This window comes from Schistocerca serialis, chromosome 3 (assembly GCF_023864345.2).
Source record: "Schistocerca serialis cubense isolate TAMUIC-IGC-003099 chromosome 3, iqSchSeri2.2, whole genome shotgun sequence".
Classification (NCBI taxonomy): Eukaryota; Metazoa; Arthropoda; class Insecta; order Orthoptera; family Acrididae; genus Schistocerca; species Schistocerca serialis.
The window spans coordinates 601,901,771-601,973,859 of NC_064640.1; the positions used below are offsets into that span (position 1 = coordinate 601,901,771).

At 40.2% G+C, this 72,089-nt stretch overlaps 1 long non-coding RNA gene and 1 other non-coding gene across 2 annotated transcripts; both read right to left on the reverse strand.

Moving 5' to 3' along the window:
- Positions 1–5,816: 5,816 nt before the first annotated feature.
- On the reverse strand, positions 5,817–49,176 carry LOC126470484 (uncharacterized). Its single transcript, XR_007586216.1, has 4 exons — positions 49,057–49,176; positions 38,533–38,616; positions 8,878–9,018; positions 5,817–6,023 (listed from the first exon to the last, which is right to left on the reverse strand). It is a non-coding gene; the product is annotated as an uncharacterized LOC126470484 (long non-coding RNA).
- Positions 49,177–59,046: 9,870 nt separating this feature from the next.
- Positions 59,047–59,120, reverse strand: Trnat-ugu (transfer RNA threonine (anticodon UGU)). Its single transcript has one exon. It is a non-coding gene; the product is annotated as a tRNA-Thr (tRNA).
- Between the last annotated feature and the right edge of the window lie 12,969 nt (positions 59,121–72,089).

A 72,089-nucleotide genomic window follows, 5' to 3' on the forward strand; every position in this document is an offset into this window, starting at 1 on the left:
CAAAACATTTTTAGGCAGTTTATGTGGGTGCAAGTAACATGGTTTAAGACTCATTTTCGAAGTAATGCTATTGGAACTTTAAAAAGTAAATCTCTACATGAACCACAGTGTCTTGTCTGTTTCATCTTTCCCTGGAGCTGGTTGAGTGTTTCTGTAAGAATTTTGCCCCAAATAAAGAAATCCATTATACAATTTTGCTTGGAGTTTTTTCTATTCCTTCAAAGATTTCAGTTTTAAAAGGATTCCAGATTGCAAAAAAAAAAGTTTAAAAATCAGTCAGATTTATCTTCTAAAAGACTACCTAATCAGATGAAATACAAAGCCTTAAGAATCCATTATTTTAGTTGCAACAGGGCCCAAAACCACCACAACTGTCACAGTAACAACATTTTACCATACTACTTGCAAATGGATTGTATAATCTGAGCACAACTAGAATATTACCAAGATTTCACATATCATCTGGTTCATTGGCATAATTTTGCTTGTCATTTGAAACTCTCCTTTTGTATGGGTACTCCACTTTCTGATTTTTGTACCTGGTCCTATCTTGTTTTCACATTTATGCTTATGAATAAGGTGCTTAAGTTGTGTTTGAACATAGGCCTCTATCTTCATACCTTTTTATCCAGTTTTTCTTTCAATGTTGCAATTGTTAAAAAAGAAAAGGAAATCTGTCAGCCTTGCCTTATATTTTAATTTAATATACTGGTTTTAATAAAACTTTAGTTACATTTTAATTGTTATATATACACTGATGAGCCAAAGCATAGATTAAGTGCAACCTGATGTTGCAGGCATGTGATATGGTAAGAGTACAGAAAAATGGGGAATCATCACAGCAATGATATAAGCCACAAATGAGAAATCTACTAACATAAGTAACTGACAGATCTATTGACATTAAGTGCCTTTGACAAAGAGCAGATTGTTATGCCTGACGTCCGGAAATGAGCATCTCGGAAATGCTGAAGCTGCTAGACTGCTGAGAGGATCTACAGAAAGTGGTCGAAGGACGATGAAAGTATGAGTAGGTGAAAAGACATCAGACGTTCACGAATCATCACCGGATCAATGTGTCACCTGGTCAAATGAATCATGCTTCTTGATATACCAGGTCAATGGTCACGTCTGGATATGCTGTCACTCAGGTGAACAGCTATTCGAAATACACACCTAACCACAGGCGCAGGCCGACTGAGACAGTATTATGCTGTCAGGGACACTTACCTGGGCTTCCACGTGACCCGTGGTAGTAATCAAAGGCATAATGGCAGCTGTGGACTATGTGAACATTATTGCAGACCACCCGCATCCCTTCACACTTCATGCCTTCCCCAAGAGTGATACATCTTCCAGAAAGATAACTGTCCATGTCCCATGACAAGCTACAGAAGTTTAAGGAGTTCCGTAGTGAACTCACAGTTATGCCTTTGCCACCAAATTCACATCTGAACCCGACGAAACACATTTGGCACATTATCGGGCGCCAGCTTCACATGAACAAACCATCAGTGTGTCATGGGAAGTATGTGACCTGTGCGTAGACTACTCCAGAAATCTACAAAGAATTTGTCAGATCTACGTCATGAAGAACCGCTGCTGTATTGTAGTTCAAAGGTGGATCAAAGCACTACTAAGCAGGTGGTCGTAATGTTTTGGCTCATCAGTCCATACCAGTTACATATAACTGGTAAGCTGCCAAATTAATGATAGGACACTGGTTGATATTTTTTCATCTTTGTCTGTTTTTTCTTTGATTTTGCAATAGTTAAAGGAGACACATGTAGGACTCATCTTCTATTTTGTCATTATTACTATTATATAGTGGTTTCAGTAAACCTTAGTCACCTACTGCTATTGTAATAACTTACAGTTGTAAGTATGCCTGCGCATACTATCTGTTAATTTTTTCTGTGTTAATAGAAAATGTAGATACTACTTTCCTAATTAGTGCTGTGTGGAGAATAAAGGAAACGCTATTTCTATTTTCCTTCCTCTTATTCATAATTTACACTGTATCACTTTCATATGTTACCAAGGTCATCATAACAATACAACATGATTTAGCTTGTATCTTTGTTACAGACCATGACCATCATAGGGTTCCAGGCTCTGTCACATGCAGTGGCAACAATGGTACATGAACAAGTGCCAAACAAGTCAGCCTCCTAGTGAACTACAAAAACTGTCACATAGCTGACTGCAGAGCATGTGTTCGTCAGTTCTCTTTCAGCAGTCACCTCAAGCAGATCATCACCAGCTCTGCTAAGCCATAGTCTTTTCCACTGCCACTCCACTGTAATATGATAACATCACACTGTTCTGTTGTACTTTGCTGAATTCATTGCCTCAACCAGCTGTACTGCTGTGGGGTTCTGACCCTGTCAGTAGTGACTGACTACGAGTGACTACTCGGAATGTCGGTGCTATTGTGACCTACATCGTGTGGAATCTGCTCAGATTATTGTCAAGTGTCACTGACAGCATCCTTTGACAGTTTATCTTTTGGAAATTCAAGTGTTAGTTCCCTTCGCTTAGTTTACCTTCTTGAGAAATTTTTCCTGGCTATAAGGACCCAGTGATTTGTGTTGATATTTTAATGGACAATAGAGACCATAAATGTAAAAAGGTTTGTTTATTATTGTAGGTTAAAGCAAATGGCATTGAGGTATTAGTCTTGGGTGAAAGACAGTTACAATATCAGTGACCATAAACATTGTGTGTGCTGAGCAATATTTGGATGCAGCCAGTTCCTATGGGCAAAGTAGTTTGTCAAAGATGGAGGCAACATTTTTAAGCTAATTGAATAACAGTAAAAACAACTGGGAATAACAGTAAAAACAATTGAAACTACAAGAGAAACAACATAAGCACCATCAGGAACAATTGCAGCAGCAATTACATCATCATCATCATCATCATCATCATTAGCAGCAGCAGCAGCAGCAAATGCAACAGACACAAATGAAACTTAAGGAGCAGTTCTTGTCTCACTTCGAGTGACCCCACCCTACCTGGCACAGCCTACATTGGCTCCGTTCCCTCCATTCAACAGCTGCCATGAGAAAGGAGTGCTAATGCAGCACTACTGCACTGACATTTAGGGAAAGATACATTACTCATACTGCTTGTTACTGGGACAACTTCCCTGCATAGTAGAACCAGATACATTTCAGATGATATAGAAAATTGCCCCTCAGAAGGAGCCTTCTGCCTTCATCCTGGATGAGCTAGATAAACTACCCCAAACACTATAACTGCCAAGTGGTATCAGAATGACTGTTTTTCTTTCAGTGTGCTAAACAATCAGGACATGCATTTACAATGGACTACCAAACTCCATGACATTGACACTGTAAATTCAATTGCACACCAGAGAGGTGTGTTAAATTTTATACAAACAGCATCATACAAGACAGGTTAGTTATATACACACACCTGGTCATGAAGTGTTTACTGATGTCCTCTAGTTATTGGACTCTAGATTGGAAGAAGTCATAGCCATTGCCCAGTCAGCTGAAATAATACAGCTAGTCCATTGTCAAATACCGCACCTGACAGAGGTCTTAACATCTTCACAGCCACCCTCGCCATCCACCACAGGCCAGGCTGCATTGCTGGTGTCAAAGGGGGCATGCTTCCCATCAAAAGTGTTTCTGTTGCCACAGATGCAATGCTTGTCTCATTGCCTTCTGGTGCTGTGACCGATGGCGGTGATGTTGTCTACCCATTCACAACCTGCTGTACTGCGCAACAGTCGCAATAAATACTACGAACATCTGTATCATAAAAGGGGTCTGACCCTGAGGTCTGTGTGTGTCTAACAGAGGCACCAAGACCAAAATATGGAATCCTGGGGTATACACTATGATCCAGCTCCTACTCCAGAATAACAGTGATAAATTGATCCAAGTTGGTATTAGCAGTCCCATTACCAGACTTGTTCATTCTGTTGCCCAGTAAAATATATTGGTCGCACAGGGAGAAGTTTTATTGTTAGATTTAACGAACACACTGATAATATAAACTCTTAAACTGCATTTATGCGCTGAGGGACACTCCATTACTAAAGTTTCTAAAAATTTTACATAAGGAACCTAAGGACAATATGCTTAACATTTTAGCAGCAATGGAAATAATGAGATGCTTAAATCCATGCCTGAGTTTACGGTTAATTGGCAGGTAGAATTTACATCACCATTTTCTAATGGCAAATTGGTTACACAAATGTACATACGTGTGTGTGTGTGTGTGTGGGGGGGGGGGGGGGGGGGAGGGGCGGAGGGGGAGGGGGGGGGGGGACCATTGGGGGCAGGAGACACAATAAGTACCTAACATGCTTCCTGCACCTTTTGTGGCATTGCTCTATCCTCCTCCTGTGGTTTCACATTTGGCATGTTATTGTGGAGCAGAACTGTTATTGTGTGTTCATTTTAGTTCCTCTTTATAGTTTTAGCAATATACAAAATTGTTGAATTTATTGCATTTTAAAGATACAAATTCTATTGATTTTTTAAGGTGGCAGATCTTTTACCTCTTGAACCTTTGGATTTTGCTGGCCCTTCATTTTTTACCTCTTTGCACAATTTATGTGCACAATGTCACACTGTAGCTTATAATATGGCTTTTACAGTGCTGCTGCCAATGTAATCGCTGCTGCAATTGTTTCTGATGGTGGTCATGTCATTTTTCTTGTAGTTCCAGTTATTTTTATTGTTTTTCAATGACCTTACACAATTTTGCCCCCAAGTTGGACAAACTGCTTTGCCCTTAGGAAGTGGCTAGATCTAGATGCTGCTCTGCACGCACAATGTTTATAGTCACTGGAACTGCAGTTGTCTTGCACACAAGACTAATACCTCATCACCATTTCCTGTAACCTACAACAATTAATGAACATTTTTACAGTTATGAATTTATTGTCTGTCAAAATATTAACACAACTTAAATTGCAGGATCCCCATGTTCAGGAAAACTTCACCGAGACAATAAATGAAGTAGGAAGAACTAACACTCTAAGTTCTGAAAGGGTAACTTCTATCAAAGGACACTTGATAATAACCTGAGCAAGTTCCACATGATGTAGCAAACAAATGTCACCTGTAGTCAATTACTACTGACAGAGTGATGTTATTATCATATTACAGCAGAGAATGTGGAAAGACTGGGTGTTGTGGTATTTTATATATTTTTGTTAAATATATGCTTTTCATGTGCTTGTGGCCTCTGGCTCACTATGTTGTGTTCATCTGGCTTCGTGTATGTGGTGCTGAGCATTCTTTCTGAGGATGGTGCCTGCTTATTCAGTGTACATTCCAATAGTGGGTTGGCTATTATTCCAGAGAAGATTTACTGCATACATCTGGTACACTTGTTTAGTTTGTGGGATTCTTTTCCATGTTTATGTTGCTGGTCCTTACTCAAAAATTTTCGTTTCTAGGGTCACATCCTGCTCTTGTTCCTATAGTTATTTTACTGATGATGGTTGTGTACCTTATGATGCCAATTTTGTGCAGGAAAATAGGGGACTTCTATTATTTCCCCTAAGGGAGATTTTAAGTACATTATGTGGTGTAAAGTCCATGTTCTTTCCTTGCTAATCAAAACTGTGTGAAAGCAGTTCATTCTCGTTTTAGTTAGTTCTAATTATGATTTTTATATCTTCTTTAGGTCAACATTTTGACAGCTGAAGATGTAACTATAATGCCATGAAACTAGACATGATTAATAAAAGCTTTTTGATGTAGCTGTTGTGGTTTTCATCAGTTAAAAACTTTGAATAGCAATGTGCGTATCTACAAGCAAATAGCAAATTATGCTGCAGGAAAGCACTTTATTGTTACATGCACATAACAATGAACAGAATCAGATGTCTGTGTAACATTTTCTCTGCATTCACCCTTTTATTTACCAATCCTAGCGTGTCACAACAACAGTCATTTAATTACCTTTGTCTCCTACATTGTGAAAACTGCCTCCAAGAGCTGATGGATTTCTGATGCTGTTATTGCTACACTCCCCTGTGAAAGGAATAAAATCTGTGACACTAAGACATTGAAAACATGAATAAATGGCATATATTAAATGAACCAAATCAAAATATAAACTCAATTAAGAGGAAAATGCTATCTAGTGGTAACACACTCATTTTAAGAGATAAGTGGATATAGTCACAACATTCGTGCAAACATAATCAATAGATATCTAACATCTGTTAGGATTAGATCAACCACCCTAAGAAGAGATTAGTGCCAACAGGATTTCCTGTTGATCTGATAAATCATCATCAGTGAATTAGCATTGCATAGTCACTCTAAACTTTCATCTGTTTACAAACCTACTTTCACTTATAACCTGCTGCAATTTCAGTAACCATCTGCCTTGGTAGCCTTAATATGGTTAATTCCATCTCCTCAACTGCCAACATAGTCTCCTGCCAACAAATCTTCTCAATTCTTGCCACAAAATATATGGAATTTTTAAAAATTATCTAAGGAATCTTAAGGTTAATTTCTAAAGCAATACTCGTTTTTCACGTAGCATCTCCCACTGGAGACCATCTAGAATTACTGCATTACTCTCACATTGACTGTAAACAACCTCAAAGGGCTAAAAATATTATCTATGTCTTACACATATACCATGTGTAAGATTGGTCAAATCACACTTCTTCAAAATACATCTGATATAACTGTAACTTCAAATTGTGTCTCCAGGTTGGGGATAAAATACTGAGTTCTATTTGATTAGGTGTCTTCTTTTAAATAACATATTTGGTCCAATAATTCACAATCATATATTTTGTTTGCTGGATGGCTGTGTGGAACTGTATCAAAGGCTCACATCATGACCTTGGATCTCACCATCTGTCTTCAGAGTCATGAGAATGTAAAGAGTCAGTCTTTGCAGAACCCTGTCTATTCTTACAGCAATGGAGTTGTGCACGTTACACAAATCATAATATGTAAGCAGAATGTTGTTTGATAGTGATTTTTTACTTTAAATGTGCAGTGTTTAAAGTACTTTCTTATCCCAAAGAAAGCTGAAGATGGAGATGGAAAGTTATTGTATGTAAAGTACATGCCCGAACCCCTGATCTAATCTGGAAGAATTTGCACTTGTATGCAGTGATAAGGCAAAAAAGGAGACAACTTAAGTCTTGGGAAAATTTTATCCACTTCGAATATCATCGACCGTGGAAGCATTACTGCCAACAGATGACCAGTAGATAAGCTTCAGTATGCATCAACCAGCTTAGAGAACCCTGTTTTTGAATCACAGCCTAAGTAGAAGTAGTGGTTCAGATAAACTATTCATTAATGACCAATTTTCTTTGTATGTTAATAATTACTTTCCTTGAAGTCATAGTACCTGTAAAAGAAAGGTCCTGAGATATTGGATAACAGGCAGATTTCGTGTAAAAAAAAGTTTGACACTTAAAATATCTCTATCTTTTGAAATCATGGTGCTCAATGTGGCGAACATCCTAAATAAATAACTAGAGGTCACATAGTTGTGCTAAAATTTGTAACCAGTGTTACCAAGTAGTGTTGTGGATTCTGGTTACATGACTTTTTAAAATATGTTGCTAATACAGAAGCACTGTGCAATGTTAATCCATGTCTTCCTGTGGACTGTCTTTTTAATCAATATCTTTTGTTTTCTGAATGAATTATTCATTAATTTTCAATTTCAAGATCACTGTTTTAGTCTGGTAAAGCCTATAATAAATATGGCTGAGTTGATACCTAAGTAGAAATTTCCTAATTTCACAAGGGAGAATTTTCAAGTGTATTCCCAAATTTACTAGAATTGGATTGAAGATCTAAGTACTGCCATATTTAATATTCCATGATTTACTGAGTTGGACAGAAAGTAGAGTAGTTGCCCAAGTTGGCATGTGAAATGATTCCATTAAGTCAGGTATCTCATTACAGAGCTGCCAACATACATTCTCTTCTAAAAATTCACTGTCTGTTATGTTACGTCTATTAATGTCACAAGTTTGTCACTGACAATATGATTACTTTCAAACAGACAACAAGTTATGATTTGTCATTTAATCTTAAGTGCTAATGCTAGTAATTGGAGAAGTACACTTTTCCCAGGAACTAAAATTCATTCATGAAAACCAATTCCTTGTTGCAAATAATTTCTTATTCAAAACAGAAAATCAATATGTTGGTTCATGATATTACATGGTTCATTAAATACATTCACAGCAGAAAGCCATACCAGAACAACATTACCATCACTTGCCCGTCACTCAATTCTGATTACCCCAAACACCATTTCGTCTCTCTTCTTTATACTCTAGCCCTTGATATCCAATCACATTTACAGCTTATCTCTTTTCTATCCTTATCTGGGCTGTAAGCCCATTTCCCCACTACCATGACTACTGCGATCATCTGTGCTATCACGTCCTTTTGTCTGAATAACACTTCTTAATTTGAATAAAAGCTGTCTGCACTACTGCTTATTTTTTGTATATAACATATTCTGTGCTATATACCAGAAACAATGAAGTTGTGGATAAACAGATATCTCCTTCCCTTATATTCTTGGCTTTACACATAGACTGTAATTACTTGTAAAGAGAAAGAAGCTACCAAAGTGTTAAATCCTTGTAGAACCCAATGGAATATTTTGTTTGTGTGTGTGTGTGTGTGTGTGTGTGTGTGTGTGTGTGTGTGTGTGTGTGTGTGTGTGCGCGCGCGCACTTTTAAACATGAATCACTGTCAAATGAGTATTTGCCTCTGAAGTTTTACCTATACTATGATAAATGCAACACAAACATTAAATAACACATTATAATCTCAAAATGGTGATTACAGTACTAAGTAGACATTCGATTAAAAGGTACTACTAACCCGGGCCATCATAAGGAACATAAGGTGATTCGTCTACTTCTCTTACAGTAGACACTTTACAGTGATTTGTGCTGGTGGTAAATGATCCCGCTCGTCGAGGCACCTCAAAGTTTTTATTAGTTGTCTGTTTTCCACATACACCTACAAAGAAGAGATTTAATGAAATTATTTATTGATATTATTATACTTATCACTCACATTGCAGTAAAGACAAAAAACTAGCAATGAAAGCAGCAGTGTCATTAGGCAATACAATAAATGATGACAAACCAATCATCCACCATCAAGAGAAGTAATTCCCAACATGGGTTAATTTACCACCCCCTCATTCACGGGTAGGAGGAATAAAATGAAATTTTCTGAGATGTACAAAGAAAGACGGTCCTATCATGAAGCCAAAATATATTTTAAAATCATCTTTATTATCACTATTTTGTTAGACTCTTAAAATTTGTTAAATCAGTAAGCAATGATCAGCTACAATTGTGAAACACATCATTATTGTGTGATGTAATCCAGCAGAAGCCACAGCTTCTGAAATTAATGTGTGCACAGACCACAATTTACCATAACCTGCATTGGCTGCGACTATTGACACAAAGTATTACACTGTCTGGTCAACTAGAAAAACTGTCACATTACTGAGACAGGACAGAAAGTGTGCACTATACCTATTTTAAACACAACCAATATTGTGTATTGGATGGCAGAAGTATACCAGACTCCAACAGTAAAGATGTCACATGAGTCTTCCGCTGACAACAGGCAGATAATTTATGAAACACCTGCAAAACATTCAAGCACAGAGACATCTTTTGGCTGACCCACATTCACACTGACAGATGAAGGTACGATAATGATAAATATGCAACCTGATAATAGGAATCAAAATTACTGTAATGTACAAAATTTAATATTTTTCACTTTCATCTCTTAAATACAGTATGATGAGCCCAATGAATGTGACTGTTGTCATTGTTGTTATTTTCAGCTGAAGACTAGTCTGGTGCAGCTCTCCACACTAATTATCTCATAGAAATATCTGCATAACTATTCCAACAGACTGAAACCTGCTTTCTATAGTCAAGCCTTTGTCTTGTTTCACAATCTTTAACACACACACTTCCCTCCATTACTAAATTAACTATTACTTCATGACTCAGGCTGTGTAATGCCAGTGGATCCTTTCTTTTAGTCAAATTGTGCCATACTTCCTCTACTCCTCAATTTGATTCAGTACTTTAATTATTTGATCCACCCATCTAATCACCATTCTTCTGTATCACCACATTTTACAAGTTTATATTCTCATCTTGTTTGTGCAGTTCAAACTTCATGTTTTTCTTCTGTATAAGGCTACAATCCAGCCGAATACTTTCAGGAAAGACTTTCCAGTGTCTTAAATTTACATTTGACCCTTTTTTTTTCAGGGACATTTTTCTTCCTATTATCAGTTTGCATTCCATACCCTCTTTGTTTCATAATCTAATTCCCTCAGCAACAACTAATTTAATTAGACTAAATTCAATTACCTTTGTTTTACTTTTGTTAATGTTCATCTTATCCAGTCAATTTAACTAATCTTCCAAGTCTTTGACCGCCTCTCAATGTAATCAGGAAACCTCAAAGTTCTTTTATTTCTTCTCCCTAAACTTTAACGCCCTTTACAAATTTATCACTGGTTTCCTTTCTCACTTGCATAATATACACACTGAATAACACAGTGGTAGACTACAGCTCTATCTCATTCCCTTCTCAAATACTACTACCTTTACATGTCAACTCTTGCAGCTGCAGTCTGATTTCTGTACAAGTTGTAGATAAGCTTTTGAGCCCTGTATTTCACCTCTGATACCTTTAGAAGTTCAGAGAGCATATTCTAGTCAAAATTACCAAAAAGTTCTCTACATCTACAAATCCTACAAACACTAAATAGCCTTTCTTCCATCGACCTTGTAAGATGAGTCTTAAGGTCAAGTACTGCCTTGTATGTTCTTACTTTTCTCACGAAACTGAACTTGTCTATTGTCTATCGGTCTTTCCATCATTTTGTAAATAATTTGTGTTAGTATGTTTTCAACTATTATTTATTAAACTGATGATCCAGTAACACTCATAGATCAGCACTTGCCTCTTTGGAACTAGGATTATCACGTTTCTTGTAGTCAGAGTATTTTGTCTGTCTCCTATCTTGCATACCGGATGGAATAGTTTTGTCATGGCTGGTTCCCCAAGGATAAGCATAATCTTAATGGAATGTCATCTACTACAGATGCCTCAATCTGACAAACATATTTCATTGCTCTGTCAAATTCTTCTCGCAGTATCATGTCGTCCTCTCATCATCTACTTTCCTTTTTCTTTCCGTAAAACTGTCTGCAAGTTTCTTTCCTTTACTTAGACTTTCTGCATATTCTTTCAACCTCTCAGCCTTCCCTTCTCTGCTTCGAAATCCCTTTCATTCTGAACTCTGACATTCATTCAGCTGTTTCTCATTCCTTCCAAAGTTTCTTTAATGTCCACGTACACGATACATGTATGTCTTTCTCATAATTGTCCCTGCATCTACAGCTTTTCATTTCTCCTTCAGCCAAACCTGCTAAGCCAATTTGAATTTCTTATGACTATCACCATTAAATCATAAAGTAGCAGGTGAAGTAGAGGTAATGCTGACAGTCTTCCATGACAAAGAGAGAGAGAAAACCTGTCATACTGAATTTACGTCAAACAAGCTGTCACTAACACCTCTGATTTCAGTATGTTTAACTTCTTATAGCAGAGGACCTATTGTGCCCATGTCAAAGGGTGGAGCTTCCCTGTAATGTTTCGCAAGATAAATGGTTCATAAAGAAATTTTTGCTCCAAGTGTAAAGCATTTCGTCAACCATAACCATCCTCTCTTCAGATATGCTCCACTGCAGTTAGAGAAGTGAAATGAAATGATCGTGTGGCATTGGTGGCCCATCCAGGGAAGTTTGGCCGCCATGTTGCAAGTCTTATTTCAGGTGATGCCAGTGATGATGATGATGATGACGAAAGGATGAGGGCAACACAACACCCAGTCCACGAGCAGAGAAAATCTCCAACCAAGCCGGGAATCAAACTCAGGCCTGCTGCATCATGTTTTGAACTTCACACCTTACCATTATAAACCAGTGGGAATTTTCATAAGCTGCACGGGAATTAAATCCTAACTGGCAGAGTCACTAAAATATAAAGAGTAACGGCCATGTCACAGGAAGCAAGGAAGATGAGCATAATTAAAGAAACAACCAAAGAACAAATTTGCTGCATACACATACAAACAACTGGCTTAAAATAAATGTTTAAGGATTGTTTTCTTATTTAATTAGTCATACTGACAATTAGATTACAAAATTTATAAATGAAATATAGAATTAATTAAAAATAAAGAACTATGTCTAGTATAATGTGAATTTATATAAAACAGCTATTTAATTTGCATCTCTCCAGTACAACTTACTTGGATCACTGAAAGTTTTTTTGAGTGTGATAACATCATTGGAAAACAAAATTTTGGTTACTAACTTTATGATTTACTGACTTACATATGGCTAATTGGCCTGTTTTTGCATCATTCACTGCACAACTATTTGGAAACGAAAAGTTGCTTGGTCAATATAATTTCAGAACACAAATGATAAATTCAAAATAAAGTCAAACACGACATTTAACATCAAGAAGCACAATTACACACTGTCTCACTAACAAGAACTTCCTACCAATTGTTTGTTTCAGTTATAATGTGAATTTTGCCAGTAGCAGCTTAATAGTTGCATGTTATTCAAAAGGATTCTGAGGAGTGGACCATAGATAAAACAAACGCCTGTAAACTTACGTATAATGAAGTAGTACAAAGTGAGGGCAAGGAGCATGGGAGAGAGGGGGAAAGAGAAAGAGAGAGAGAGAGAGAGAGAGAGAGAGAGAGAGAGAGAGAGAGAGAGAGAGAGAGAGCGCACGGGGGGGGGGGGGGGGGGGGGGGGGGGGGGGGGGGGAACGGGGAATCAGAAATGCAGCCAGATGTACATAAAGGAACTAGGAGCAACATAGGGTGAGAAACATACACATACTCCCACACAATTTACGCATCCGGCTACAAAGAAAGTGGCTTCCAAGTATACATCACACATTAAATTAATAAGCTAGCCAAAAAGGCAACTCTTCATATGTAGCCAAATCAATACCTCCAATTTTCCACTTGTCTTCTAAAAGGCAAGAATCACATGGGTACACACCTAATACAAGCCAATTTTTAAAACTTATGTTTTCCATTAGTTGTCATATATGGAACATGCTTTCACACAATAAAACTGAAATAAAATGTAAAGTTCATTACAAATTAGTATTTCTAATGCAATATAGCACCCCCCCCCCTGCTGCTCTATCTGTCCATCTGCTCCTCTCCCCTTTTTCTGTCCATTTTCCCCTCCCTCCCTCTCTGTCCATCCTCTTCTCCACCCTCCTCCTTCCCACTCATTGTCTGTCCACACCTCCACTGCCCCCTTTCTCTCTCCATGTTATCACACTCACCTCAATAGAAGGCTGATGGTTCTTCCCCCCCACAGTCTTTCTTACCAGACTAACTAACATGTGTAAAAAATTTTGTTGACATCGCGCCAGGGATTTAGAATAAGCTTACCGCCTATGGCTTTTTCCACATACGCACATGTCAAATACATGCTCTAGTGAATTTCGGCCCGCAGTTTAATTTTCACATAGCTCAACATTTAAGACGTATCTCCGGAACTATGTGCTGTACAATGATGCAATTTTGCAGGAACATTAAGAGGTACACAGAGCGCGTTCCATAAGTAAGGTGACCAATTTTTTTTCTGATGCAACGGTACACCACAGCGTGTTGTAACTGGCTCGGCTAGGTGGATGTGGGTGTTAATTCAAAACGCTCTTTGTCTCATTCGGCTGCAAGCTGCCGGAGAGTCAGGACGTGCATTTCCGTCAACCACATTTTGAGTTTATGTAACACGGCACAATGGATCATTCTGTAGAGCAACGGTACGCTATCAAATTTTGCGTTAAACTCGGGAAGTCCGCCACCGAAATGTTTTCATTACTTCAGCATGCCTTTGGGACTCAATGCTGGTCCAAATCACAAGTTTTCCGATGGCACAAGTTGTTCATGGAGGGCCGAGAGGAGATCACTGATGAACCTTGCAGTGGACAGCCATCAACCGCACAAGTCGACAAAAATATGATGCGTGTGTGCAATTGTTTGAACTCTGACAGATGAATGAGCCTTCAATTGATAGCACAAACTCTATACATGTCAGAAACAACCGTTTTCCATATTGTGACCGAAGATTTGAACATGAGAAAGGTATGCGCCAAACTCGTCCCAAAAGTGTTGGCCGACGAACACAAGCACATGCGAGCGCTTTGGTGCCGAGAAATGTTGGAAATGTGTGAGAATGATTCTCAGTTTCTAAACTCAGTTATTACTGGTGATGAGTCGTGGATTTTTGAGTACGATCCTGAGATAAAAAGGCAGAGTTCAGAGTGGCACACCTGATCATCGCCCCATCCCAAGAAGGCACGCATGAGCAAGTCCAGGATCAAAACCATGCTCATTGTCTTCTTTGACGTCAGAGGCATTGTCCACCTCGTATTCGTACCCACTGGGACTACAGTAACTCAGCTTTCTACTTGGAGTGCTTAAAAGACTGAAAAGGAGGGTCTCGCGCTGCTGAAGCGACATCAAGGACATGTGGAAAGTTTACTACGACATCGCGCTGAGTCACAGCGCCTTCACTGTCAATGACTTCCTGGCCAGGACCAAGACCCCATTGGTTCCCCAACATCCCTACAGTCCTGACCTGGCTCCCACTGACTTTTTTTTGTTTAAAAGGAGTCATGAAAGGAAAACATTGGGACACGACAAAGCATCCAGGTGCGTGTTACATCAGCTCTAAACAACATTCCAGAAAAGGCATTCCAGGATGCCTTCCAGGCATCGAAACACCGCCTCCAGAAGTGTATGAGGCAAGAGGGTGCTATTTTGAAAATTTTTGATTATTTGTACGAATATATTCAATAACTGATTTTTTTATGAATTTAGTCACATTACTTATGGAATGCACCTTTCATGTGGCTACTATCTGCAAAATATGTTGTAAATAGAGTTAGTAGTAAAGAAGTAATAAATTAAAATGTTGTGCTTCATGTGACAGTTTTGCTGGACGAACAGCAGAAATGTAGTAAGCGATAAAGATTTTCCTTTCGCCATTTTGTGGAGGTTGTCAGTGAGAAAAAGTTTCGTAAAGGTTTGAAATTGTGTGTAAAGTTTGTTGCAAGTCTCTAAGTGCTGTCATTCTCAAATACTGGGTGACTAAAGTACGGGTATTTTTGCGGCATGGTCTACACTGTTTTTACACCACCACCACCACCACCACCACCACCACCACCACATCCTCACCCCCTTGATAGGTCAGTGGCTCTTACCCCAACAGGGGCAATTAGCGGATAGTAAGTGATACGCATACTAAGTTCGGTTGAAACTGATCCTGAGGCTTAGGAGGAAAGGTGGAACATATATACATACATTTTTATAATATGCACGGATGTCCACATACCTGATAGCAACAGATTTATGAACAAATACAATATGGTAGACTATTTAGCTTTAAGAACAACGAATTCCTTTATTGGAGAAAGAAGACACAGAAGAATTGAAACAAATGGATGTTTCTTATGACTGGACAGGAAAAATCACATTTCCTAAATTGGTCAAAAAAGTTTCCACCATACTTCTGACTTCCGTAGTTTGTGTTCAGACACCTGATTCTTAATACTTGTTTGATCACAGTGAATTATTATCTGAAGCCACATGTGTAATGAAGGTGAAGGTAAACTTGCTCTCAGTGCTGTTCTCTAGAGCCCACTGTGTGTCCTATTGTGAATGAGACTGTGAGGTTTGTTACTCTGTCAACATGCCTCTACAGGTAATTTCAAGTTTATAGACTGCACACGAGACAGCAATTACCCTGTAAACAACAGCGACTTCATAGAAACATTAAACTGCTATCCCGAGGCGCACAACCTTTAAAGATCTGTCTAATACTGGCCGAATGAGGACAAAAACACCAGCTGCAGACCATGTAACACAAATTATGGCTTCTGAGTGTCCTAAGGAGAATGAAACAAACTGTTACCTTTCTTTTAAATGGTAACTGAAAGAGATGTGTCAATCCAGATATCAAACAACCAGTCCATACAATCAGTTTGGTTTCTAGACATCCATTATAAACAGTAGTACAAACCCCAAGAAGTGTGTTATATGTTGAAGGTGGGCAAGGGAACAAGTGGAATGGAACTTGAATAAATGGTGCTGGTTAAGCGATCCCAGGATTCGTCCCATGCCAGATGATTGTCACAGAACAAACGAAGTAGCCAGGTATCAATGCATGTCTCATCTACATATCTACTCTACATGCCACCATACGGTGCATAACGGAAGGTTACTTCTGGTACTACTACTATTTCTCTGTGCCATTTGTGGTGCATGGGAATAACAACAGTCAGTAAACCTTTGTCATTTCTGATTTTCTCATTGTGGTCACTTCTTTGGTTGGTTGATTTGAGGAAGTGGACCAAACAGCAAGGTCATCACTCCCATCAGATTAGGAAAGGAAGCCAGCCGTGCCCTTTCACAGGAACCATCCCAGCATTTTCCTGAAGCTATGTAAGGAAATCACAGGAAACCTAAGTCAGGACGGCTGGACATGGATTTGAACTTTCGTCGTCCTGAATGTGAGTCTAGTGTGCTAATCATTGTGCCACCTCACTTGGTGGTCACTTCACCTCACTTGGTGGTCACTTCACGAGACGTGTGAGAGGAAGCAGTAGGTTGCCCTACTCCGTTCAGAATCTGCTTGGAATTTCAACAACAAACCTCTCTCTTATCCACAATGCCTCTCTTGCAGTGTGTGCTGCTGGAGTTTGCTGAACATCTCTGTAACGTTATTGTGCCTACTAAACTGCCCATGACAAAATATACTTCTCTCTCTCTCTCTCTCTCTCTCTCTCTCTCTCTCTCTCTCTCTCTCTTCCACCCCCTCCCTCGCCCCTATCACTACAAACTGATTAGCAATGCTCAGTCATCACCCGAACAAATGTTTTGTGAGGCACATCTATTATGAGTGATTTGCATTTTCTTAAGATTCTTCCAACAAATTCTCAGTCTGCCATATGCCTGTTCTATTAGTTTTATGTGATCATTCCACCTTAGGTTGCTCTGGATGTCTGCTCCTAGGTATTTTATGGTTGCTACTGTTTCCAGTGGTTTATCACCAACAGTGTGATCAAACAGTAATGGATATCTTTGCCTATATACATTCAATATGTTAAAACTTCTTCAAATTCAGAGATAACTGCCAATCTCTGCACCCACTATTGATCCTTTGCAAGTCTTCATGAATTTCTCTACTGTTCTGGCATTGCAATCTTCCTACTGACAAAGCATTACCTGTGAACAGCATCACAAAGCTTCCGATGTTATCAACTATATCATTTATATACATATTGTGAACAGTAATGGTTCTGTAACACTCCCTCGGAGTACAATCAAAATTACCTTTTACTTTTGTCAATTCCATCCCATCAAGAAAAATGTGTTGGTTTTGTTTGCTAGGGAAAGCTGAATCCAGTCATAAATTTGGCCTGGGTCTCAATAACCTCCTATTATGTTCACTAAATGACAATGTGAAACTGTATCAAATGCTTTCCAGAAACTGACGAACACAAAACCAACTGAGTGCCATTATCTAAGGTACTCTGAATCTGATATCCAAACACAAAAAATGGTTCAAATGGCTCTGAGTACTATGGGACTTAACATCTGAGGTCACCAGTCCCCTAGAACTTAGAACTACTTAAACCTAACTAGCCTAAGGACATCACACACATCCATGCCCGAGGCAGGATCCAGACCTGTGACCGTTGCAATCGCGCGGTTCCAGACTGAAGCGCCTAGAACCACTCAGCCACTGCGGCCAGTTCCAAACACATCAAGCTGATTTTGCAAGATCTCTGTCAGCAGAATCCACAAATATTTTTTTTGAGATCTTTGTCCTCCAAAAACATCATAACATATGAGCAAAAAACATGTTCCATAATTCTACAACAGACTGACATGAGCGATATGGCCTATAATTATCTGAATCTGTTCAAGGACCATTCTTGAAAATGGGAACCACCAATGCTTTTTTCCCATTGGTTGGTATTCTTCATTCTCCCAGCAATCTATGAGACACAACTCCTGGAAGGTGAGCAAATTCTTTCATGTGAAATCTATAGAATGTCACAGATATCTCATCTGATACAGGTGACTTTCATGTGATCAGTGATTTTAGTTGATTCTGTATTCTGCAATCACTTACCTCAATATCTAGCATTTTGGCATTCATACAAGGATTTTGTGCAACAGTCTTCTCTCTCTCTCTCTCTCTCTCTCTCTCTCTCTCTCTCTCTCTCTCTCTCTCTCTCATCTTCCTTACTGTCACCAGTAGAGTCACCGAGTGACTGAATAAAAGATTTTGATCTAATTACTAATTGTATCTAATACCAAAACTTCTTAAGATTCATGGTGATAGCTAAGTGTTTTGTGTGCACTGCTTTTGAATTTATCCCATTTGTGCTCCACATCTTCATTCTCAGAATATTTGCTCTTATCTGCTCCGATACTCAGCAATTTGTTTCCTGTCATGCTTGTTAAGCAAGAGGCATGCAGTCCCACAGGTCCAGCAGAGAGGCGGGTCAGTCACGTTTCAGACTCGCTGGTACAAACGAACGGACATTGGATACCTCTTACCATTATGAAGGATAATTTGAGGACTGTGTAGTAACAGCATACAATTAACATTTCAGTGAAGGGTTACTCTTCCATGATGATAATGCATGTGCACACCACAGCCACCAGCCACCTAGTGACCATCTTGCTCCAGGAACAGGCATCAACAGAATGCAATGACCTGTTGGGTCTTCCGACATGAACCAAACTGGGCATTCTGCAGTCAGTTTAACTTTTAGTGTGTCACTGCAAGCCACCATCCCACAAAACTAGACGAACTCAGAAGGATCGCCGTTGATCTGCAAAATCTCTACCATTTGTGGACACCATTCTGAGGTGGATCTTACAAGGCATAGGGTGGAGCAACACAGTACTAAATGTTACCTGCAAGCAGCTTTTGATTTCACAGGCACACATTTATGAACAGACTGCCATCATTTTGGTCAACTTTTCATTTATATTTCTCTGTTTTTTTACTTTCGGAGGTATTAATCTTTCATTCCAACTCCCCTTGAATCTGCACCCATATACATTTAAAGGTATGTAGGTGGTGTCAAAGCTTATTTTGTAGTACTTTTACTTTCTCGCTTTTCACCACACAAAGGACACTATTTTTCAAAAGCACTAAAATGCTAGGGTTAGGCATATCCTAGGAACAATTAGGGACTAAACTCCTGACTTTTGGATTTGTAGTCCCACATGGAACTAAGAAATTACAAAAAAGGTACAATGTCTGTGAGAGAATAAATAATGGAAAGCAATTTACTTGGAACCCCCTCAGAAATTATGCAGTTCCCTCTACCCCCACCACATCAGAAAATCTCAGTACATTAGGAAAGTGTTCTGTTGTAGGCTTCTCCCTTAGCACATTCAACAGATTTTTTTTTTTTCAATTCAGATATGGATATATAGCCGAGTTCTGTAATTACTGTCCAATCAGTGGCAGATTTGAAATGAAACTCAATTAATTTCACTGAACTGCCAAGTCGCCAAATAGCGAGGCATATAATATATTGCAATTGTGATGAACAGTCCTGGAATAATACGCAAATACAACAAATTTGAATACTACACGAGATGTCTCTCAGCTACAAAATGCTAAGAACACATTTATATGTGATATTCATTAACATAGCGATAGTGGTTAGCTCGGACTAGCATTTAATGATATGCGTGTTTAAGAAACTTCAGATAAAAAACTGCTACGTAATAATACTTCCTCGCGGCTACCAGATTAGTTAGTTATATACTTTCAATGTCAACAACATGTTTTATGACAACACAATTGCATTTATTCACATGGTTAAGACACGAAACAGATACAACTGAAAATAGATGAAACTCCAAAATGACAGTCGAGGCGCACAGGCATTCACGTATAACCTCGAAAATGTTTTCTCTTGCGGTGAGAACCAGTGTACCCACCCACTACTCCGCAGTTCTGCGCGCGAATGTCGTGCCGCCAATCACGTTCCAGGAAACGCCGCGGCGCGGCGCTTTCTCGGCACGCATTTTATAACAATACAGCTGCGCTCTTTTCACTTCGCGCTGATTTACTCTCTGACAGTTAAATACAGAACTCTCGTCCTGTAATAAGACTCTACTAGTTACCCTGACATTTCGCGCTCTACGTCAAGTTCAATTACAGAACCTACTGTAAAAATTGATTGTGTATCAGTAAGCATATATTCTGATGTAAGACTGATGAAACGAGTTTCTATTCATTTTTACCGTTCCACCGACACCTGGAAAATGTTACCGATTTTCTGCGAAAGCATCAAGCGGTCATCTAAATGTTAAACAACGAATCAAAAACAAAAGTACTTACAATTACAACATGAAATGTTGGGCATGGTGCCAATTTAAAGGCGAAGAAATACGGATACTAACACAGATTTGCTAACGCGAGAGCAAACAACAATCAGACGCGTAAAGACGCCGTACGAAAGAAAAATCCACTACGTAACACGACACGCAAACAAAAGAAGGGCGGATACAATTTCAGCGTTGAATTCAAAGTACAGCGATGTTCAAATTTGGTCCAAGAATGAGTTTTGAAGATTTCTGAAAGTATCAGTCTCTTCCTATTTGTATGTAATTTTTCGAAATAATAACCAGCTGCTTAAATAAATAACGAGATTCAAATTAGTAATTTTAACACAACCTACTGTAGGTGACACTCCTAGGAAGTTATATCTTTACATATATCGTCATTGGAAAGGGAAGACAGTAGGTACGGGCCTGCCACCAACCTTTCGGCTACTGCAGATTAGTCAGCAACAATCCCCAATTATCTACAGTTTATGCAAAGTAGAAGTTCCGCCGCTGACCGAGTAATTGTTATGTCGTCATACAACATAAACCGAACGGGAGGCATTTCTTTACTTTTACGTAGCACTTTTCTAAACACTCGCGAAGATGGAAGAAACTAACAAGCGTTCTTAAAATTGCCATTTACGTTCTTTCCGTCATATCCACTGTTAGTTTTGGGAATTGAAATCGTTAGTTCGAGGCGGACTGCTTGGGCAGCTAACAGAACAAATAAAACTTGTCATTTATATTTACTTCTATAAGTCACAAACTTCTGTATGGTGTTTTCTTATCATTAACATGCAAATTTTACCCTCTAAGATGTTTAAGAGTAATGTATGGCGTGGTGTTCTGTACGATTTGCGCTCATTTATCTTTGCATGACCTCAAAGACAAAGTTAATTCAGCTGTTCTGTAATGTTTACTAAATCTTGTTTGTTGGGAAATCCTGATCTGAAGCGTAGCGAGGACCAGGTTCGGTTGTAAGGTGGTAATTTTGTTGAGAGCTGGAAAAGGCAACGAATAAAATTTGTGGTAACAGATTAAACTTCAACGCGTCCCCAAGTCTACATTTATTTCATATTCAATGCACTTGTCGTGATGATTTTGTGTGTGTGTGTGTGTGTGTGTGTGTGTGTGAGGGAGGGAGGGAGAGAGAGAGAGAGAGAGAGAGAGAGAGAAACGGCAAGATAAACACACAAAAGCTGTATTACATAAAAGACAAATTTCCTGCAAGTATGACGTACATCTATCGTACACTAACTACGAAATTGCGCGCACGCGCGCGCGGGTGTGTGTGTGTGTGTGTGTGTGTGTGTGTGTGTGTGTGGGGGGGGGGGGGGGGGGGGGGGCGCGGCGGAGGCTGCGGGGCCGAATTTGTGGCTACAATGCAACAAGAAGAATCCAGTGCTGCATCCGTTCCATTTCATTTCGTTTGGTAAAAAAAGACACACTTGCAGTGGCATGTGAACACAGTATTGATTTTACTTCAGGTATTACTGTTAATGTAACATGGTCCAGGCCAGGCTATTGTTCTGTAACTATTGAGATATTCCTTCGTTGTTTTTAAAAAGAAAGATCAGTTTTCATGTTTGCTATGGCAGCGAGGGAAATTTGCTTCTGAAACAGTTTGCCAAGGTAATTATGTTAAGTGAAGGCAGAGGGAAAGAAGGGGGGGGGGGGCAGCGAGGGGACAGGCTGTAGAACAGTAAGTTTATCAGATATTCTAAAGCTGTAGAGAGGGGCACACTTCATTTAGAAAAGAATGGCCACAAAGAGTATGTTTTGCACTACATAATACCCAGCTGCAGAGGGTTCATTCATGACAATAGCTGTTATTTGGTTGCGTTTTCTTGCAACACATGCTGTGTGAGTGCCTTCCAGCATTAGAACTGTAACATGTAGAAATTCTCATAATTTGCTCCATTCCTCATTTCAACTTACACTATGCACTTATGATATTTACTTCTCTGTTTATTCCTTGGCTATATTTCTCCTCTTCTTACAGAGCACTTTGTGCCACTGCCAGTGTCTCTCTTTTTCCATGTCCTACACATTCCCTCTGTACTTGTGCCTTGACAAGTTCATACAAAGTTCATATTGGGACCTGTTTGTACATCTGTGCTGCTCTAAAAATGGTTCAAATGGCTCTGAGCACTATGGGACTCAACTGCTGAGGTCATTAGTCCCCTAGAACTTAGAACTAGTTAAACCTAACTAACCTAAGGACATCACAAACATCCATGCCCGAGGCAGGATTCGAACCTGCGACCGTAGCGGTCTTGCGGTTCCAGACTGCAGCTGCTCTAAAAAAATATACTCATGGAATATAATGCCTACTGTGTTTTCTTTATGTCACACACAATGAATACTAAAATAACTAAATGTTTATCAACATGAAAATCACAGCTACATATTCATCATACACCACAAAGCACACTAAGATACAGCAGAAAAACACTATAAACTGGTGTGTCACATGGCACACACATTATTGTTACTGTGCATTGTCCACCTTGTTACAGGCACACAACTCTAACAATAGGAAAAATTCATAAATTGACTATCTGAAAGACTCCGAATTTTAACAAAATATTTTTGATCAGCCTGTTATACGCATTGCTGCAACAGTAGTCTATGCAGACATTTTATACGCAAATATTCAAAACAGGTCCCGATTTACACACTGCCACCCACGCACATGCACACACTGCTAGGTAAAGAAAATGTGACTTGTTGAGCGTAAGGAAAATGACTCTGTGGGGCGCAATGGCCTAATGATTATCCATCAGATATACTTACAAGGAAAAACACAGACTGCAAGAAAGTATTGCACAATGAAATAAGAGTTTCTAACTGCACCTTTTTCAGTGCTATGCAGGATGTTTGGAATTTCCTGTTATTTCCATTCTATGACAGTTTCAATTCAGGCATGTAATGTGTCCACGTCTGCTGAGGGAAAGAGAAAGTATCAGAGTTGCGTGTCAACGTATGCAATAGGGTAGATAGGATGACGTACTTAATCAGCAGTCACCTGAAGTCCCTTCACCTCTGTCTTGCTGAGAGACTCCTGTAGAGACAGAGGGGGCTGCTGGCATGAGTTCTGGCCGCTGCACTAGGAACTGAAGTAACACTAGATGGGATGGAGAGAGTGTACCAGAACATGCTTTGTAGGTACAAAGTCAGTAACAATGTTGGCTGTCGCCACTGTAGTAATGCACACAGCACTGTTCTGTACATACAGTATGCTATGAATACTGTTTACTCGTAAGCAATGGACAGAAGGATAACTACGTAGAACAAAAATGTTCCATAGCTTACACAGCTCTTTATATATCCTCAAAAAGTTCACTGCTTCCAGTTCTTCAGGGAATCTAGTAAGACACTGATCGCATACATAAAGAAAGCAATTGTTATTCTGTAATGCCCGACAGGTATGCAACACACCTAATGTACAGGTAACACGGGTATGGCTTTAACTGACTAAATCTATTGGAAAAACTACAGTAATCTACACTTACTTATCATAGTCTATGATAGCTCACAAAAGTTTTACAATTCCAGGTGACACTCAATAACAGATATATACGTCAAACTTCCATACGTCATATATGACAGCCAACACTTCCTTCCCAATTTGTGAATAATTACTCTACACTGCATTTAACATTTAAGAGGCAAATGCAATAGACTGTTCTGTGCTGTCAGAGTATTTGTGGGAGAGTATGGCATAAATGGCACAATCCCATACACCAGTGGCAAGCATCAACAACTGCCGGGATGGAAATTTGTTAAACAAGGAGGCTGACTGTTGCACTTTTTAAGTTACACGAAAACTTTCTGGCATGCCTTTGCACACAACTGAGCAGCTGGGAAATGTGAGCTGCTATGGGAATAAACTTGACATAAAAGTTTACTTTGCTCAGGACCAACTGTAGTTCTGAGAGGCCCTTAGGAGCAGCTAAGTTAGTGATTGCATCCACACGATCTTGTGTGGGTGTGAACCAATCTTTACTTAATATACACTACTGGCCATTAAAATTGCTACACCAAGAACAAATGCAGATGATAAACGGGTATTCATTGGACAAATATATTGTATTAGAACTGATATGTGATTACATTTTCACACAATTTTTGTGCATAGATCCTGAGAAATCAGTGCCCTGAACACCCACCTCTGGCCGTAATAATGGCCTTGATACGCCTGGGCATTGAGTCAAACAGAGCTTGGATGGCAGCTTCAACACGGTACCACAGTTCATCAAGAGTAGTGACTGGCGTATTGTGACAAGCCTGTTGCTCAGCCACCATTGACCACACGTTTTCAATTGGTGAGAGATCTGGAGAACGTGCTGGCCAGGGAAGCAGTTGAGCATTTTCTGTATCTAGTAAGGCCTGTACAGGAGCTGCAACATGTGGTCGTTCATTATCCTGCTGAAATGTAGGGTTTCACAGGGATCGAATGAAGGGTAGAGCCACGGGTCATAACACATCTGAAATGTAACGTCCACTGTTCAAAGTGCCGTCAATGCGAACAAGAGGTAACCGAGACGTGTAACCAATGGCACCCCATACAATCACACCGGGTGATATGCCAGTATGGCGATGACAAATACACGCTTCCAATGTGCGTTCACCGCGATGTCGCCAAACACGGATGCGACCATCATGATGCTGTAAACAGAACATGGATTCATTGTTGAGTACACCATCGCAGGCGCTCCTGTCTGTGATGCAGCATCGAGGGTAACCACAGCCATGGTCTCCGAGCTGATAGTCCACGCTGCTACAAACGTCATCGAACTGTTCGAGCAGATGGTTGTTGTCTTGTAAACATCCCCATCTGTTGACTCAGGGATCGAGATGTGGCTGCACTATCTGTTACAGCCGTGCAGATAAGATGCCTGTCATCTCGACTGCTAGTGATACGAGACTGTTGGGATCCAGCACGGCCTTCCGTATTTCCCTCCTGAACCCACCGATTCCATATTCTGCTAACAGTCATTGGATCTTGACCAACACGAGCAGCAATGTCACGATACGATAAACCGCAATCATGATAGGCTACAATCGCACCTTTATCAAAGTTGGAAAAGAGATGGTACGCATTTCTCCTCCTTACACGAGGCATCACAACAATGTTTCACCAGGCAATGCTGGTCAACTGCTGTTTGTGTATGAGAAATCGGTTGGAAACTTTCCTCATGTCAGCACGTTGTAGGTGTTGCCACCGATGCCAACCTTGTGTGAATGCTCTGAAAAGCTAATCATTTGCATATCACAGCATCTTCCTCCCGTCGGTTAAATTTCACATCTGTAGCACATCATCTTCGTGGTGTAGCAATTTTAATGGAAAGTACTTGACACTCGACTTAAATAAACTATATTTATCAATGTGACAACACAGACAATGGGTTTGGAGCCACTCCAACAACAACTGGAGGTTGTGTAGGTGCTGCTCCCGCATGGGAATCATCTAATTAATGTAAAAAGTTGGGGACACATGGGATGGGTTGTTCGAGGTATATCTGAAAAATTCCAGGAGCCCCTCCAGTCCCAAAGACAAACTATTACAGCACTGTTTTATCTGATCAACTACAGACAACTGAAAATAGGCATCAGTGAGCTCAATCTTCGAAAAATAATGGCCACCAGCCAATTTAACCAATTATTCCTCCAGCCAGGGAAGTGGATACAAATCAAGATTTGTTTGAGCATTAACTGTACACTTAAAATCACCACAAATGTAAGTGGTCCTTTAGGTTTCTTAACTACAACCTATGTAGCTGAATTCAGTCTATTGTAAAAAGTGTTGAATATGTTTTATATTCATTTATTAGGAATAAGAATTCCCTCTGAAGGAATAAACATAGATTCTGAAAACAGTACTTCTGTTGTTGCCATAATTCTCAGTTTCAAATGAGCTTCACGCAGTTGCCTCAGACTAAAAGTGAGGTTAAAGGGTATCAAATCAGCTTTGTGACAGGACTGAATATTCCCCAAAATATAGAACTCTGCTTGTTATTAATGAGAGAAATGGTCTTATGTTGAAGTAGATTTGTGTACATTCAGGACATTGCTAAATGTCTCACCAGGTCGGATAAACAGAGGGGGAGGGGGGGAGTGTGTGTGGGAGGAGAGTGAATCGCCATAGACGAGCAGCGTGTTTTGTCATGGAACAGGGAAGTGATGGTTAAACATACAGTTGATAAAGAGTCATTAGAGACAAAGCACTAGTTCTAAGGTTACGCCTGGGCAACCTTGGCTTACACAGAGTACGAATTTACCAGAAAATAGTTAGACACTTCCAACACCAAGCCTTGTTTCTGGCCAGGTCTGACTTTGCTCTCCACAACTGACTTGTACTTATTAGAAGATATTACTTTCTTCAACACTGCTGCCTCACTCTGGATAACGTAAGGCTTGTCCATTCTTTTTTCATTCCTCACTGTTCTATAATTTTATATACAAATGACCCATTACATTTGTTTTTAAAAGAAATTGGTCTGAAGACAGTTGTATAACCAGTTTCCAAAACCAAATAAATTGTGATTTGGACAGTAATCAGACGCTGCTGTTGCCTGGACCCTATGATTAAAATATTGACTTTCGTACATAGAGGGCGTTTCAAAAAGATTCATCTGACTTCACAAAATTATGTATTTTACCTTGGCACCAGTTGTATGTTACCCGTCCATGTGGTTACCAGGAATTTCCATTTAAGTTTATGAAGCACCTCCGTAATATCTGCACGATTATCAAAGCTACTGATAACAAATCCAGCAGCCCATCTTTGAATTAATTCAATATCTTCCATTACTCTGACCTAGTGGCGATAAGAAACGCTAGAGCAGCACTCAAGAAAGTGTTGCACATGTTTTCTATACAATGCCTCCTTTACAGATGAACCACACTTTTCTAAAGTTCTACCAATAAATCGAAGTAGACCATTCGCTTTCCCTACTACTGTCCTTGTGTGCTCGTTCCACTTCGTATCGCTTTGCAAGGTTACACTTACATATTTAGTTGACACTACTGTTAACAATTAACGAAAACAACCTCAGCTGCACTGTTACACATTCACTGTGCTACTGCAGCTGCAGTTGCTACAATTGGGATCAATCATTAACGTTACTGTCAGCTGTGGTGCGAAATGTGGTCAAGATTATATACGATGTGGATGTGGCTGTCTCAAGCAGCTCAATACTAATACTTTATCTAAACATTATTGGAGTATTTCTCCTCCTCATTTGCATTACATTACATTGTCTACATTTAAAGCAAGCTACCATTCATCACATCAACTAGAAGTTTTGTCCAAGTCATCTTGTATTATCCTACAGCTACTCAACAATGACACCTTCCTGTACACCACAATGTCATCAGCGAACAACCACAGACATCTGTTCACCCTCTCCAGCAGATAATTTATGTATGTAGATAACAAAAGCAGTCCCTATCACACTCCCCTGGGGCAGTCCTGATGACACGCTTGTGTCTGACAAACACTCTCCGTTGAGGGCAGTGTACTGGGTTCTACTATTTAAAAAGTCTTTGAGTCACTCACATATCTGGAAACCTATTTCCTATGTTCACACCTTGTTAACAGTCTGCAATGGGACACTGTGTCAAACATTTTCCAGAAATCTAGTAATGGGAATCTGCCTGTTGCCCTTAACCCATGGTTCACAGGATGTCGTGAGAAAGTGCCTGTTGGGTTTCACGTGCACGATTCTTTCTAAACTCACACTCCTTTGTGGACATTAGCTTGTCCATATCAAAGAAATTTATTGTATTCGAACAGAGAATATGTTCGAGAATTCTGCAGCAAACCAATGTTAATGATATTTGTCTGCAATTTTGTGGGTCTGTTCTTTTACCCATCTCATACACTGGAGTCACCTGCACTTTTTTCCATTCACTTTGCACCGGGTGAGAGACTTGCAATATGTGCAAACTATGTAAGAGGCCAGTGCCATAGAGCACTCTCTCTAAAACCAAACTGGGATTCCATCCACATGTGGTGAAATTTGTTTTCAACTCTTTCAGTTGCTTCTCTATGCCAGGGATGCTTATTGCTACATCATCCATATAGAAGTCTGTGTGGCAGTCAAATGATGGTATGTTTGTACAAACCTCCAGCATGAAAGATTTCTCAAAAATGAAATTTAAAACTTCAGCTTTCCTTTTGCTTCTTCTACTGCCACATCAGACTGGTCAATGAGTGACTGGACAGAGGTCTTCAAGTACTCCGTGATTTTACATAGGGACACAATTTTCTTGGGTTCTCAACAAGATCTTTCGCTAAGGTCAAAATTCTAAACCTAGCTTTCAAAAACTCGTTAGCGGTAGAGGACTGCAGCACCATTCCCCCTTTCCATTATCGAACAAACGCAAGGATAGTTGACATAGTGTTTAGTGTATCTGAGATTGTAAAACAGTTAAGATCCTTAGACGCCAAGAAGGCATCTGGCCCAGACGGTATCCCCGTAAGATTATATGTTGACTACGCTACAAATATAGCACCATTCTTATCCACCATCAATCAGAGATCACTGGAACAGTGAAAAGTTTCACGGGACTGGAAGAAGGCCCATGTCATAGCAATCTATAAAAAAAAGGGTAGAAAATCGGATGCACATAATCACCGGCCAATTTCACTGACATCGATTTGTTGTAGAATCGTGGAGCACATTTTGCGTTCAGACATAATGACCTTTCTAGACTCCGAGAAGCTCATCTGCAGAAACCAGCACAGTTTTAGGAAACAGCGGTCATGCGAGACACAGCTGGTCCTCTTTGTGAATGATATACAACAGGCTCTAGATACCGGCTCCCAGGTGGATGCCATATTTCTCTACTTTCGAAAGGCGTTTGACTCAGTTACACACTGCCGCTTGCTCCAGAAAGTGTGCGCTTATGGGCTATCCGATGACATATGTGGTTGGACAGAAAGTATTCTAACAGACAGAGAGCAGTATGTCATCCTGAATGGGGTGACTTCAACAGAAACAAGCATAAATTCGGGTGTGCCCCAGGGTAGCGTAATGAGTCCACTGCTTTTTATGGTTTACATAAAAGATCTGGTTGATGGTGTTGACAGCGGCATTGGACTGTTTGCCGATGATGCTGTAGTACCACACGAAAGTAGTGAACAAATTAATGAGGATTTGCAGAAAATAAATGCATGGTGTAATGACTGGCAGTTATCTCTCAATATTAGTAAGTGTAGCCTAATGCGTATAACAAGGCAAAAATCCCCATTAATATATGAGTACAAAATAAATGCCCAGTCTTAGGAAGCAGTAACATCCGCCAAGTATCTGGGTGTGATTATTCGAAATGATCTCAAATGGAATGATTCGATTACACAAGTAACAGGTAAGGCAAACTCTAGATTGCGGTTTACTGGTAGAATACTGAAGCGATGCAGTCCTTCAACAAAGGAAATAGCTTACAACACGTTAGTTTGTCCAGTTTGTACTGTTCGCCTGTATGAGACCGTTACCGGTTGGGTCTAATTCAAGAGACTGAAAAGGTCCAAAGAAGAGCGGCAAGATTTGTGACTGGTACATATAGCCATCACGAGAGCATTACAAATCTCATAGAAAGTTTGAAGTGGGATACATTTGCAGATAGACGACGCGCTAAATGGACGGGGCTGCTCACTAAATTTCAAAATCCGATCTTCACCAACAATGTAGAGCATATATTATTACCACCAACTTTCAAACCACGCAGTGATCAGTATTCAAAGATAAGGGAAATTAGAGCTCGTACTGAGGCATTCAGACAGTTGTTTTCCCCTCCTGTGATCCGCGAGTGAAGCAGAGGAGGGGAAATATGAATTTGACGCGAATTGTGCCCTCTGCCACACACCACTTGGTGGCTAGCAGAGTATATATGTAAATGTAAGGTATGGTGGTGATAATAGTTGCACACGTCAAACATCAATATTTTTACAGGCACAAATTTCTGCTAATAATTGGTTGGAGCTATGTCTAAGGCATGTCCACCTTGCTCCATCTCGTCCCAGAAGTGGTCAACAGAACGGAGATCATTAGAATTACAGGGCCATACGAACATCTTTACACCTGTGGAAGAAACACGTGTAAATGGTCACTAACGTATGGATTTTAATTACACATCATTTTTTCTTGAACTTGGGGGTGAAAAACTGCATCAACAGTCACAATCTTTGAGTATGTGTTACTATTGTCGAGAAACTAGAAGCATTCAGAGGTGGTTGCAGCTTCACACAATACATTCCGAACAAACCAGCTAAATATGGCATCAAAATGTTTGCTCTGTGCAATGCTAAATCATTCTACACTTATTTGTTGGAAGTGTACTGTGGCAAACAGCCAGAAGGACCATTTTGTGTTTATAATAAGTCACTTGATAGTGTGTGTAGACTAACAGCACCGATAAAATGCACTAATAGAAATGTCACAATGGATAACTGCCCCCCCCTCCCTCCCCCCCCCCCCTCCCTCTCTCTCTCTCTCTCTCTCTCTCTCTATCTATCTCTCTCTCTCTATCTATCTCTCTCTCTCTCTCTCTCTCTGCTACAAATAAAAATCACTTGTGTAGGAACCCTAAGAAAGGGTAAAAAAGAAATTCCACCAGAGTTTTTGTCCAATAAGAACAGAGAAACTAATTCGGCAGTTTCTGGATCCCAGAAAGACATTACGTGGTATGTACTGTATGTACCCAAATGCTTCAAATCTCTTGTACCTATTTCCAAAATGAACAATGAAGGAACAGTAGATGAGGCAACTAAGAAACTTCACATTATACTAGATAATAATAAAATAAAGGGTGGGAGTTGACACTGTTGACCAAATGTGCATTAAGTACTCGGTAACATGAATGACAAGAAGATGGACAATAGCTCTGTGATATGTACTGCTGAACATGGATGGTATCAATGCACTGTAGTTTCCAGCAAATGAATAGAGAGAGAAACGTCGATGTTGAGTTTTTCCTAATGAGTCTTCTTTTATCTTTTTTTATCAACTAATAGAACCAAATATTATTGAAAGTTCTCCAATACCAAGTTTACCAGCTGATATTAGCATATATCCATGTTGTCATGAAGTTGAAGAGGAGCGAATACAAGAGCAACTAATGAAGAAAATGGTGGATGTGGAAGGGGGAAGAATGGTGCCACAACAATAAGAGGCAGCTCTTGTAATGATTTTGTTTGCAAAAATCATTCTCAACAACATTTCTCTGTGCAAAATGCAATGTGTATTCACCCAAACCTGAAGACAATTTGCCAGTAAATTATTCCTTTTTAAGGATTGAAAATCCTCCAAGTCAAGATCATAAATATATTTTTATTTTGATTTCTAGTGTCAGCTACAATATAAAATTGCACATAAGAATACATCAATGAATGACAGCTTATAGGAGATGAAGAAGCTTGCACAGGATAGAGTAGCATGGAGAGCTGCATCAAACCAGTCTCAGGACTGAAGACCACAACAACAACAACAAGAACAACAACAACAACAACAACAACAACAACAAAGTTACAGATCCAAAATACAGACTGCACATAAAATTATAGCAAAGTTCAAACGTATATAAGAAGAAGTAATTACAAGGTGCATACCACAAAAACATTCTTGGTCAGTGTAATTGCCATACTGGCTCAATAAATAGTTAAAATCATTTTTAAAATGACAACATTCACACAGAACATACAGGTAAAATACCCTTACAATGTTCACAGCCAGTCAGGTACAATGAAGGTCATAAAAATATGTTATGATATGGAAGAGGCAGTGAAAATGAGAGACTATATTTACATAAGCCAAAACTATTCTATATATGGTATTGCCTTACCTAAGACGTTAAGCTGTTAAAATTTATTAACTGATACAGTTTAATTGGTATTTGCATTACCTCACGGCAGAGATCACCATGAGTACATTATTACGCAGTATAATGACAATATCATGAAAAGGATAGATTGCTACTCACCACATAGAGATGATGACCCACACGCAAGCACAATAAAAAGACCTCTTTCTGAAGTAGACAAGATACACATACATTCACATAAGCACAGCTCACACACACCTGACTGCTACCTCAGGCCGTCGAGGTTTGGCTTCTGTGGCCGATACAGTGGTGGCGCACACACACGTACGTGTGTGTGTGTGTGTGTGTGTGTGTGTGTGTGTGTGCGCGCGCGCTCTTACGTGAATGTGTGTATGTTGTCTACTTCAAAAGAAGGCCTTTTGACTGAATGCTCATGAATTTAACAGTCTTCTTGTTGTGCCTGTCTGTGACTCAACATCTATTCTATATGGTGAGTAGCAATCTATCCCTTTCATAATACTGTCATCATTCCCTGCTGGATTTTCCATTATTACATGGTACATGATAATAGCGATGCATTTGATGACCATTACAATGAGCAAGAAATATCACATTTGACCTACACATTACGCAAACGTGTGGCCAGTAGTACAACAAAGATGGAACTGACAACCACCAAGTTCGATAAGCTGCTTGAGGCGATGATCACTAGATGGTGTCAGCAGTCAACTATACAACTTGCGTAAAATCTCAATATTCTAAAAATATTAAAAGAAATACACATCAGTATAGTTCACCCTATAACGGAATGAATATGGCTGTAACTGATAATAACATGACATTGTGATATGAGCCTACTAAAGTTATGTAAACCAAGCAATCCAATTTTATGCATTATTCTACCAAATTTTTAATTTACAAAGGTTTAACAGTCTTAGCCACAGTCTCAAGATTTTTAAAAACAACAAAGTACTTGTCTTCATAACAAATTAAAGTATAAGGAACCTCATCAACATACAACATTAAAGACCATAACTGGGTTTGAAATAACAGTTGATAATTTTTCGTCATAATGACCGTAATAACAGATTACTCAATTATTGAAAAGGAAATGATACAAAATTTGTGATAATGCAAATGATATACCAGAAATATATTATGAAAATTATAAAAACTGCATATAACTCTGTAGCCAGATGCCTATGAAGTGCATACATGATAGTTGCAAAACCTCGATCATTGGAGTTTATCTTACTCTTCCCTGTGGAACTGACCACACAAGTTTACACAGCGTGTATTTCAAATGTTGTACTTCTTGATCACTATAATGGTCATCAACAGCTATATTATTCTCATATACCACATAATGTACTCATTATAATCTCTGCTATGAGATAATACAAATGCTGATTTTTTTTTCTTTTTTCTTCCACTGAAGCGGGCCGTTTTGACTTGCGTAAATATATTCTCTCTTGTTCACTGCCTCTTTCTTATCTTAATGAATATTTTTCAATTTATGGCTTTTGTTGTTCTTGTTATGAAAAGTGCAAAGTTATTTTACCTACACATTCTGTAAGGATGTTGTCATTTCAAAAAAGATTTTAATATCGCACTGAATTGTTATGGCAATTACACTTATCGATAATGTTTATACAGCATGTATCTTGCAATTACAACTTCTTACATACTTTTAAAGTTTGCTATAATTTTATAAGCAGTTTGTATTTTGGACCTGTAATTTTGATTCCTATAAGCTGTTGTACATTGCTGTATTATTATGTGCAATTTTTTATCTTTGTTCTGAAGACGGGTCGTGTGTAGCTGAAACTAGTAATTAAAATACAGTATGGCCTTCGTAACACAAATCCAAAGGGGGGAAAAAAAATCAAGATTTCATGTTAAAAAATAAATTCAGGTTGAGAACCACAGATTTTAATATGAATACATGTTCAGTAGGACTGTTATACGCAATATATTACTGTATAAATCACTTTAGATTACTGTAGACTTACAACACTACAAAGTGGCTGTGAAAGTACAAGTACTCACAAATTACACTATTTTCTTGGAAAAAATTCAAGCGTGGTTTGCTGACTTCACGGGAACGTAGATACCTTGTAATTTCACAGACAATTTTAGCTAATAGTGTTTGTAAACCCAGCAGCGACGTCAGATGTTGAAGCAGATCATTCTAAACTGTCCGAGGCCGTAAACATCTCCTGACACGTAGCTCAAATGGTATCTGTATTCTCCTCCTCTTCACTTACTTCTGATGATCATTCTTGGACCTCAGTTGCAGCTTTTGGCACATCAGATTCCGCAGAAGCACATATGGTAACACTGTCGCCTGCATTAATTAATTCTGCAAAACTAATCCCAAAGTTTTCAATGTCTTGCAGAATTGTCAATTCATTAGGTGAAGTGGCAGTGTCTAACTCGTGGACATCCTCAGTGTTGCTATGTCTTCAGACTCTGTTAAAGCTCTACTGTATGTGATGTGATGACACGAACTTCCAGGCTGCTGCGATGGCTCTTATTGCTTCAAGCAGATTCCAGTTTGGTGGTGTTGTATTGTTTTCAGCACCACAAATTGCAGCTGTTGCAAGTCAGTAGCGATAAGCTCTCTTCACAAGAAAAATGCTGCCTCGGTCCATGGGCTGAAAGTGGCTTGTCACACTTGATGGAAAAAAATGAATCTTTATGTTGGTTAGGTTTCGATCCTGTACTTTATGGGCAGTACATATGTCCAATGTAGGAAAAACACGTTTGTTTTGAGCAACCATTCGACTGTTGAAGCAAAGAAGCCACTTGCGAAATGATGTGCCATCGATCCAAGCTTTCTTATGGTGAGAGCAGATGCAAGGTAAAGTGTCCATATTTATGTTTTTAAAACTATGTGGTTTCTCGGACTTCTCGATAATCCAAGGACGAAGCTGCTCGCTGCCATCTGCAATACATACAAAGAAAACAGCTACAGGTTGTTTGCTGTGTGTTCCTCCATGTCACTTATCACCTTTTATCCCCAAGGTGCAATTTGGAAAACGTTTGTAGTAAATTCCAGTTCCGTCTTTACTGAATACATAACACGAGGCATACATTTCTCGGTTGAATTCCTGCAATCTGCTGTTCGCACTTTCATCATATATCCAGATGAAACTGAATCTGTCTTTCACAACCAATGCAGCCAACCAGCAGAGCAACTGAAGTCTTTGATGCTTATGTTTCTGGCAATCACATTTGCTTTGGACTGAATCATAGAGCCATTTACAGGTATGTTAGATGCATGTATACGACTGAACCATTCTAGCAGTAAAGTCTCGATGTCTTCATACATAGCACTATGAAGTCATTTAAATTTGTTTCCAGAACCTGATGCAGGAGCATAAATGAACTTTTTCTTGATTCTTAATCAAGATACATACAGTAAATTTTGGCATTCCAAACTACTCTGCAGTTGCTGTTTTCTTTGTACATGGTCCACTTCATCTAGAATCTTAAGCTTTACCTGTACATTTAGAGCTGTCTGTTTCATTAGATAAGCTAAATCATTATGGTTTGAGGGGGGCAGTGCACAAATGTTTTAATTCATACTTAACTGGAAGAATGCAGAAAGTTGAAATAAGTAGTTCATGTAATGTTAAAACAAAATCTGATTCCTCAAACTGGGGGGCTATCAAGTACGGGGTCCCACAGGGTTCGGTCTTAGGTTCTTTACTGTTCTTGATATACATTAATGACTTACCATACTACATTGATGAAGATGCAAAGTTAGTTCTTTTTGCTGATGATACAAGTATAGTAATAACATCCAAAAACCAAGAACTAAGTGATGTAATTGTAAATGATGTTTTTCACAAAATTATTAAGTGGTTCTCAGCAAACGGACTCTCTTTAAATTTTGATAAAACACAGTATACACAGTTCTGCACAGTAAATGGCACAACTCCAGTAATAAATATAGACTTTGAACAGAAGTCTGTAGCTAAGGTAGAATTTTCAAAATTTTTAGGTGTGTCCACTGATGAGAGGTTAAACTGGAAGCAACACATTGATGGTCTGCTGAAACGTCTGAGTTCAGCTACGTATGCTATTAGGGTTATTGCAAATTTTGGTGATAAGAATCTCAGTAAATTAGCTTACTATGCCTACTTTCATTCACTGCTTTCGTATGGCATCATATTCTGGGGTAATTCATCATTGAGTAGAAAAGTATTCATTGCTCAAAAACGTGTAATCAGAATAATTGCTGGAGCCCACCCACGGTCATCCTGCAGACATCTATTAAAGATCTAGGGATCCTCACAGTATACATATTCACTTATGAAATTTGTTGTTAATAATCCAACCCAGTTCAAAAGGAATCACAATGTGCATAGCTATAACAGCAGGAGAAAGGATGATCTTCACTACGCAGGGTTAAATCTGACTTTGGCACAGAAAGGGGTAAATTACGCTGCCACAAAAGTCTTTGGTCACCTACCAAACAACATCAAAAGCATGACCGATAGCCAACTAACATTTAAAAATAAATTAAAAGAATTTCTAGATGACAACTCCTTCTACTCATTGGCTGAATTTTTAGATATAAATTAAGGGGGAAAAAAATTAATGTCATGCAATATTTTGTGTAATGCAATATCTTGTACAGACATCTTTTATTAACCTGACATGTTCCACATCATTACGAAGTGTCGTATTCATGATCTATGGAACAAGTATTAATCTAATCTAATCCTAAACCCTCTTCACCACGTTTCACGTGCTACCGTTACTAGATTTTTATTCAGTATTCTAACTCGATCTGGCCATGACTAAAAGAAGATCTGGCATCAAATATATTTCTAAATGTTAATGCACACATTATTGAATTTATTTATTTATTATTATTATTTATTTATTATTATGCTGACTGTTGAGGAGATAATTGTGGCTGCCGACCTACAATATGTTAGAAACGAGTCGACAATGGGTTGTTAGATTTGTAGTTACATTTCTTGCATTCATGATGCTTAAAAATACTGTAACATTAATAGTTTCTGTTATAATGAAATTTAACTACACTAGAGACTAATTCATCTTAACTGAATTTCTTGTTGACTGATAAAACTTCTTGTAAGAACTAATGTATTCCTGCCAAGTCAATATTTTTTTCGTGTTAATAGCAAGTTCACACTAACCATGTTATACCGCAAAAATTTATTAGCAATCTTGGCTTGGAAGAGTTTCAATACTTCATATAAAAAACTATGAAAGATCACTTATCTCTGCTGACAATGTTAACAAATACGAAATAGCCACTAATTATCAATGTGAACATAATACACCGTGTGCCTGCTCCTGTAACATTAACGAGCATGACCACTCTAGGGTTATGATTCAATTACTCACAAAGTATTGAAATTTGTGAGCTATAAATTTGGATGCCTTCATTTGATCATTTAGGAAATGTGCACACAAAATTTGAGCAAAATCTGACATGGCAGAGTGGTGACACCTACGTCATTCAACAGTAATGAATTTCAGAATGAGGACCTTTGTGAAATCCATGACAGAAAAATAATTACTGTGTTAATTACAAGCATAGTTATCCCAAAGTTTGTCTTTGATACTAAAATTTAAAGGTGTGTATTATACTGTCAGCATGAGAAGTCCAGAAGAAATCCAATAAAAAATAACTAAATAGCTCAATGCCTTCAAGCCTTCAATGGCTGTGAAATCTTTCCATGGTTAATATTATGCTGTGGAAATGTGATATTTGGTGCTTGGTTCTGCTCTGAAATGTATGGCTTGAAATACCGATGCCATCAGCCTAATTTATTGAGGTGCACACATTATTCATCTTTCAAAAAGAATGCAAGTTATATCACAAGCACTCACAGATTTATATTTTTATAGTTTAAGCTTATCATAAAATAGGTATGTAACTAATAATCTGTACAATTATAAACTATGCATTCACAAACATACATTAATGAGAATGGAAGGATATTAATAAAGCCCGATGTGTGTATTTCCAATATGAGGTGGAATGATTTCTTACAATTAATGCTGATTGTCAAAATGAATTACATGAAATGGGGGAACTAATAAACAGCAAAAGGCTTCTCGAAAGCTGTTATGTTTATCTCAAAAACTGCAGCAAAAACGAAAATTACATTTGAAAATAAAGTTTTCAAGTTGAGACTTACCAACAAGCTTTCACTGCCAATTAAGTGCACGTGTTCAAACACATGAAGGAGTGGCTTTTGATCTTGCAATATTTTTGACAGTCCCTGCAACAAAATATGTTTCAATTCTTCAGTTATTCACTACAGAAAAATAACAATGTCATCCTGACTTTCATAAAAATTATAACATATTATACAGTGGTAATACAATCAAATCTGTATTTCGATGACCATCTGTTTCCACGCAAAACTGTTAGTGCAAACAGAAAGTGCTACTGTTTCACTTCTATCACACAATGCTGCACTCATTAAGTCAAATAACATTTGAAACAAATTCCAAATAACAGTCATTTTACTTGTGGAAGACGCATCAATAGGCTTTTCATCTAAATGAAAGATGATTTACATCAACAAAAGTGAGACTAAATGGTTCTTGAACAAAAAAAGGGATGGGGAGGTCTGAAATGTTTCATTTATTAGTTTTTTAGGGTTCAAATGTTAAGTGATTTAAGACTTAAATATTACTTTCTCTGTTGTGAAATGCTCAAATTGAAAAACAAAAGAAAGAGTCAGCTCAGCAATGGGGCGACAAGCTGTTTCATAAAAGTTCTGCCTATAGGAAAGACATATTAACTTCCTGTATTCACTGTTAGTTGGAAGTGATGGAAACCAAAATAAGCAAAACGACAGATGTTTTGTAACTGCTATCAGCCTGTAATTACAGGACAGAGACATCTGAGCAGCACAAGTACGATTACAAAAACTTTGCCAGTGTATCAGTAGAAGTTAACTGCTTTTGCTGTGTAATTAGCTGTGGAATGTAAAATACACCCTGTAGCAATCAATGATAATGTTACAAATAAAAAGGTAGAACTATATCTGCAAGAGAGTTACACATAAGCTGTATTGAGAGAAAAGCAGAACAGAGATGGTATTTGTAACATACAGAGCTATGCAGTCTACAGTCCATTCTTTCATAAATATAAAATGGCCTTATTCTCAAAAATTTAACTTAAAATTAAGTCCAACCAAACACTGCACTTTGTGCTTTTTTCCATGTTTCACAACACAAGAAAATTTAGCCAAGCAGAAATTGTCTTTAATATGACTGAACATTTAGTGGCAAAGTAAATCATTCTTTATTATAGCCTATTATTATTTTTCCTGTAGTTAACTCATGTATACACACACTCAGATTAGTAGCAATACCTGACGCAGAGCCATAACAATTGTCGACAGAATTAACTAATTATGTGAAACACCTACGAAACCGATAATTTGAAAAAATTCTACAAGTGGAAAAGATTTCTACTAATACTGAACCTATCAATACTGGCAGTTTACTTGCATCAAAATGACAGATGTACAGCATTTATCTATCTAAAACTAATATGCACAATACATACACAAATCCAAGAAATTTTGTTATTTTCATGGCATTATATACATTGACTTTGCCAGATCATAACCGAACTGTCATCTTTCAACCTAACCTAGGCCAAAGCTTTTGACTCTGTCAACCACTTACTAATTCTACACAAGTTAGAGAGATATTGGATTATGGACAGGGCATTGCAGTGGTTCAAATCTTGTGTGTCAGAAAGAACACAGATAGTTATTCTAAACCCAAATGGAAAAAATTTATTCTTGGACTGGAAAAAGATTTGTACAGGGGTCCCACAAGGCTCAATTCTAGGGTCTTTTTCTTTTTCTGCTGTACCTAAATGATTTACCTTTAAGCACTGATGTTCGCTCTATTTTATTTGCAGATGACACCTCAGTTTTAATTGAAAATGACAATTTAGAACAAATTCACGATACTGTGGAAAATATAACGGGAAATAATTATGGCTTCGGCATAATGGATTAAAATTCAATGAAAAAAAAAACACAATTAGTGCAGTCAGTGCTAAAACACCATCAGCATCCCCCATAAAAATAGTTCACGGCGAGGAAATGACTGAAGCAAGTTATGAAAAATTTCTAGGTCTAAATCTGGACAAAAATTTAAATTGGAAGGCACAGGTAGACTTCTTAGCAAACAAACTAAACAGCCTAGCTTATGTGATGATTGTCTTATCTGGTTCCACCCTTATGGACACCAGGAAGATAATCTACCACAGCTACTTTGAGACCATAATTAGATACCAAATAATTTTCTGGGGAAACTTTAGGAATAGCCCTAGATTACGTTCTCTTCAAAAGGGGATAATAAGAAATGGGTTTAGTCCAAAAACGAACATCATGTCGCCCATTATTTAAAAAAATTAATAATACTAACCATTCCTTCTCTGTACATCTACAAAATTTTTATCTTCATGTATAAAAATTAAAACTCACTTGATAATTTTCATTTCAATCACAATTACAGTACTCGTCACAGACACAGCTTCAAACTTCTCTCTCATAATTGAGAACTTTACACTCAAACGCCATTGTAAAAGGATTAAAAATTTACAATAAATTAAATAACACAAATCTGTTTGACCCACTAAAAAGATTGTTATTTAATACACCAGTGAAAAAATGTTGTTATTCAATTGAAGAATTCATGCAGGACAGTTTGGCAATTTGAAAAGAGAAGCAGCAATTGTATAATAAATTGTTAATATATTGCATAAAATTTATTGCAAGCTGCAAAATGACCATAAGTGTTATATACGTTCTTGTTAAATTGTTCATGTCTAAATATTCAGAAATGCCTGCTTAAATATGTTAGTCATTATAACCTTTTTTATTAAAGTAATCTGATGTCTCTCCGGTACAAAAATCTTTGATTTGTAACTGTATGTTATTAGACGAATAAACTACATTCTACATACTGCTTACATTACAAATCAGTATGTCTGTGCCATATTTAACACACTTCTCTCTTTACTGATCCATATCTCCAAACTGTGAGGGTTGTTCAATAAATAACGCCCCAATACAGTGCAATGTTCTCAACAGTCCCGACACATAGCAGAGTCGTAGTGAAACATCTAAATACTATCCATTATACACTCACTACAACCAACACACTAGAATTAAATTCTTGATTATTGTAAAAGAAACAGTGGTGAACATTCATATGTGTTTGTGTGCCATGTGTGGTAATGATGTAGCTTACGAGAGTAGTATTGGGCAAGAGGCAGAGAGAGTTAAACCTTACGTAAGTCCAGAAACAGAGCTCTGTGTCTGGCCACATTTGGGACATCCTGTCACTGCCATTGCTCCAGAGATGGAAAATCGCACAGTTGCCATTACTCGTGCAGGTCAGCACAATGAAACTTGACATTTGGCTCTACAGCTATCGGTGAGCATTTGAAGTGAGTGTGCAATGACAGACTCTTGGAGATTCAAAGGTATAATCAAGGTGGGTTCCATGAAATGCTCACAACAGATCACATGATTCAAAGAATAGCCATTTCATCTGAACTGTTAGAGTAGATTAAGTCCAATAGAGAAGCCTTTTTGTCACAGATTGCTGAAGATGATGAAACCTGGGTGCACCACTTTTGGGCAGAAACAAAAATGCAGTCACTGATGTGGCATCTCCTGCAGTCACCAAAGAAGAAGAAATTCAAGGCAGCTCCCTCTACTGGCAAAGACTTGACAGTCTTTTGGGATAGTAATGGTATCATTCTCCGGATGTGTTGCCGAAAGTATTAACCATTAATTCAGAGGCTTAAGAGGAGAACTGTTTCCAACACGTTCAGACTGAAAAAAAATCCAAAAGACATCTTGATCCTATATGATAATGCATGTCCATACCCAAGTCTCAGAACTAGAGAGCACATCACCAAATTGTGTTGGAACATCACTGCCTCGTTTGCCCTTTAGCTCGTATTGGTGCAGCTTGACTTTGACCTGTTTGGGAGACATGGTTTCTCCTTGTGGAACACACTTCCTAAAGGTGTGTGTGTGGGGGGGGGGGGGGGGGGGAGTAATTCTGCAATGAAATCACATCTACACACAGGACAAGAGCCTTTATCAACAGGGAAAACACACACTTGCACAATGCTGGCATTGGATCATAGAACATGATGGAGACTACATAGAAAAATAGTACATATAAAAGAAACATTACTGATAATGTCACCAAATTCTAACTCTTGGGAATAAATATGTTCTGAGAAAAAGCTGTGGGGCATTAGTTACTGATCGGCCCTCGTACCATATGAGACTAATGAAGGAATACTGCTAGTTAATGTGTGGTTGGATTACAGCTACTTGAAGATTAAGATATTTTTTCAGGCTCTCCTGTGTAGGTCTTGTATCTGCAGAGTGCTGCTTTATATTGTTGTGTTACACAATCTACGAAATACTGATTAAAATGAGAAGTGAATTTAATCTTAAGACACAGCTTACATTTAGTTAGTACGGAAAAGCCTTATATAGAAGGGAAAAAAACACCTTGTCTGCAGGAATGGAAATCCACTACAACTCTAGGAATTAAAATAAATGAAGGGATACACTGAAATACAATTTGCTGATGTTCAAGCTTAAAAGAAGTATGACCAAATATAAAAAAGGTTAAAACTGTGGCTTTTAGAGATAAATACCCAGTCAAGCCAAAATAACTCTTAGGTGATAAATGAACTACTAAATACAGCTTACAACATTGATTATGATGTTGTCTGGTGGGTTGATTTTGGGAAGTAGACCAAACAGCAAGGTCATCCGTCCCATCAGATTAGGGAAGGATGGAGAAGGAAGTCACCTGTGTCCTTTCAAAGGAACCATCCCAGCATTTGCCTACAGCAAGTTAGGGAAACCACGGAAAACCTAAATCAAGATGGTCGGATGCGGTTTGAACTGACAATTGCCCGAATGCGAGTCCGGTGTGCTAACTGCTGCGCCAACTCACTCAGTAATTACGATGTCAATCACAAAATGATTAAGTACCAAGACATCTGTGGAACAATCCCAACACTACCAAAGGAACAGAGACAGGGGGCAGAAATGATATTCTAAGAAGTGGTGGCTGCACCTTTCTTTTCCTGTACAATTCACGGAGAAATGAAACATCTCCCCTCGTCATCGAGACAGGTGGGTCCTTCTCAACCTGGGCTCTGAATGACCTGTCCCTCATTCCCAATCTTCTTCTACACCAACAATAAGTGTAATACATGTTGAAATAGTAAATAAGGTAGAAGTTTAAAAAAAAATTGTGTGTCCATTTTATAAGAATGTAAACTGGAGATCAGTTTGAAATTCGTAAAACAATTTATTTCAGCCACAAGTGCACTAAGAATCATTGTCAATCTTGGGGAGAGGCAAATTGGTAAACTGATATTTTCTGGGTATTTTCATTCAGTACTGTCATATGGAGCTATGTTCTGGGGTAACCCATCTTTAAGAAAGTAAGTCTTCATAGCTCAAAAACTCACTGTAAGGATAATATGTGGTACTCACCTACCATTATCCCACATATGTTTAAGGAGTTAGGTGTTTTGAATACTGCTATATAGTAGATTTCCTCACAAAGTATGTTGTAAAAAATTCACTTCAGTTCAAAAGGAACAATAATGTGAATTATTCCAATACCAGTAGAAAAATGGCATTCATTAACCCACATTAAGGTTTCCTCTACCACTAAAGGGGTGCATAATACTGCATCCAAAATTTCTGATCATTTAACCCAATGATCTCGGACAGATAACTGAAAAAGTTTCTCCTGGACAACTCCTATTCCACAGCAAAATTTCCCTTTTTGTAATCTATAAAAGACAATGAGTAAACATTATTAACCCAACCAGATCTTTTTTAAATAAAAAATCCTTGTAAATGATCAGCATCTAGCCATGTTTACAAATGAATGTATAATGTGAATAAAAACTGACTCGTTCCACATAGTCAAGCTTAATCATCCTAATAATCCATGGAACACAAAACCAGCTAATTTCCGTAATTAATTTGAAACGTATGTATAGTTTCTTCTAGTATGAAATCTGGCATTTAATGTGATGCCTGCTACTGTCACCTAAAATCCAGCTTACAGTAAATTCATTTTTCAACTACTAAAATCTAAGTCTCCTTTGTATTTAAAAAATGTGACACACTTGGAACAAATAACACTCAGATCTGACTCAATACATTCTTTGCCTACAATATTCAACCAAAATGCATGCCAACTTCTAGTTTTAACATCCATATGTGCGACCATAGTGTATTTCATACTAGCAACCCGCCCCGGCTTTGCACAGGTATCTGGAGCCAGATGACTTGTATGGCACTATTCTGAGCCTCTTATCAGAAAGGAATGAAGGATGACGGTTGTGAGTTGTGGGCCAGTCTGCTTCAAAGTTCAGTATGTTGACTGCCACAATGCTGGATGCCAAGGCATCAGGTGAGAAAATTTGTTGTGGCCAACAACAGTATTATGTCAGTCAATGTGTTAAAAGTGCAGAGTGAATGATTTAGGCTCATAGGACAGAGCCTGGCAACACTACCCTTCCTCATGAACCAATCTGTTTATTAGTGAAAGCCATACCAGTATCAAAAGTCCTACAGGAGATAATGAGTTTTGCCTTTACATACAGACAGAAAAAAATACATTGGGGCAATTTAATTTATAGTACATATAGGTATACCTCCCATAGTTCCTTATACAAGGCATTACAACAGTTTTTACCACATATTTTTGTTTTGTATTATTCCCTCCCACCCCGCCCTCTTCCTCCTGTTAGCACCATGAGAAACATATCTTTAAAGTTATTTCTATTCTCGTTTGCAAATGATGTACTATGAAACTATTACTGAGTGCATTAAATTCGAAGATAATACATGTATGAAGTAAATATGATTCAAAAGTCTTGTCATGCTGGGACGCCGTGAGAACTGAATATGTACGATGGAGTTACTGGCACACCAATGGCTAAAAGTGACTGCTAGTAAAAAGTAAAACACAGTCATGCTGCTGCATTCACTTATGTAAACAGCTGATTAAGTATAAATGCCTCTGTTAGTTGAAGAAAGTAGCAATAAGTCTGAAGCATCTCTGCTATGCATAAACAAATCTGTATACTATGCTTACAAAACTGCTTTACACTGTCATTTTGTACACATTTCTCTTAATAATGCTATGATTTGCACTGACTTGCTAAATTTCTGTGCACTCTGCAAGAGTAGTTACAGCTACACAGTTCAATTCCAAGGGACTATTTTTTTTAGGGGGGGTGGGGGGGCAGGTTATGGACGAACCAGAGTTTGTTCCTGCATTAGGGTGTGGTTCAAAATGGTTCATTACTGGTGTATCTTTGGAATGGCATTGGGTGGGGGAGGAATCAGAGTAATGTCTACATTTCATACAGTATTTTCATTTTTTTCTGTATGTAGATTTTCAGCTTCTTTTCACATTTTCTACAGGCAGTCAAACCACAAGGGTATTCACGATGGCTAGCCATCAAACCAACTGTGAGGTATCATGGGTATAGTTAGTAACTTTCTAGAATTCCTTGGCATTCTCAAGACCCTTAGTTTTCCCGGTAATTTATTTTCCTGAAGCTCGGCTGAAAATTTTACATTTAGTGAACTACTGTAAAAGGGTGGGGGGAGTGTCAAACTCTGTCCACTTCCTCTTGATGCTCTGTATTAACCAAGTGGTATTAAACCAACATACACTTTTCAACATCACAAATGTAGTTTATCTGTGAATACTGGGCCTATTTGTTTCATCTCTTACACAATAATTAATTCATGTAGATGTCACTGAGACTGAGTATAATACACATCAATACATTGCACTCCAAGTGAGATAGCAAAACAGGGGTATACAAGAACATAACTTATGATTTGTACTTCTTCACTTATGCTAATACTGATAAAGTAATGTTCTCACTCTTGAATGTTAACATTTACAGCTTTCAGAATGGCAGTCTTTCACTTTCACAATTCTGATTATGTGTTCCCAAAAGAAACAGCTACTTTCTTAGGAGTATGAAGAAATTTTTTATCTCAACTTTCACCTTCTGTTCAGGAAGGTAGGTTTTAGTGAGTGGGCTGGGTTAATTTCACCTGTTCATCCCATTTTGCACACATCCAGCCTACTTGTCTTCAAACTGATGCTCATACTATTCTGAGTGGTTCAGACATTTTGTATGAATAGGTCTTAAGCAAACAATTTTCAGCCCAGATACTTCACTGTCAATTTCATAAAGACTGAGTTATACAAAAGTGAAATACACTCTGCTGTGGAACACCACAGAAGCAATGCATCTCTGTAACTTGTGATTTTGACTGTAGCAAATGAAAAATTATTAATTCTTGGAAGGAACTGAATTTTTGATCGAGTTCAATAGTTATCGAATGCCACTTTCAGGTATTTTGGCTCCTTGCAATTCTACTGTTTAAGTCAGACACATTACTGGTGACAATAAATGGCTGCTTTATTTTTCAATTTGGACTGAGACACATCATACTATAATACTTCAGGAAGATGTAAATGGTGTAAATAAACAGTATACCTGGTGCCACTGGAGTCAGATTATTGAGCCAATGCCGCCAAGTGAATACTTGAGCAATGCAGGTTGGTGTCAAAATAGGAATAACGCAGTGTCAACCCAGGCAAGGTCTTAATTGATATGGTTTTTTTAATCTTCTTCCAACCTCTCGTAGAACAACAACATAATGATGCATTTTGCTGTTTGTTGTTATCATGGCAAAAAAATGACCACAAATAGATGAACTTGTAATACATCGTTTATTGGATTACCAGTGACAATGCTGTTCACATAAGTCTATTAAGAAGTCTAAATTTCCAAGGGCTACAGCACTGAATTTTACTGTATTCAAGTTGCGTCAGATTTTACAACATATGATGGAATAAATGGTGGTCCACAGCACTGTGTATAGCTGACAAACCTCCAAAAACTATCACTGTTAACTCATGAACTTCACAGACACTTTTATGGCCTGCAGAAAACTGAATACTATTCTGAGCCTCTTATCAGAAAGGAATGAAAAATGGTGGGTTGTGAGTGGTGGGCTAGTCTGCTTCAAAGTTCAATATGTTGAGTGTGACAGTACTGGATGCCAAGGCACCAGGTGAGAAACTCTGCTGTGGTCAAGGTGGTGGTTGTTGGGATGTTTAAGGGGGACTAAACAGCAAAGGTCATCAGTCCCCACTGTGGTCAACTGCAGTCTCATGGCAGTCAATGTGTTAAGAGTGCAGAGTGCATAATTTAGGCCCATAGGACAGAGCCTGGCAACCAACATACGACAAATGGTTGGGGGGGGGGGGGAGGGTTGGAGGGGAATAGGATTAATTAATGGTACAGGGTGCCCTGTATCAACTGCCATGTGCTGGCTTATGGTGTCTTTATTTTGCTGCTTTGAGTTGCCCTTTGAGCATAACATATCTCACATACTGTACTGCCATAGGTTCAATATCAGTTCAGTGAAAATTTTTGGAGAATGCAGAAACTTGTACATTGTAACTAATAATACAAAACATTAGACCTAACTTAAGATCTTGGAAAACTCTACAGTTTGGGTTTGGTTGCCAGACAATATTTATTATGTTAATATATTCATGTAAGTATATCTTTTTACAATACAATTACTTCTGATTTTAAGTTCTTAGCATTTCTCTGATCTTACAACATATGTTAATGTTTTTATTATGCACTACGTAACTGTCTCCAGATTTTTTTAAAAAATAATGTGGGATGTCATGTCAGTATTTCTTTTATTGTTGGCATTGGAAAATGAGTGGTTCTCAAACGATTTGCGAGTTTTTATCTTCCTGGGCAGTTTACCATCATTATGGGAACACTTTAACAGGCACTCCAGACGACATGTATGTTGTTATGACGGTAAACTCAAAGCAGCAATCTGCTGGTTATCATACATAGCTGTGTAGACTGTTCTGAAATTTATAGTTAGTATGTAGTAGCATGCCAGGCAATCTCTCGTGCAGAAGCAATCAAGCTATGTTAAAACAAAACCGCTAAATAATACACATATACACACACGCGTGCACGCAGGTACGTGTCACATTATTTGTAACAAGATCCACAGCTACAAGAGCCGAGACAAACGGAAAAGAAACAGTCTTATTTCAGGCCAACTAAATCTAAATGTACTGTGAACTAAGCAATGATTAACAGAGAGCTTACTACAAATTTTTTAGAAGCCAAAAGACGTTCTCGAAATGTTGTCACTCCGTATAAATGGACCTGACCTTCAAGAGAGAATAGAATTTTGATGCATTCAGGCTGATGGTAGCGAAATAAGCAACACAAGGCCATAAACCTGAACACAACGGTCTGTTATTGCACACAGTATTCGACATGGACAGACTACACCCACATCATTTAACACTGGCTTAACTATAGGAGGTTTGCAGCAACCAATATACAAAAACATACTCTCAATTTCCAATACTAAAGCACACAGTACAATACTATAACACCGAGAAGCGTCGTCCTCTAACCACTGCCCACATTAAGTGATTTCTTCCCTCCTGCGGCATGGGTTCGCGAACGGTGGATGTTTAGATTTTGCACAGCAAGTAATGCACATGCAATCACTAAAGTATGAAGAAATATAACCGATATTAACCTTCGGAAACTTCTTGAATAGCACTCTTTACTATGTTATTGTCGTTTCTCAACAGTAACTCCGCAGCAAAATTTACCACTGATCTACTGCTCTAACGCCAGAGATTCATTTTCACAACTGAAGATGCACTTACCTCCCACTACTGTCGGGAAATGACGTCATACTGTTGAACCGCGGGAATCCGTTCTGTGTTTTTGTAGCAACAGACCTATTTCGAAAGCTTTCTTCTCGTTTTCGCTCACAAATAGCTTTTTTCAACGAGCTTCAGTCAAGTGAGATACATCATTATGTGAAACGTTCCCAAGGTCCGGTATTAGGCTACTGTGATACGACGGTCCATAGGAATTCCCCTTTCGATTTTGATTACCTTGTCTGTGTGCAACTGGAACCTTATTTCTCATAACTCTACATCTATACTATGTAGATCGTTGTAAAATGCACGTCAAATAATTTAAAAATCCGAAAGGAAGACACCCGTTAAAAGAGCTCCGTTCCAAGCGATCTATCTGAGTACCTCGTCGATAGTGATGTCTCTGCTACGTGCTCGAGACATTTATTTTGAGTTTCTAGACGTTTCCCCCAGTCAGTTTATGTGAATGCGAAAGTAAATAAATCCTATGGAAACTCATTTCCCTCTTCTTACCGAAACTGTGGTGGGATTCCGTTTATGGTATTTTCAATTTTCTATCCATAGTACCTTAGTTAACGACAAGTAAATTTGCAAAGCAAAACTAGTTGTTATCTTTGCCCGATTTGTTTGACGATGTTTGAATTATACATGGTCCAGTCACATTAATGTGACCACCGCCTACGTTCGACGTCAACGTGCAACAACCACTCACAGACGACAAGTGGCAGCAGTAGCAGTGGAAGTTAGCGGGGAGGACTCGGGAAACTGTGCAGTCCTTGTCCCAATGCATAAATGGAGCGATTTATCCATCGTCATTGGCTTTCGGGACAAGGGTGGAAGCATTTTCGAAAGGGCTAAGTTTGTAAACTGTTCGTCTGCCGCGTAGGCTAAAGTATACCGTGTATGCCAAAATGGCGCTATCCAAAACGCGTTTGGCAGCTGTGGTGCACTATGAGCCTTAGATGAACAGGGCTGAACGACGGCTGCGGACATGTTTACGGACGAATAGATGTGCAGCTGTGCTTGTATGATCGACTGAGGTACCAAAAAAGAACGTTGCTATGGGCTTCCACAGCAGACACCTGGTTCATGCACTCATGATGGCTACTGTTCAACGGCGACGAAGGCTGGAATTTGGACGCCAGTACCGCGAATAGACGTATCCTCTGAGTGGCGACAGGTGGTGTACAGGGTGGAACGTCTGAAGGCAAAGGCTCCAGGCCGGAGGAGGGTGCCTCGTGGTCTGAGGAATGTTTTCGTGGCATTCCCTGGATGATCTCGTCTTTCTGGAGGGCACAATGGATCAACACAAGTATGTCTCCATCCTCTGGTACCATGTCCACCCCTACATGCAGTTTGTTTTTCCTCGGCACGATGGCATCTATCTGCAGGAAAATGCAGTGTGTCACACAAACAGCTCGCAGTGTACATGCATGATTCGAAGAGCAGATGAGTTCACCGTACTCCCCTGGCCACCAAACTCCTTAGATTTAAACCCAATCTAGAATCTGCGGGACCATCTCCATCGGGCTATTTGCACCACGGATCTCAACCGAGAAACTTAGCGCAGCTGGCCACGGCTCTACATCGTAGCCTATCGAAACTGCAGTTTATCATCCTGCGATATTGCTGCTCGCGTTGGTCAGCATCCCACGATTGTTAAAATGGTTCAAATGGCTCTGAGCACTATGCGACTTAACTTCTGAGGTCATCAGTCGCCTAGAACTTAGAACTAATTAAACCTAACTAACCTAAAGGCATCACACACATCCATGCCCGAGGCAGGATTCGAACCTGCGACCGTAGCGGTCACGCGGTTCCAGACTGAAGCGCCTAGAACCGCACGGCCTCACCGGCCGGCCCCACGATTGTTATTCGAATATGAAATCGATGGGTTCAGGAGGGCTATACACTATGCCATGCAGGATCTCTAGAGCACCACGTGACTGGCGCCCGAGGAATCGTACAACAATGTCAGGTACATTGTCAGGAAATGGCCTTGTTTTCAGCAAGACAAGTACCAACACGCACAATGTGACGAAGTCTGGAGCACTAAACAACTGTCAGCATGACGACCATTGCCATAACGTTGCCATATTGCATTCATCATCGTCACACGTGTTAAGATTGTGCTCTATCTTCGAGGACTCCATGACGTTATCTTTCAACAAGATAACATGAAACGGTGAGTTACTCGTGCTGACCTGACCTACCTTTGATAGAGAGAGTGTTCGACTCTTGTCTTGGCCAACACTTCCAGATCTCTCATAAAGTGAAAACATCTGGCCATTGGTTACTGAAAGACTGGTACGCCATCACTCACGAGCCACTATGATTGACGAACTCTGGCAGAGGGTTGAAGCAGTATCGAATGATGTACCCGTGTCAGTCATCCAAGCTCAGTTTGAGTCGACATCCAGCCACTTCTGCCGGCCGGAGTGGCCGTGTGGTTCTAGGCGCTACAGTCTGGAGCCGAGCGACCGCTACAGTCGCAGGTTCGAATCCTGCCTCGGGCATGGATGTGTGTGATGTCCTTAGGTTAGTTAGGTTTAATTAGTTCTACGTTCTAGGAGACTGATGACCTCAGAAGTTAAGTCGCATAGTGCTCAGAGCCATTTGAACCAGCCATTTCTGAGCCATTTTTGCTCCCAGAGGCGGCAGCCCTGTGCATTATGTTTCGCACCAAGTATACTCCCAAATCACTTTTGAATTTAATCACGTATTCTTCCTACTATACTGCATATGGACAATAAAAAATTTCGTTATTTGCTATTCTTCTTAGTGTTGCACTTCTAGTAACCAACAGTATATTAACACTGCTGATTAAGGTCTACCCTTTCAAAATGCCCTGTACCGGTATCAGGTTTGTCGTAATACGAATTAAATAAAAACAGTTGCAGCTGCACTGAGTGAAGAACGATTAGCCATCAATAAACTTCTCGGCGCAGTTCCACTTTGCCTTTCTCTGCCTTGCGAACTTGAGACAAGAAATCGATTTGACTTATAGTGACGAACTGGTATTTTAAGGCCTCTGTCGATCTCTTGGAATTAGATTTCAGCGCCATGTCGCTCACAGGGTAATTTGACTGATTTGTTTTAATTGTGGAGTCTGTTTCCGTATGCAGTTAGTGCTATAGCTGCGAGTGTAATCTTTCGTACGAATAACACTGCAGGTAACGATACGGAGTAAATCATACTAATGAGTGTCTGCCCTTGGGCAGGACAAAAAAAAGGTTAGATTTTAAACTCCCCACCAGCTTGTAGAGCTTTAGAGATAGAGTACTATTCAGTTAAATAAAGATGTGATTAGGAAAATCACAAAATGTCTTAAGTAAATAATATGCATTTATTCGTTTGTAGAAAACAGTGTTATGAAACACATTTACATAATTGATTTTTGAAAGTTTTAATGCACAAACAGAAATCAGTTTATTAACATCATACATGTTACATAATTCAAGGTGTTTCGAAAGTCCCATGCAAACTCCCAGGATGTGTGTAGGTACTGGGTAGAACTGACGAAAGGTACAGGTCTCGTCTGTGGATCGGTGTCTTTTTCTTTCTATAGTGGTCTGCATCTCGTTACTGTGTTTCGATAGCAGTTAGCACTTGTCACTCTTACTACATAAAATGTAACTATTAAAAGAGTCACGGTGAATTATTGTCGCCCATTCGCACAGTTGCTGAGAGAGTGGTTTACATATTTGGTTGCGTAACACGGAAATTGCTTGTCTTTTTGGCTTATCATACGATTTATTCTCCGCACGTCCTAGGAGTTTGTGAGGTGGATTTCGAAGCATTTTGTGTACAACAGTTTACAATTAAATCAGATACAATTTTCAGTGCACAGAGCCACTAATCATTATCTTCACGACCAAATTTATGGTATAAGGTAATAAATTTCACTAACTAAAAGTCGTTGCAGTAAACTTTTTGTTTGAGGCAAGACTCTGGTCGCTATCTTCATTTTATTCTTACAGTTCATTCATGCCTTGTGGTATTCCGCTGAGACACACTTTATCAACGTGTAGCAAAAAATCTGAAACGCGTACGAGAGGTGCGGCATATTCGGAAAAATCCAGCAGACGGATGCTCTACGCTATTTGCCACTCTGCAATATGAGAAGGGCGCGTTTGCACCATGGTAACGTCCGTAATGTCACAGCGTTAGACGAAGAGTATATTTTTGCAGGATTTGCTGTACATGATCTGATGTCACTTTGTCTTTACTCATCATGTGACTGATTTATGGCATCGGTTGTTGTATTTCCGACGTAAATCAATGTTCCGCACGCAGTTTTCTCTCTTTTCCCTTTTTTTATTCCTTGATACACTATCCATATATGTAGTTACATACAAGTCGTTTCCGTTGCCAGAGGCTGCCCTACCGCTGATTTGTTAGTTCGGTTGCATGAATTCCAATACCATGTTTCTTGATAAATATCTTCCAGTGCCTACATACTTCTACAGTTCAACGTCGTACGACGGAGATACTATTTTCAGACTACTATTTGACTTTGTGACATTACATTTGCATTGCATTGTAGTTTGTTGGTTCTCTTTTCTACATGAACGTCTGAGACTGAACGAGTAAATAAATCCACACCGATAACGGCAAGATGATGGTACATGTATCACATTACTATTACAATATTATTCCTATAAATACATATTTATGCCACACGATCAACTTTTGCTGTTACACACGCACTCAAGAGCAAGTAAATTAGTGACACTTACATGTATCACATTACTATTACAATATTATTCCTATAAATACATATTTATGCCACACGATCAACTTTTGCTGTTACACACGCACTCAAGAGCAAGTAAATTAGTGACACTTACATAGCAGCAATATAGCAACAATTTTGACTTCTAGAGACATACTTCTGAGCAGCTGAATTAGAGACACCTTCACAGTAGTACTATAGCTACAACTTTGAGTGCTACACACACACGCTTATGAGCTACCGAATTAGAACCAACTAAATACTCGTAGTGGCATATGACAACCTCCTTCGCCCTGCCATGGGCTTTGGGAGACACAGAAAGCCGTCTTATCATTCGCCATCTACGGCTCATGAGGAATGGCCCTAAGGTATATACACACATCTCGGTTAATGCTGCCGCAGGTTTATTCAGAGTGTTTCTCGAACTGTTCAGACAACATTCGGGAGCGACTGGGTGGAGCATTGGCTTGCTGAAGGTCAAGGTCGCTTGCAGAGTGCTGTACGCGACCGTCTACAGATCCTCGTGATCGGGCATTACATTAGAGTATCGTCGACAGACGTAACAGAAGCACCATTTCCATCCTTATAAACATGCACCACACGACAATACCTACACCATGCTGACAAGCAGGATGCATCGCGTCACTCGTAACCTGCGGTCAGCGTGTATGATTTCTTAGCACACTTTGAGTTTATAATGGCGGCCGTGTTGTTCTCTGTGCGGTGAGCTCACTGATAGTTGCTGTCCACCTGTGAACTGGCAAGTGGTTTGCTGCACTGCGCCTCGACTGTCCGTGGTACTCGACGGCGACTTACACACTTCTGGGCTAGAGAGACCCACCCCGGTGACGGCGGCGACCCGTTGTGCCACGGGCAGAGTGTGTCGAGGAGGCATTCACACGTCATTGCTATGCGGGGGCCATTTTCCCAGAACGGAGCGCTTCCCGGAGTTACTTATCGCTCTTAGCTTAGAGCCTGCACGACCTCGGAGGTGGGGTGTTCCAGGAGTCGATCTGGCTGCGTTCGAGTGTGCTGATACCAGACTTCTCTGCCCATCCAGCACCGACACCCAGTACAAGGCTTGTTGACGTCCCTGTCACGTGAAACGCCCAAGTATTCCGTTCTCTCTCCCTCCAACACATTACCCATCTCTGCTTCAAATGGCTGCAGCATTGACAGCGACAGGAAAGGGCCTGGGGTGGATAAGCATAACGCTATTCACCTCATCGTAGCACACCAAAAAAATCTCTCGATGTGCATGAACATATGCACACAATAGGAATTCACGATATATTATACATTTGATACGTTTAAAAATTCGCCAGTGGAATGAAAAGTGTGGTCCTGCATATGCGACACTAAAGATTTTTAGTAATGTATCATTCTCCATCCGACTCATATGGTCTTTTAAATTTTTCTTAATTTCTGTACATTTTTATTTTGGGACGATAATTGTAATTCTGCTCTTATTTTTGTGTTTCGCTTTCGATCTTGTCTTGTGTTTCCTGTTACGTTTCTTAGAACTTCATTTCTGAACTGTAGATACTCAGTGTGCCCTTTTGTTGTTGTTGTTGTTGTTGTTGTTACCAAAGTTTCGCTTTCATACGTTATAGCTGAAACTGTCAATGATTCTTTAATTTTAGCATGCTTCTTTTGCCATTTTCCTTTGTACGGTTAGTCTGATAGTACCACTCATTCAGTTAAAATCCTCTTCTTTATGTTGATAATCAGTTTCAACCTCATATCCTACATCGCATTCTAGGTATTTAAAATTCCATTTATTACAGTTTTAGAAATTTTTTTCATACAGTGCCGATATTTGCATGTTTTAAATTTTTTGAAATTTGTGGTAATTTTCTATGGGACCAAACTGCTGAGGTCATCGGTCCCTAGGCCTACACACTACTTAATCTAACTTAAACTAACTTACGCTAAGGACAACACACACACACCCATGTCCGAGGGAGGACTCGAACCTCCGACGGGAGAAGCTGCGCGAACCGTGGCTAGACGCCCAAACCGCGCGGTTACCCCGCACGGAGCAAGTTTTAAGAGGGTTAAATTGTTCATAATTGATACGCTGCTCTTTGTAATGTATCTTCACCATTAGCAACAATTTCCTGGTCATCTACAAATAGTATCGTTAGTACATAGTTTGTATTTCTAAGAATAAAAGAATAAAACGGCAGAAGATATATTCATTCCAAAAGGATTTCGTTTGCTTCGACATTAAAAAGCACAGATAATAAACTACACCCTTGTCACAAAGTTGTTTGATTTTTTTATTACTTTTACCTGGAATTGAAATGCTTTTCATACCTGCTACTAACTGTTGAGGGAAATCCCTGCTATAAAATATCTACACGAGTGTGTCTCTTTTTATGGCATCAAAAACTTTATTTAAATAAATAAATATTATGTGTTTTCCTGATTTCACCCTCAGTTTTTTCAATAATTTTCTTCAAGATAGTAAAATTCGCAGCACAGCCCCTTCCTCTTCGGAATCATGACTGCTATAATTTTAAAAACATTCCAGTACTTTTGCTGAATTCATCTGATGCAGAGGAAAAGCTTTGTAACTCAGCAAGTGAGGAAGCTTGGATTGGAAGCACCGAGATAATAACCCCACAGCCATTTTGATCTGCTACAGAATGGTCCCTTGTGCACGGACACGCCGGCCGTGGTGGCTGTGCGGTTCTAGGCGCTCCAGTCCGGAGCCGCGCTGCTGCTACGGTCGCAGGTTCGAATCCTGCTTCGGGCATGGGTGTGTGTGATGTCCTTAGATTAGTTAGGTTTAAGTAGTTCTAAGTTCTAGGGGACTGATGACCACAGCAGTTGAGTCCCATAGTGCTCAGAGCCATTTGAACCATTTGCACGGACTCCTGATACTTACTACAAATAGAAATAGCTGGTCGGACAGAACTTCATGTAACACCATATGACAGAGACCCGCCGATCGCTCTTACTACGGAATAGGAACTCCCCTTCCAATCCAATGACGAAGACATCTGTTGTTCAGGTACTCACAGAATTAGTACCGCAGTGACATGGTGCACTGTCGTGCTGAAATCACATTATTTCATAGATAATCTCCAACGACTGAGTCAGAACATCTCGAATGAAAGCAGTCAGTTGTTTGTTTCGGAACACAGTCAGCTGACAAACACACTGTTGGCACGCATTACCCATTCAGGAATTCGTACCGACAGAAATATTCATTTCCGAGCACCTCAAAATAGTCAGTTTACGATACCCTACCGTCTGCAGAAATTTTGACTTTAGGGATATCCTACAGACGTGTGGCAAAACAGTGATACATGAGGAATTGAAAAGAGAAGTTTTTAGAATTATGTGCACTTACAATTCTAATGTTCTGGACGTACTAATAGCTGTTTTTGAGCATTTTCAAAACTCCATGGTTTCCAAAGCTTACTCAAAGCGAATTGCAAGTGGAAAATCCAAGAAGTTGAAGACTGGTTCGTCCAAATAAGGTAGCGCTCCGTAGTAGTACGAGTAGTATTAGGTAGGAAAGTTTTCGTTGAAGGTCGCATCAACATCGATGACAAAAAATACAACAATCGCAAGGTTTGGACAAGAATGAAGGAAATAATCCGCCGGGGAAGTATCATTGTTTCGTGAAGTGAACATCGCGAATTTGAGCCCCGTCTCGGACATGAGTATGTCTTAAATGTGCCGTTACTGTGTGGGTAACTTGCAAAACTCGAAATCACGAGTTGTGATTCTAAATGTAACGAAAAAGAAAATTCATTGAAAGAATTAAGATCAATGTATAATAAGAGCTTTTAAATAGATGTGTAAGAATTCCTTGTGGTATGTCCAGATACTTTAGAGACAAAACTATACAGACGACTGAACAGCTTAACCCGAGTATTTCGACTTTAGAAAACAATGGTGGTAAATACACACACACCTCTACAGGGTGTTTCAACAATACTTTTACAAACTCAGGAGTTAGGTTCTTTACACTAAATCAAGAAAAAAATATGCAGTAAACTTGGGCTCTAAAATGCATAAAATGAAGTGAAATGATCGTATGGCATTGTTGGCCGGGAGGCCTCTTCCGGGGGCGTTCGGCCGTCGGGTTGCAAGTATCATTCCAGTCGGCGCCACATTGGGCGACTTGCGTTTCGGTGATGACGACGAAAGGATGATGAGGACAACGCAACACCAAGTCCCCGCGCGGAGAATATCCCCATGACGGTTGGGAATCGAAATGCATACAACGAGACAGACAAAAACCCCCGCTTTCACAGTCTTGCCATTTCACTTTCACGATATTCCTGACGCGGTGCTAATAATATTTATTGAGAAGCTTCGGATGTTTTCTGTAAGTGATCCAGGCCTCGTGAGAGTTAGTGTAATGATTATCCGACACACAAAGAGTTTGGTCAGAGTGCGAAGGCCATGATTATCAAAGAGCTTGTTCCTCAAATGGCCAAACGTAGTGCTAGCACATCTTATTGATACTGGATTTCATCATCAATATTTGCGTTTGCCGAGAGATGGCTGTCAGCAGAAGGAAAGTGTCGAACATTCTGCAAGATTTCACCATTGTCTCGTATGGCTAGATTTGTATAGATGGTATTTTGTGATGATTGATACAAAATTTGAGTTTTCCTGGCGTTAACATCTAGATCGATGCTCATGTATGCCTTATTTAATACATTCAAAAATTCTTGAAGGCACTCCTCTGTGTTGACCGTAAAATGATAATCTGGAATCTGGAGTTCGATGAGAGAGGCTGTGATTACCTTGGTAATAAATCCCACCAACCGTCCGATCCATTGTTTCAACTCTTGATGGAAGTTTTCCTTCAACGAGATGTGGTAAAGCTCCAAAAAATATTGAAAACAAGGTAGGAGCAGAGACACATCCCTGTCTTGATTTCAAAAGCCTCTCTGAATGCACTGTAATTATTGAGGATGGTGGGGCTCATGATGTCACGCAGCAGGCAAATTTTATGTATATATTCTGGGGAGCATCCAATTGAAGACAGGACCCTCTAAAGAGCGTGTCGATTAACCTTTACAAGATCACAGTGAACTGAACACCCTTAGCTGCTTACAGGCGTTGACATACATCAACGGAGACAGATGAAAATGTGTGCCCCGACTGGGACTCGAACCCAGGATCTCCTGCTTACATGGCAGACGCTCTATCCACCTGAGCCACCGAGGACACAGATGATAGCGAGACTGCAGGGATTTATCTCTGGCACGCCTCCCGCGAAAACCCACATCCTTTTTACAAGATCTATGAAGGCTCTGTGGAGGAGGGGGCATATTTTATTCTCTTGATATCTGCTGCTGCATTTTCCGTGCGCTAAAGGTCATGAACTGCGCTCAAGATTGGTCTAAGACTACACTGTATTTCTGGCAGGGCATCTTCAGCGAGGGACATCAGGTGTTTAGATAGAATTACAGGGCTATTACAAATGATTGAAGCGATTTCATAAATTCACTGTAGCTCCATTCATTGACATATGGTCACGACACACTACAGATACGTAGAAAAACTCAGAAAGTTTTGTTCGGCTGAAGCCGCACTTCAGGTTTCTGTCGCCAGAGCGCGCGAGAGCGCAGTGAGACAAAATGGCGACAGGAGCCGAGAAAGCGTGTGTCGTGCTTGAAATGCACTCACATCAGTCAGTCATAACAGTGCAACGACACTTCAGGACGAAGTTCAACAAAGATCCACCAACTGCTAACTCCATTCGGCGATGGTATGCGCAGTTTAAAGCTTCTGGATGCCTCTGTAAGGGGAAATCAACGGGTCGGCCTGCAGTGAGCGAAGAAACGGTTGAACGCGTGCGGCAAGTTTCACGCGTAGCCCGCGGAAGTCGACGAATAAAGCAAGCAGGGAGCTAGACGTACCACAGCCGACGGTTTGGAAAATCTTATGGAAAAGGCTAAAGCAGAAGCCTTACCGTTTACAATTGCTACAAGCCCTGACACCCGATGACAAAGTCAAACGCTTTGAATTTTCGGCGCGGTTGCAACAGCTCATGGAAGAGGATGCGTTCAGTGCGACACCTGTTTTCAGTGATGAAGCAACATTTTTTCTTAATGGTGAAGTGAACAGACACAATGTGCGAATCTGGGCGGTAGAGAATCCTCACGCATTCGTGCAGCAAATTCGCAATTCACCAAAAGTTAACGTATTTTGTGCAATCTCACGGTTTAAAGTTTACGGCCCCTTTTTCTTCTGCGAAAAAAACTTTACAGGACACGTGTATCTGGACATGCTGGAAAATTGGCTCATGCCACAACTGGAGACCGACAGCGCCGACTTCATCTTTCAACTGGATGGTGCTCCACCGCACTTCCATCATGATGTTCGGCATTTCTTAAACAGGAGATTGGAAAACCGATGGATCGGTCGTGGTGGAGATCATGTTCAGCAATTCATGTCATGGCCTCCACGCTCTTGTGACTTAACCCCATGCGATTTCTTTCTGTGGGGTTATGTGAAAGATTCAGTGTTTAAACCTCCTCTACCAAGAAACGTGCCAGAACTGTGAGCTTGCATCAACGATGCTTTCGAACTCATTGATGGGGACATGCTGCGCCGAGTGTGGGAGGAACTTGATTATCGGCTTGATGTCTGCTGAATCACTAAAGGGGCACATATCGAACATTTGTGAATGCCAAAAAAAACTTTTTGAGTTTTTGTATGTGTGTGCAAAGCATTGTGAAAATATCTCAAATAATAAAGTTATTGTAGAGCTGTGAAATCGCTTCAATCATTTGTAATAACCCTGTATTTAGTTTCCGAGCTGCCGGAAGTAGGCATATTCCCCACTAGTTGCCACAGTCGGTATTATCCCACTGTTTGTATATGTTTACGATCAAAGCATCTTGAAAGTCAGCTAGAATCGTTTCAGTATCCTATGTCTTGACTATATAATCAGCTGTATATGTTGAGTTAGCTTAGGGCCTTCTTTCTTATAAAACTGTACAGGCATCCCGTTTATACCAGCTGGTTTAGCTGATCGATAACCGCTTCGACTCCTGAAAAGAAGGAACGTCAACAAGTTGATACTGACGAGGACTGACGGAGCAACAGGCTATGAGATGTCCAGTGCCGCCTGTGGATCATAAAGGATTTATGTCTTGGATGGCCAGACCCTAGATAGTTTTCGTGGTATTAAAAATGCCCGAGTATTGTTGGTGTCTGCTAGGTTCTGCATTGCAAGTGGTTTGTTTTCTACCATTCATTCTTAAGAGTTCGGGTTATTCTTTGAACTTCACTATGGCTGCTAGGAGTTGCTTATTGAAGATTGAGATGGGATTGTTCTGCATAGCAATGACAGCTTGCCTCTTTCGATCTATAAGACGTTAAATTTCAAGGTCGTTATAATCAAACACTCCTGATGTCTTCTCGGAGCGCAGCTAAATTCTCTTTAGAAGCTGATACAACGACTGCCTTGAACGTCGACCAGTGTTGTTCAGTGCTGTCTGGATATTCACATGCAGGTTTTTCGTCAACGATCTGACGAAATTGTGTTGGCATTTGTTTTTTCTTGTGGTCGAAATATCACACTTATCACAAGCGCGAACAATAACGTAATTTATCAGATGCCAGTGCTCCGATACGGCGTGTTGCCACGATGTTTTGAACTTGTCTTTTTGGCTGAAGAGAGTAATGATACGGTCGTGTTCCGAAGATTTGGATAGCAATAAAAATTCCGTTGGAAATTTTCTTATCCTCTCCGCCTTTCCCAATGGGACCAGGCCACAACGTAGTATCCTTACATAACCTGGCATTCAAGTCTCGAACCTCCGCCGCGCAGGGAACGCTATTGAGGAAGTTTAGAGAACCAACATTTGTGACAGACTGAAAAGTGATTGTGCTGCCTCCGACTTTCATCTCACCAAGCGACAAACAAAATGTAATGTGAGGAGGGCTATGCGAGAGGCGTTCAATGAATTCGAAAGTAAAGTTCTGTGTACTGACTTGGCAGAAAATCCTAAGAAATTTTGGTCTTATTTCAAAGCGGTAGGTGGATCAAAACAAAATGTCCTGACACTCTGTGATCAAAATGGTACTGAAACAGAGGATGACAGACTAAAGACCGAAGTACTAAATGTCTTTTTCCAAAGCTGTTTCACAGAGGAAGACTGCACTGTAGTTCCCTCTCTAGATTGTCGCATAGATGACAAAATGGTAGATATCGAAATAGACGACAGAGGGCTAGTGAAATAATTAAAATCTGTCAAAAGAGGAAAGGCCACAGGACCTGATGGGATACCAGTTCGATTTTACACAGAGTACGCGAAGGAACTTGCCCCCCTTCTTGCAGCGGTGTACCGTAGGTCTCTAGAAGAGCGTAGCGTTCCAAAGGATTGGAAAAGGGCACAGGTCATCCTCGTTTTTAAGAAGGGACGTCGAACAGATGTGCGGAACTATAGACCTATATCTCTAACGTCGATCAGTTGCAGAATTTTGGAACACGTATTATGTTCGAGTACAATGACTTTTCTGGAGACTAGAAATCGACTCTGTAGGAATCAGCATGGATTTCGAAAAAGACGATCGTGTGAAACCCAGCTCGCGCTATTCGTCCACGAGACTCAGAGGGCCATAGGCACGGGTTCCAAAGTAGATGCCGTGTATCTTGACTTCCGCAAGGCGTTCGATACAGTTTCCCACAGTCGTTTAATGAACAAAGTAAGAGCATATGGACTATCAGACCAATTGTGTAATTGGTTTGAAGAGATCCTAGATAACAGAACGCAGCATGTCATTCTCAATGGAGAGAAGTTTTCCGAAGTAAGAGTGATTTCAGGTGTGCCGCAGGGGAGTGTCGTAGGACCGTTGCTATTCACAATATATGTAAATGACCTTGTGGATAACATCGGGAGTTCACTGAGGCTTTTTGCGGATGATGCTGTGGCATGTCGTGAGGTTGTAAGAATGGAAAATTGTACTGAAATGCAGGAGGATCTGCAACGAATTGACGCATGGTGCAGGGAATGGCAATTGAATCTCAATGTAGACAAGTGTAATGTGCTGCGAATACATAGAAAGAAAGATCTTTATCATTTAGCTACAATACAGCACGTCAGCAACTGGAAGCAGTTAATTCCATAAATTATCTGGGAGTAGGCATTAGGAGTGATTTGAAATGGAATGATCGTATAAAGTTGATCGTCGGTAAAGCAGATGCCAGACTGAGATTCATTGGAAGAGTCCTAAGGAAATGCAATTCGAAAACAAAGGAAGTAGGTTACAGTACACTTGTTCGCCCACTGCTTGAATATTGCTCACCAATGTGGGATCCGTACCAGATAGGGTTGATAGAGGAGATAGAGAAGATCCGACGGAGAGCAGCGCGCTTCGTTACAGGATCATTTAGTAATCGCGAAAGCGTTACGGAGATGATAGATAAACTCCAGTGGAAGACTTTGCAGGTGAGATGCTCAGTAGCTCGGTACGGGCTTTTGTTGAAGTTTCGAGAACATACCTTCACCGAGGAGTCAAGCAGTATATTGCTCTCTCCTACGTATATCTCGCGAAGAGACCATGAGGATAAAATCAGAGAGATTAGAGCCCACACAGAGGCATACCGACAATCTTTCTTTCCACGAACAATACGAGACTGGAATAGAAAGGAGAACCGATAGAGGTACTCAAAGCACCCTCCGCCACACACCGCCAGGTGGCTTGCGGAGTATGGATGTAGATGTAGATGGAGATGTAGACTAGAAGGACCGAATTAGGGAGATGAGGGCTCGTACTGAGACCTACAGTCAGTTTGTGTTCCCTCGCTCCAATTGCGAGTGGAACAGTAATTGGTGTGTCTAGTACTGTTGCAAAATACACTCCGACAGCACTGTACTGTGGCTTCCGAAATATGTATGTAGACATAGAATTATGTATCGAATGCGGCGTTATGTAACGCCGTCTCTCTCTCTTTTATTTTATGCAGCTTCGTAGAGCATCGGCAGCATCCAGTGAACATAATATGTTTCTAATGCAACACCAGTATGTGATTCGTATTTGTCAATGAAACCTGTAAATCAACGACAATTGTTAATTTAATTATGCAGTGTAGGCAACGATACCTCAGGAAAGTTTACGAAACACCAAATATAATTCAGTCCGCTTAATGACGAAGGAGTAAAATGTTAGTATTTTTAAATAACAGCGATTAGCTACGCGTATTTGTGCATTGCAACTAACGACATCCAGTTAGCTGCAATATTTATAATTGGAATGACATTCACTGCAATGCGGTAGAATATTCAGATTAGTATTCCGTTCTAGTTGTCCCAGTCCTTACTCCTTTATTTTTCTCGAATGTTGCAACTGAGCGAGATGGTAAGGCACAGGAGGACTGAGATCCTGACCATCCAGATTTTGCTTTCCTTCCGCAATCCGAGCTTTGTGATCCGTCTCTAGTGACCTCGTTGTCTACGGAGCATTAAATCCTAACCTTCCTTGTTTTTTCTAATGTTTGAATGTTGCTAGTGTTTTCACGTGATAAGAGAGCGAGAGGTTGGGGCAAAGAGAGCAAGATTCGCACAATCTTCTAGTGGCTCGAGTTGCGTCCCGCTCTTCTTTCGACGCATTGAAACATATACCTGTAGTTTCTTAAGCTGACAGCATCAGTGCGCATTTCACTTTTATCACTTCACTCTACTAATTCGAGCAGATATCAACTTGCTACGAGGATGTAAATAGTGATGGGATGGGGAAATGTAGAGTTACGTACTGCACGAAATTTATTAGACTTTCGACGATTAATGAGTCACAAGTGGAATCAGTCACGCTATGTAAATTAGAGAGTGATTAGATTACCCACATATAGTCATGGTTGAAGCAAATAGTAGCCCGCTTTCCATTGTCTGGGTACTAGGAAACACTTTTACCGTCTCTGTTGGAATGCTGTCCGAATGTGCGAGATCTATATCGAGCTGGAACAACAAGGGGTTCCGAGGATCCGCAAACAGAGATAGCGCTATGGTCATATGCTAGTTTAACTAACTCGAAGGCGTCTCGCATACGGTGAAAAACATGAGCTGGTGGATAATCGAAGGAGCGCGCCCTATATCTTCCCGAAAGCTATTTAGATAAAACTACGAACCAGTTTTCAGGGAGTGTGAAGTGAATCCACGGCTGTCATCCAAACCTTTCGTACTGCCTCATACGGATGGTGAACAACAAATTTGACTAATAACAGCTCGATGATAAGCAGACGCTCTTCATCTGACTAAGAGAGAGAGGCTTCGTAGTGGTTAACATAATGGACTACCATTGTGAGTTAGTGTGGTTCAGACCTGTATCTGACTGTCCTGACACAGATTATCTTCGGTTTCCCTAAACCGATGAAGATGAATGTCGCGAAAATGTCACTGCTGATTTCTTTACGCTATCCGGGTGGTGCTCCCTCTCTAATGATCTCGTCGCCGATGGGACATTAAATCCCTTTCTTTCCTTTTCTGCCCGAATATGAAATGGGAAAAACCTTAATGTATGACATAAAACTTTTCAATGCCATTCAGTTTAGAAGTAGATATAGAGTGACTGAAGAAGATCCTGCCAAACTTGTGGAAGTGATCGGAAGAATATCAGTCACATTAACGTGAGTCCTCCTCCAAATTAATCTAGAGGTATTCTATTAACTAAACGAAATGATATCCTAGTAAAAGATACCAGATGTGACTGAAAATAAACACTGAATTGAATACCCTACCGCCGGCCGAAGTGGCCGTGCGGTTAAAGGCGCTGCAGTCTGGAACCACAGGACCGCTACGGTCGCAGGTTCGAATCCTGCCTCGGGCATGGATGTTTGTGATGTCCTTAGGTTAGTTAGGTTTAACTAGTTCTAAGTTCTAGGGGACTAATGACCTCAGCAGTTGAGTCCCATAGTGTTCAGAGCCATTTGAACCATTTTTTGAATACCCTACTGACAAATGCACGTAAAAGTGATGCAGAGGGAAGTGACGCTGTTGCAAGTACCTTAAAATTAACTTTCCACACCAACAGTTTCCTGCATACCCGTCGGAATATGATGATCACCTAAGATGGCATATCGACGTTATTTCAGTTGAGAAGAGTAGGAAGTTAAAGTTTAATGTCCCGTTGACAACGGAGTCATTCCTAACAGCACAATTTCGGTTTGGATAAAAATGGGAAAGGAAATCAACCACATGTTTTCAAAGAACTATCTTTACATTCAGCTTAATGGATTTAGGAAAACAACGGAAAACCATATTTAAACCAGATGAATCGCAGGCCCTTCTGTGTTCTATCATTTTTTCTTTCTTTGATTTTAGTGTCAGTTTTAAATTATAGGCTGAACGTCTTGGTAAACATAGCGAACAGTAATTACATCTTTTAATCGGACTTTGCTTAGAATTAACACTGATGTTTCATTTCAAAGGGCGCATTCTTCTTGAATCAACTTGTAAATATTGAATAAACTAAAATGAAATTTTCACTCTGCAGCGGAATGGCGATATGAAACTTCCTGGCAGATAAAAACTGAGTGTCGGTTCAAGACTCGAACTCGGGATCTTTGACTTTCTAGCACTTGCCCAAGAAAGTCAATTGTCACGAGTTCGAGTCTCGGTCCAGCACACAGTTTTAATCTGCCAGGAAGTTTCATTGAGTTAACTAGTTTCTGCTGACATTGAAAAACGAAGTGGCTTTAGAAGGTAGGTTATACGTTGTTACGGCAAGCCAAGTAAATTATTGAATACTGCATTACACGTCAAAGTGACACAGATATTTGACATTGTTTCTCATCATTGCCACCATGTCTGTAAACTACGATCGGAACGTTCTACCAATTGTTCAGTTCCTCCTTTTATCACGCAGCCATTCGAGAACGGCTACGTGAATGTCCTCAACGTTGAAAAATCTACAATTGCTGCGGATCAGTTCCTCGTTTGCCTGGCCATTGTAGTCTGTGGTCGATGTCGATGGCATTCTTTCCAACGAGCATAATCCACTTCTGTGTCGCCGGACGTGACACTGCATTTGGCCCATATACCGCCAGAACTTCAGGGTGAATCTGTGAGCGATTTAGATGTTTGTCCTCAAGAATCGTACTGTCCCACGTGCTTCAGCTTTGGAGTACGTTTCCATTCGTACACTGTGATGCACTTATTAACCATATTGCAGCAGAACTGCCTCTGCAAGGAATCAATAACACGTACACTCCTCTGACAATGTGCCACTCTTTTAGTTCAATGATCTTAGTGTGGGACGACATGTGTAACTTAATTTTTGAAGTCACCTCTTATATTCATCAGCATATCGCGCTTATGCAGATTTTCTATGTAACCAATGTAAAGTGTTCTTTGTGACGTTCGGTTACGAAACCGAGAATGCCCGGTGTCTCAAACTTTTAGAGTAAAAAATAGATAGTAGCGGATCCTAGACTGACAAGGGAACCTCCCCATCCCACCCCCCTCAGATTTAGTTATAATTTGGCACAGTGGATAGGCCTTGAAAATCTGAACACAGATCAATCGAGAAAACAGGAAGAAGTTGTGTGCAACTATGAAAAAAATAAGCAAAGTATACAAACTGAGTAGTCCATGGGCAACATAGGCCACATTAAGGATGATGTGAGCACAGGAGCGCCGAGGTCCCGTGGTTAGCGTGAACAGCTGCGGACTGAGAGGTTCTTGGTTCAAGTCTTCCCTCGAGTGAAAAGTTTACTTTTTTTTTTCAAAGTTATGATCTGTCCGTTCGTTCATTGACGTCTCTGTTCACTGTAATAAGTTTAGTGTCTGTGTTGTGCGACCGAACCGCAAAACCGTGCGATTAGTAGACGAAATGACGTGCCTCTCCAATGGGAACCGAAAACATTTGATCCAGGAAAACACGTCTGATATATTCTATAGGACACTTGTGACGGCATGTGCGTCACATGACAGGAATATGTTGTCGACCCACCTAACTTGCACACATGGCGAATGGGTAAAAAGATTCTTCTACCTTTCCCGATTTAGGTTTTCTTGTGGATGTGATAATCACTCCCAAAAAAGTGATGAAAACATAAGAGTGTGTCACATAAACTGCAACAAATGAATGCAACAGTTTCACAGTCGCACAGTTTTCTCTCTGCTCTGTCAAAACATATGTTTTTAACGTTTTCAAATTTTTCCATGTGTAGACCGTCAAATCCTGCATATGTCCAAGCAAATCTGAACATGTCCTGGAATTTAGGAGAGCGGGGTTGATTATGTGTGAGTGCCTGAACTCTGATAATTGTCTGAAAATAAAAAATTAAACTGTTCACTCGAGGGAAGATTTTAACCAAGGACCTCTTATTCCGTAGCTGCTCACGCTAACCACGGGATCACGGCGCTCCAGAGCTCATATTATCCTAAATGTTGCCTATCTTGCGCATGGACTACTCAGTTTGTATATTTTGCTTATTTTTCATAGTTCCACACAACTTCTTCCTGTTTTCTCGATTGATCTATGTACAGTTTTTCAAGGCCTATCCACTGTGCCAAATTATAACTAAATCTGAGGGGGGTGCGATGGGGAGGTTCCCTTGTGAGTACTATGAACTAAGGACTTCAAATGAATCTTTCCTTTTTTTATTGCCACAGACAATTGAACAATTTAGGCTGGTAGTAACAACTCAATGAGGCGACTGCTAGTCTCAGTGCCGGCACGGTAGCTCAGCGTGTTCGATCAGAGGGTTAGCTGCCCTCTGCAATAAAAAACTGAGTGGATAGATGAGTCCCATGGGACGTCCGCCCCGAACAAATGCAACGAACTGTATCGAAAAAATGAGATTTAAAAAAAAATCGAAAGAAAGAAAGAAAGGAAAGAAAGGAAAGGGCACGGCCGCTTTCTTTCTCCGTCCTTCCCTAATCCGAGCCGGTGCTTCGCGTCTAGATGACTTCGTTGTTGACAGGACGTTAACACTAATCTTCTCCTCCCCCTTCATTAATGGTGGGGAATAACTGCTGCTCTAACAATAACGTCCACGCTGTATATTTTAAAGCGCTTCCATCATTTGGTTGACAAGTAGGCCTACTTATTGGCGAATCTTCTTCCACTCGATCCAACACTGTCTCCCCAAACCCTTGTCGTCGACAGCCTTGGACAGTTCTATTTAGCTTGAACGAATGAGTTGCTAGTATGTTTCTACGACCATGGTGAAACTATTTTCTGTAAATTCGTTTGAATTTTTGGCACTACATCCAGCTTTGACATACATCACTATAAGTTCCTGCAACGAATGATGCTCCTTCTTCGACAAACAGTCACAAAGTGTAAACGGTAGAAAACTACAACGTAGATCTGTCATAGACGACTGTGTATTGTTTTTCAAGATAGTGCCAACAATGTCGATGCGTCAGGCAGCTACCTGTGTTTGTTATGAAACACAATCAGCTTACGAACACTTGCTTCCCTTGCAGTACTCGTTCAAGATTTGTATCGCTTTAAATATACATTTCCAACCATTAGTTCCATGTCGCAAAATAATGAGTTTGGAATCCTCAACCGCTCGACCCTGAAGTTTTGCGCCATCCTAGGAATTAATATGTCACGGATCATGACACGTGTGTGACCCTGACAGACGTCATTGACCTGACTCTTATTAGTTCGACAATGAAAGTGACATAGTGGGCTGGAACTACACTCCTGGAAATGGAAAAAAGAACACATTGACACCGGTGTGTCAGACCCACCATACTTGCTCCGGACACTGCGAGAGGGCTGTACAAGCAATTATCACACGCACGGCACAGCGGACACACCAGGAACCGCGGTGTTGGCCGTCGAATGGCGCTAGCTGCGCAGCATTTGTGCACCGCCGCCGTCAGTGTCAGCCAGTTTGCCGTGGCATACGGAGCTCCATCGCAGTCTTTAACACTGGTAGCATGCCGCGACAGCGTGGACGTGAACCGTATGTGCAGTTGACGGACTTTGAGCGAGGGCGTATAGTGGGCATGCGGAAGGCCGGGTGGACGTACCGCCGAATTGCTCAACGTGTGGGGCGTGAGGTCTCCACAGAACATCGATGTTGTCGCCAGTGGTCGGCGGAAGGTGCACGTGCCCGTCGACCTGGGACCGGACCGCAGCGACGCACGGATGCACGCCAAGACCGTAGGATCCTACGCAGTGCCGTAGGGGACCCCACCGCCACTTCCCAGCAAATTAGGGACACTGTTGCTCCTGGGGTATCGGCGAGGACCATTCGCAACCGTCTCCATGAAGCTGGGCTACGGTCCCGCACACCGTTAGGCCGTCTTCCGCTCACGCCCCAACATCGTGCAGCCCGCCTCCAGTGGTGTCACGACAGGCGTGAATGGAGGGACGAATGGAGACGTGTCGTCTTCAGCGATGAGAGTCGCTTCTGCCTTGGTGCCAATGATGGTCGTATGCTTGTTTGGCGCCGTGCAGTTGAGCGCCAGAATCAGGACTGCATACGACCGAGGCACACAGGGCCAACACCCGGCATCATGGTGTGGGGAGCGATCTCCTACACTGGCCGTACACCACTGGTGATCGTCGGGGGGACACTGAATAGTGCACGGTACATCCAAACCGTCATCGAACCCATCGTTCTACCATTCCTAGACCGGCAAGGGAACTTGCTGTTCCAACAGGACAATGCACGTACGCATGTATCCCGTGCCACCCAACGTGCTCTAGAAGGTGTAAGTCAACTACCCTGGCCAGCAAGATCTCCGGATCTGTCCCCCATTGAGCATGTTTGGGACTGGATGAAGCGTCGTCTCACGCGGTCTGCACGTCCAGCACGAACGCTGGTCCAACTGAGGCGCCAGGTGGAAATGGCATGGCAAGCCGTTCCACAGGACTACATCCAGCATCTCTACGATTGTCTCCATGGGAGAATAGCAGCCTGCATTGCTGCGAAAGGTGGATATACACTGTACTAGTGCCGACATTGTGCATGCTCTGTTGCCTGTGTCTATGTGCCTGTGGTTCTGTCAGTGTGATCATGTGATGTATCTGACCCCAGGAATGTGTCAATAAAGTTTCCCCTTCCTGGGACAATGAATTCACGGTGTTCTTATTTCAATTTCCAGGAGTGTATTTTCTAGTTTTCGCTTTCATCGTTAGTTTTGACTAAGTTTACGACTTGACAAGAAAATTCTAGCCGTGTCCTTTTTAATATTCTGCCCGGCGTTCTGGAAGAATTTAACAAAAACGTTGAACAGTCAACATTCTAAGGCAGACCTTACACGGAGTATTTTAACTGGGACCTCCTTTGCTCCAATTTCCGATGGCTCTTCGGTGATGGATCTATAAGGCCTGCAGAATACATGGGATCATCCTTAGCTCTCTTCCATGGCTCCCAGTATGGTATTCTTTGCTCCACTGCGACCCGAATCACCCACTCAGCCTCTCACATGTAATTATCTCGTCCCTGGTATGGATCTACCACACGACTTCTTACACTGCCTTTACTGCTGGAGATCATTGTTATCTGGAAGTAATTCTCTCACAATGATCGCGCTGCTGAGTCTGGGCAGAACAGCTATCGCTTAAAGGAATCTACCTCAAGGTTTTTTGCGGAAGGGCGTGTACACGTTTTACAGCATTGTGTACTGCGTACAGCAGAGAAAAACTTTGGAGACGATGATTGTTTGTATCAGGGTAACAAAAAAAAAAAAAAAAAAAAAAACCAATGGTTCAAATGGCTCTGAGCACTATGGGACTTAACATCTGAGGTCATCAGTCCCCTAGAACTTAGAACTATTAGAACTACTTAAACCTAACTAACCTAAGGACATCACACACATCCATGCCCGAGGCGGGATTCGAACCTGCTACCGTAGCGGTCGCGCGGTTCCAGACTGTAGCGCCTAGAACCGCTCGGCCACCCCGGCCGGCTTATCAGCGTAACAACGCCCTCCGTCATAGATCAGTATCTGCTAGGTAATGGTCTGTGGACGATACATTCTTACAAACAACTTTCTGGGGAGGCACCCACAACTCCGAAACATTATGAATGACAATAACAATACCCGACACTAAATAACCTTCCAAATTATCATAAAAACTATAAGAATTAAAAAGTAAAAAATGATGAGATATTTCCAAACGCCGCATAGCTCTATGAAGCTGCTTTATTTGCAGCTACCGGTTTCACGTCAGTATAGGCGCATCTTCAGGTTTATAATAGTGATTTTTTCCACA